Below are 72,089 nucleotides of genomic sequence, written 5' to 3' on the forward strand. Positions count from 1 at the left end.
TAACATTTGTATTTAAAATAAAGACTTTTTTAAGTAACATTTGTATTTAAAATAAAGAATTTAGATTTAAAAAAGCAATTTTTATTATAAATTTATATATACATTTTAAAAAAAATTTTTATTATAAAATTTATATATATCACTTTTATAAATCTTCTGTAGTTAATATATTCTCGAAACATAAAAACATTAACAACACACTCATTATCATGAAAATTTCTCTACAACTTCATTAATAAACACAGCAAGCCCTTCACCAGCAAGCCCTTACCCACATTTGGAGATAAACACTACAAGCCATTAACCACATTGAGATGTAGATCAGATAAACAAGTCTATTGAAATATGTCATAAAAGGTACTTTAGTCAATATGATAAAAGGTACTTTTATCCAATAGGTCATAAAAGGTACTTTAGTCTTCCAATGTGACTATCAAATGTGACTATCAAATATTAATGTCCATGATAAATATCTAGCATCAAAAATTACAATAACATGGAATAAATTTTGATAAATATCTTGCATCACAAATTACAATAACATGGAATAAATTTTATTTAAATTTTCATTAATTGATAAAAGAAGAATTCATTTAAATGCCCATGAAATTCTCAAATTTCATAAGAAATATTTTGAACATATAAAAGACAAATCACCTTTAAAACACCAAAACTAACAACTTTAAATTAACATAAATGTATATCATTTTAGAGAGACCAAAACTATCAACTTTAAAACAAAATTAAAATGTATAAATGCCAAATGAGATGCTCAAGATCAATGTAAATGCTAAATGAAATGCCCAATTTCCACAGGATCAACTTTAAACCAAAATTAAAATGTATACATGCCAAATGAGATGCCCAATTTCTACAAGACCAACTTTAAACCAAAATTAAAATATATAAATGCCAAAAGAAATGCTCAAAATCAATGTAAATGCTAAATGAGATGCTCAATTTCCACATGAATAATTTCATGGAAATTACTCTAATATATCACATTCTAAATGAGATGCCCAATTTCCACATGAATAATTTCATGGAAATTACTCTAATATATCACTTTCTATCATTTTAAAGTACTGATATCCACAACTTCTCACAACTTCAAAATATAACGGAAGGTTCAATTTCTACGAAGAATTCTCTAATATACTAAAATCATCTTCAAAATACCAAAACTAACTTCTTTAAACCAATCAAAATATTTCATAAATTTTGAACCATGTCATTTTCAAAATACCAAAACTAACTTCTTTCTTTAAACCAATTAAAATATTTTATATTTTATATAAATTCTGAACCATGTCATTTCCAACATACCAACTTTAAACCAACCGAATTTTGAACCATATCACATTAATGCAGTTAATCCTTCTTACCATTTAAATTAACCAAATTATCTTATAAATTTTGAGCCTTGTCAAATGAATACATTTAATCCTTGAAAAAAAAATTTCAAATAGGAAAAGCTCCAAATCTCAAAAATCCAAGTGTAAAATAACATCAAATGTTGAAACTTTAAATCAAAAATTATTTTTTTAATTTTGAATCAAATCACATGAAAACAAAAATTATTTTTAAAATTCTGAATCAAATCACATGAATATATCCACTTGCAATTTTTCCTTCAGTATCTTGTAAATTTTGAGCCATGTCATGGGTTTGTTTACTCAATCAAATCACATGAATATATTCACTTGCAATGGGTTTGTTTACTCAATCAAATCACATGAATATATTCACTTGCAATTCTTTCTTCAGTATCTTGTAAATTTTGAGCCATGTCATGGGCTTGTTTACTCTTGCAATTTTTCCTTAAAAAAAAACCCTTTCAAATCAGCAAAAGCACCCTTGATATCTCTACAATCGCACATGTCAAAATTACTCAAAAGTGAATATTAGCATTTTATGTTTTTCATGGACCTCATAAATACATTCATCCAGAATTCTCAAAAAGAGGCCTTCCTATTAGGTGTTACTGTTTCCTTTGTTATATTACCTATTACAATCACCACACATTGTTCTTCGTTATATTTAAGCTCACATTACAATAATGAACACAAACAGAATAGTTATGCCACAATAATGTTACATGTAGGCTGCATTTACTGGGCCAATAATTATATTGTACATGGCATAACGTTGAAGTTACACGATATTTGTACAAGCATCCTTGAAATGGAGGGATGCAAGTACTAGTTATACAATGAAACTTTCCAACTACACGGTGGCACTCATCCCACCGGATAGATTCATATCCTTCTATTCCTTGCATCAAGAGGTCTAATGTCTGGCCCGCTTAAGGCAGGCCTGAAATTGTGGCTAGTATGAAATGACGGAGAATTATTTGCATATACAAATCCAGGTCCCCTTTGTGTCATCATGGGAACTGGCCGAACCATACCAGTTAAAGGTCGAGGGCCTTGTGGTAAAGGAGGTGGCAAACACTGCGGCATAAGAGCCTGTGGTGGCAACATATGGGGAGGCCCTCTTTGTGGTGGAGGCATTTGTTGAGGACATCTTTGTGGTGGAGGCATTTGTTGTGGACATCGTTGGGGTGGAGCTGCTCTTGGAGGCAAAGGATGTACTGGCTGTAAATTTCCTATCAAATTTGGCACCCCCAACTGAGATGGTGGCATAGGCTCCATTGGGGGAACCACCAAAGAACTATTTCCTTGCGAAAAATATGGAGGACGCCATTCAGGAATATCATCCTCGTCATTCCATGCATTATTTTCAGGCATTAGATTATGAGCATCGACAGGAACTTGAGAAGCGGTAGGACCTGCCTGCTGACCTATTTGGGTGGCAATATGAACCCCGTTAACATCAGGAGCAGAATTAGGTCCAGAGGAGAATCCGGCATCACTCTGTCCAAACTTTTGTATCAACTCGCGGATTTTCATTGATGGGTGAGGAGTGGTTGGTGGCCTTGGAACCTGCTGCACAACTTGGTGACCGACTGATAGGACTTGAGGTGAGTGCAAATTTACATTGGGCTGAAAGTAGCCTTGATTAGAAATTGATACTTGAGGCTGAGATGATTGGCTTGGAGACTGGGTAGAAGACAAGGACTGCAGGCTACAAACTTCTGGAGGCAACTGATCAGATGGGGGTATTTGGCGTTGATAGGGTACAGACACTCCATAATCAAATTCCGGAAGATCATCGTCATCCAAATTTTGAGTATAGCCACCATTTATACTAAATGCTGCTGTGGGCCCAAATCCTGGGGGCACATCATCATTCAAATCATCATTCAAATCAGACGATTCAATAATCTTGGGTACATTTATTTGTTGATCACCAGATGGCCAGGAACCAAATCCGGGTGGAATATCAGTTTCTGAAGCATCTTTATCTTCAGATGTAATATTTTCAAGTAATGTAGTATTTAGTGCAGATTTCATAGTCGGTGATCTACTTTGAACAGAATGGTTTTCAAGGCTAGAATTAATCACATAATTTGGGCTGTCAGTTCCATATGGCACCGAATCTAAGACACCAGGGCGCGTTGGAGAATCCAACAAATGACCAGATAGTGCAAGCTTTTTTGCATTTATATATTGTTGTTCTGACATCTTATGCATAATATTAGAGGTTACATTATTTCTTCGCCACACAACACATCCAATCAAACCATTCTGCTCATTTATATTCTCAAAATCTTCGTGTGTAACATATTTATTGAGAACTTTCATTGTAATAACATCAGTGGGGCATAGGTACAGCTCAACTCCCGGAGCAGGTTCTGCATATCCTACTCTCTCCCCTTGCTTATAAGAATCGGCAACCTGCATAAAGTTAAGAAATGAGTAAAATGAAATGAATTTACAACCTCTAATGCAGAATAAACAAATGGCTAAATTCTTTAATTTTACCTCCTGAATGCTTGCCGGACCATTCTCTGAGGATCCATCCTTGCAACAAATTGAAACCACCTACAGTTAAGGGGGGCACAAATGAGTTCTTCCGTATTATACTATTACTACAAAATACAGAAAGGAAAACCAGAAAAACCACGTGGCTAATTAAACATGACAGCTCTTACAAGTAACTTTCAAAGATTTAGAAACGGAAATCGTATGCAGAGGATTGACACTTTGTACAAAAGTAACGTGTATTGTATCTTAAAAAGTGCAGCTTCAGTTTAGATGTTAGATTTGTGCCCATGAATAGCTTTTAACAAGATATCACATCCAGAAACAGGTTGCTGCAGAATGGTATGATATTTATTGTTCATTAAAATTAGAATACAGTGGTTATGATGTTGAAATTGATAATTAGCCTAGAAGGAAAACAACTAAAATTCAATAGCAATAAAGCTACACCAGCAGACAAGCTGCTTCGAACATTTTTTGTCCAGATGCTGCTTTACAATATGCGGATATTAAGAATTGATACTACATGCCAAACAGTGTCTCAAGTAAACCTCCCTAGGTGCTAAACGAGTAGTATCAATAAATTGATGGTTTATTATTATATTAATATTAACGTAGACAAACTATAAAATAGTATGGCTCCACATTAATATAATCTTTAAAATGGATTCCCAATAACACAATCTTTAATGATTTTATTCACCCCTTTAAGAGACAGCTGTTATATGTACGTCTTAAATGCATGTACTTGATTAGAAACCTGCAAAATGGAGAATGGCAGCTGCTGTTTTAACTACAATTCGATGTAAACAACTTAAAGATTAGATTCGTAAAGCAACCAATATTTGATTTTTATTATTTATTTATTTTGAGATGGCAGAAGCCCGGAGCATAGCTCCATGCTTATTATTAGACACCCACGTTCCCACCGCTGCTTGGAAGTTCAACACCGACACCCAAAAATCAATCGAGTGCTGGTCAAACGTAACAACTCGAGACACCGCATATTTCGTCCAAATTGCAAAACTTTGAAGTCAAATTTGCGTCGGTCGTCATTAATTTAGCCACATGGAAACCATAATTTTTCTCGGGATCCAGAATCCAATAGCCAAAGATGCCCAAATTAAAGAAGCTGGTCAACTCTCCCTGGAGATAATCTTCAGTGTATTAACATGTAATTATCCAAACTTCTACAGCCACCTAAATGAATATTTTCATTATATGATTCAAAAAATGTACGACTTTTCCGAGTTTTGACATTCCCCCAACAACTGGAGGCTATAAACAACTAAAATCAATTCAGAAGAAATACAAGACTGAAAACTTGGGAAAACATTTTTGATTTGAAATGTTTTACTTCACAAGAATTCATCATTTTACATTCTGAGATTTACTTCCTTTGCAATATAATAACATCTGTCTTGATTGAGATAACAACCAATCAAATGGTAATGGGCTAACCATAAAAGACGCAATTAACCTCTAATTTGTGAGACAACAGAATACAAAGCAACATAAATGATGACCCTACACTCTATTTATGTGTAAACTACAGCTATGAAGAGAAATTTCCATTAAATTATCAATATAATAAAATCGGGAACATAACTTCCTCCATATGATAACAAACAGTAGCAGCTAGATGAAATGCCATCATAGTGACAGAAACTAGCTGCTCATGAAGACTGCAAATATGAATAGATAGAATAATATCCATGTGGAACTCAGTAACCATTTTCTTCTTGAAGCAATTTACTCTTCACATGCAACACATGTTATGATATCTACATTTCACATTTTCTTTTATATTTGACAGGAGCAATATAATAAAGTTTCAAACGAACTTAGAAGGCAATCATTTGGAGAACAAGCTATATCACAAAAAGATTGTGCTTTCCTTGTACAAAGTGATCAAAACTGCAAGAAAACATTTGGCAGAATTCAAGATCAAGTGATAGAAAACATATTGCATAAATACCCTATTTGAATTTGGTATAGTTGGCAGATAGACTGACTGCTGTCCTTTAAAGACTATTTAATACACGCTGGATACATTATATTTCAGCGTAAAGACCAAAAGCTAGAGGCTATTTCAGTTTTCAAGTTTATAACATTGTTGTGCAAAATTACAAACCTTCTTTCCAAAAATTTAAATCATTTAATAAAACCAATACATTATACAGCTCCTCTCAAGATTGGCATAAATAACAAGATAAACGAGCAACAATAATTGAGAACATTAAATTAATTGGGTGCAACAACAGCCTCATTTGACTAATATAGTAATCAATTGAATATTTTACTATGCACATGGAAAAGGACCAAAACATCATCCAACAGTAGAAGCCAATACACAAAATTGCTTGGCTTTGGATCTAGGCATGCGGAAACTTAAGGAAAACCATGCAATAACTCGAGAAAAACATTGGGGCATCCAAGATTACATTCACAATAAAGCAACGAAATCAAAAGTAGGCATCAACTCGTATAAAAGATCCAACTCTGTATATGAAAGGAACTAGTTAACAGTTGCATGAAATAAAATAACTGAAAAAAAATGAGAACACGAACGTTTCAAGAAGCAAAATGGACAGCTTGAAAAGGAAACAGTTCAAATTGAACTACAGTCTACTGCAAGATGACTCGAAACATAATAGTAAATAGGATAGGTCTTATTCTGCCCTCACACAGCTCAAGCATTTGAAAAAGAAATCTAAGCAATAACATATTTAGGTCTCATCTTTAGAGTGATTCCAATCCGTGTTATCCTTGGAATGCCTGGCACTTAAACAGATGTACCAATGTGAAACAACTAAGCAATTCGTGATGCTGCCTTGAGATTTTGTTGAAGGCAATGAGAACCTCTCACGGCTCTTTAAAATCATGACGATGGATAATGACTAATCCAAGTGCGAATTTTGCTTCATGATAACAAACACTTGTCACACCATTTAAAAATAACTCCCTTACAAACCGACATTTCTCTCATGGATGATCATCAATTCTCAACTTCCCTGCCAAGAAATACGGTTCAAATCATAATTGTTCAAAGCAATACGCTAGGATAACAAACTCAGTTAGCTATGACTTCCAATATACTTGAATTATTTCACCTGGGCCCATTTGCAATGTATGAATGCTCACGATCACAAAATGCCTTGGAGAACAACAATTTTTTTTACCAAGACTGACAGAGCCAAAAAGATAAAATTAAAAATAGCAAGGGACGGCTTTCCATTTTGAAAAGGCAACAAGTAATATGACGACACAGAAAATGCCATCAATATTTCCTGTCCATATATCCTAAAATGATCACGTCTGGTAGAATTAACAAGCGAGCTTTTCCGCTCTGAAAATCTTAAGCAAAGAATATATGATGACATAGAAAACACCATCATTTTATTAATGTCTCTTTGTTCGTGTCCTAAAATGGTCACTTACGGTATTATCTTTTCAAATAACGAGTGGAAACTATCTTTTTATTTTTCTGTATCTTCCTAAGCTAATTACTCGTCATAACCATTCGACATAACCATTGATCCGAGTTGTATACTACAACTACAAACTAATCAATCAAAATTAGGTTATATTACATATGAATTTTTAGCTTATAATACTGATAAATCTCAGTTCATCAGCCATTCTTTTACGTTCTAAAGTCATGGAACTCCTTTGATATTTACTTTCACTTCACACATTTGAAGAGATGAGAGCAGAAAAAAAGGATTTACTTCACATAAATCAAGAAACAATTCTTATCAGAATAATACGAAAATCAGTATAATGCTGCAGTTGCATGTGTACATACAGTTGCATTGCAGTGCAGCATCACAGCTACGTTGTTTGACAGCAATCTCCCCATGACACAAGACCTTTGATGGTTATATAAGATCTCCACTCTGTAAAAATATTTATTGAGGGGTATAACCAGAGTTTACAACCATACTCATAGCCACGCATAATCATTGAGGCCATACATTACATGTACGAGACAGGAGATAAACATGTAAAACGAGCAAACACGTTGCTAGTGGATCTCCCAACTGAAAAAAAAACATACAAACTATTCCTCCCTAGAACTTTGAAACAATAAATTCTTCCTAAAGGTGGTGATGAGGCCTGCAACTATCATTCCCAATCACATATTTCATCATCCTTTTTTCTCAGAAACAACTTATTTTCTCCATTTTACCCTAATTATCCACCACATTCAACATGATTCGATTGTGCGTTAGAAAATGAGTGTTTTCATTGTAAGTTAATGAATTTTCATGCTTTAGTGCGTTTTGGTTGGGTAATATGTGTTTTCCAGGACTCAATGTGACTCAATGGGTAATATGTGTTTTCCAAGGTACCAACGCTGAAGAGTTTTTCTGCAGCATAAGCTGTGCAAACCTGAACAGCCATATAAACAGAGACTTTCTGTAGCTAAAGAATTTGAAAGAAATGATACCACGGCTGTGGAATTTTTCATAAGTAATAGTATGTTGTAATTTTGTAACTATTTACATTTTACTGTATCTACTCTCATAAATCAGCCTATGAAGTTTTATTCCACTATTGCAGACCACTCAAGCCATTCGGCTTAAATATAGGCTGAAAGAGGATCTGATACAACAGTTAGTTAATTAGTTTTTTTTTGTAATGGATACTGATTATAGACACTTATCTGTTTTAAACTAAAAAGTGGTTTCCTTCCTTGATACCAAGCAAAAGCCATTAGAAGTTAGCAAACAGTCATGATAGTTAGTGTAAGAACTAAGAGAACCAAACTTAAGGGGTTCAACTGTTTTAATGTTTAACATTAATCACTGTTCCCTGAAATACAAGAAGTTTCTGGTGTTCCCAAACTTGGCAAGTCAGTGTGTGTATTTGTAATTACCACTCGTATTGTAACGCAAAGACCACTCTACAGTCATGGTGATCTTCATTTTAATTTATTTTCACGAGTGAATCTGTAAATCTGTTTTCTTTTTGTGCATATATATTTGAACAAACTCGAATTGTTATTTTCTAGGACATATTTCATCTTTCTGTACTTGCAAATTGCTTTCTGTAGCGTAGCCATACTCTGTTCATTACTTGTAGCATATTTTTTGAATAATGGTTATACACTGTTTTCTTTCAATAGCACTCGTAGTTATTTTCATAAGCAGTAGCTGTAGTAATTTCTGTAGCAATATTGTTGCAGCAGCAGTGGATTTATTTTCTGCAAATAGTATATAGTTGCTGGATTGAATTTTTGTAAGAATGGAAAATAGTTTTAAAATTGTAGGATGAATTTTACTTGTTAGATTAATTTGGAATTGCTGTAGGAATTAGTTGTTAATTAGTTCAATTGAGCCAATCATGGTGTGTTAATATAATTTAACTTGTAATTACATGTATATCACTTGTTAATAAACTAAACGACTAATAAAAGCAAAAGAAATGACCCAGAAATGCATATCCAACCGTTTTGAAAGCCCAGTAAGCTAGGTAGGGATGTGTCCCCTATGTTCAGTCCATAGGATTGACCCAAGAGGCCCACCTATCAATACTACTGATGCCATGAGTCTTTCAACACCAAGAGTCTTTTTCAATGGCAGAGGTTTTGGACATTCTCCTGGGCAGACCTTGTTCCTTTCCTGGACAGATCCCTTTGGAATACATTTCCTTAACCAATATGAAGCAGACAGATACTTACTTTCATAGTGACAGATACTTACTTTCCACTGCCCCCACTAGCCCAGCAGAGTTCTATGGTGCTCGGATTGTCGGATAGATATACAAAGCAGGTTTTAAATAAGTACATCGTAGGGGGCTGTCAGGTGGTCATTTAGATTCAGTCCAAAACGCATAGACAGAAATCAAGAGGGCAAATGTCATTTTAGAATATATTAATTACTATATGAACTCCGCTCTGCAGAATGTCAGATGAAATGATACAACTATTGAAATTTGAAAATTATAATGCTTACATGTACCAAAAATACGATGATGCCACAGACAGATATACCATTATGATCAACAATCCTATCATCATAATAGAATCCCCAAAGCACTACAGTTGACTACAAAATTGTAAAACAAATAATAAAAAAATCATAATGGGCATCCATCCTACGTTCCACCAGGTTTCCAAGACGGGGAAGCACAGGTGGATGGAGATGCACAAGGGAGACATGGGAACACCCCTAAACTTTAGGAAAATTCCGGGGGAGCCATCCAGGTCCTTAACATAGGGGTTCCCATTTCGAAAATTATAAACAAAATCCCAACAATAACAATTCATCCATGCAAATTCATCATTGTGCCAATCCAGTGGACATCATGTAATCCTGCCACTCCTGAGATACTGAAAATTGTTAAGTCTGCTGAATTCTGAATGGGATTTGAAACTCTACTTTCTCCATATAAAGTCTGATGAGGTTGTAACCACTCTCAAAATCCAGAGACAATTACTGGAAATGTTACAAATTAAGCAGGATAGTAAATGTCAATCCTTTCTATTTTAAGAATTTAATATTACCATTAATTAACAAGTTCCTATAATCCTCGAAGCTCTAATTTTATTTTTTTCCATGGGTTGATAGATAAAAAAACCTGAGGGGAGCACCCAGGCATCCCCATTCTGGGGGAGGGGGGCACTCAGAGATCCCCCTTTTGGGAAAACACATCCCCGACACTGGGGAAATGTTTCCCCTGCTTTCCCCAAATTGGGGCATGGGTAAATGTTTTCCCAGACATGCCCCATCCCCAGAGCGTGAGTAATGTGGGGTGCATGTTCCCCACTCTGGGGGGTGCATCCCCATGGAGCACTGCTTCCATCTCTGTGAGCCTTGAATATGCATAATAGAAAAAGCTGCTGCAACCAGTACCAATATAATCTCTTTTCAGAAACTAACAGCTACTGACATACAAAAAGCAACTATACCCATTTGTTCCTTACTGAGAATGAAGGCATCAGACAGTTAGCAAAGGCTAACTCACCGACTCTGACAAAAAAAACATTTGAAAGAATATGGTTAATGTGTGAATATAGAACCATAAACTACACGTCAATTGGGGTTTTCTCAGGTGGTTGGGCAGAATGGCTATTATCTTCTCCACCCAGGTTCAAATCCCTGCTAGTAACATGATGAGCTATAATGTCTTGATAAATATTGTTGTAACGGATTTAATGCCTATGAATATTATTGTATTGGCTTCAAGCCTTGTGAACTCTCAAGTATACCAGTGGGATGGCCTGGTACCAGAAACTTAACTCTAACCCTCAGGCTGAGAGAGAGGCTGATTTCTTTCCTCAGGAAAAGAAAGGAAAAAGGAGAACCATAAACTACACAGAAAATTATTGTGCATCCTCAGAATTCCAGCATTATGAAAACACTAATGCAAAAATAAACAAAACAACAACAATTCTAATAGACTGAAGAAAAGAAATTCTTTGGATTGGACAACCAAGAAAATACACGCTTTAGCATTTGACTCCCCTTTTCAGAAACGGAGTTAAGTAAAAGAACTTCTTGGGATTGGACAACCAAGAAAATAAAGGCTTTATGCTTTAACTAACCTTTTCGGCAATGGAGCTTATCCTAATTTTTCCTTCAAATAAGCTCCATGAAAATCAAAATCATACAAGTCTCTTCTTAAGAAGAGACCCTCCAAGCCAACCCTAATACAATCTCATTTCACCTCTGCAAGACACCTCCCCCAGAATCCAAATTCTCATCCCTCAAATCTATCTCCGCCTATTATGTTTGTCTCTCATCCACGAAATGGGAAGCAGCGCTCAAGTCATATCCCAACATTACCTAGTCCATCTCTCATTCTCCAAAACCCAGCTCCTACCCCATGAATGGATGGTATGATGCAAGGTGCAAGGCACTTGAAGCCAGATTCTTCCTACCTTTTCTCACAATCGTCCCTCTTCTCTCAGCCTTAAAGCTTCCTACCATCACCTCCTCCAACATATGAAACATATGTTCATCCATAAGGCATAAATTGAGCATTTCACTCATCCATTCTCCCAGACAACACCTCTCCCCACCATGTAGTCCATGCAAGCTTCCAACAGACTTGGGCACATAACATTATTCACACGATCCAGAAATCGAGACCAGCACAAATCCAAAAAATTACAAAACAACCATGGTTGACCACATGTTCTCAAAGCTCTATTCTACAATCCTCCATATTAAGCTCTATAGGGAGCTTGATCATTGATAACTTAAGGCTATAGGATAGGTTGGAATCTAACCTAACCTATATATCAAACCATCGATCATGTACTTACACTCTTAGCCATTATTAAGGAGGAACATCATTCTCCCAAGCCTATTGTTTTTTTGTAGACTTCTGAAAACTTTTTGACTCTATCCCCCGCGAGAACCTATTCTACAGGCTTGGAGAGATCGACATCTCTGAGACCTTGTTTCCCAACATTATGCACCTGTACAAGTCGTTCCTTGGTCATCTCTACATAGCTCACAGGGTCTCTAACTTTAACAAGAGTACTATTAGGGTCAAAAAAGGGTGCTCCCTGTCCCCCGCCTTGTTTTGGGTAAGCATTGATGAGCCTACTTAAATGAGCATATCCAAGAGGATGATGGGCACCTTCACCAAGTTTTGATATCTAATCTTCTTTTTTGCTAATGATGTGGTCCTCTTAACCTCATCCCTAGAGGGTCTACAAAGACAACTAGACGCCTTGGCCCTTTTCTGAGACCTTCAACAGTTGACAATCAACCTAGGTAAAATCAAGGTTATGATCTTCAACAAGCCAAAGAAGATACTCCCAAACTATCATTTCTTTTTCAAAGGGGAAGAATTTAAGATCACCATCACACTTTAATTAGAGTTGCAATTCTCAAGGGCCTCGTTTTAGTATAGGGTATGTTCAACAAAGGTTACAGATCTTCAAACTTATCAAGGGACGTCTTTGACACCATTTTCAAGACCCATTGTCCTAAATGTCTCATGTGGACACCCTTATCTGCCCCACAATTCTTTAGGGAGAACTCATATGTTATAATCTAATTGGGCCATCTCTTGGGCAAGAGTCGAACAAGATCATCTGAGACGACATTTACAAGCAATTTGTAGATGTCCATTGGACAAACCCACATGGTGAGTTACATCCAAATATGCCTTTTCACATGGAAAATTTTGGAGTTGACGGACAAACTCATTGTCTATCCTCCATAGCATGCCAACTTCATCATTGGGTGCAAGCTCTCTTCATACTCCACCGAGCAAATTACAAGTGGTGTCAGATAGACTTCGAGTGCAACAAATCATTAGACTGACTGATTAGACAAGATATACAAGTTAAAGACATCAGAGTACTTCATCTTTCACTGCCCCATCTACGAATATTCTAGAGTGATTCCATAGCATATACAAAAAGGCAGAAACCCTCACAATTTTCTTTAGTTACCCCAACTAGAGATTACTAGCTTTGTATATGCAGTAGGCCCTCAAGTTACATTCCCATACTCTTGACCTCCTCCTAGCCTGTGTCTTGCTAGGAGGATTATTTCCTTTTTTAAGGAAGCCCCCATATGCTAGAGGCACCAAGTAGCTAATTGATAGTAGCCGTACTTTTAACTCTATATTAGTGCAGACCCAGCGGACCATTCCTACCTGCCAGAGAGCTCAACAATATTGCCATTCCAAATCCCATATACCAACGATGGGATGAGATTACCCAAACTCCAACAGTAAGTGACCTCTTACAAGTAATAGCAACACATTGCAATCCAGATCATCCTCCAACATTTTTCCCAAACAGAGCAACTCTATCTTGACTTTTCTCCATTCGGCATCGAGTATGAGAGATAGATTTAGAGGACCCTAATTGGTTTGCATCATTATCAATATTCCAAATCCTAGAACCATTACCACTATACAGTTTTCTCTGTTGGCAACCTTCAACTCTCAAAGTTTGGTTTTTAAGATTTAGCCTAGATACATACTTTACTTTCTATATCCTGCCTTTTATAGGAATTGTCTTGGCATTCCCGCTCTCTATGAACATCATTCTACCTAGCAATCCCATTGACCTATTTTACTAGTCATTCATTGCACCTAGCAATCCCTATTGACCTATTTTAGTGTTCATTCATTTGACATTAATAAAATTATCTTCTCGTGTCTACCTCCCTACACCTTCCCCGTCCCCCTACCAATTAAAAAAAAACAAAAAAAAATAACAGAAATTGTCATTTAAAATTCTGTACGTTGACATTGTATTATTTATTGTTATTGCAGCTCAATTAAATTAAAAACAGGCACTAAAATCCATGGCATATTGAGGGAGTGAAATACCATGACTGTACGACTTCGAGAAAGAGGTAACTCCTGAAGAAACTTTTCAAATGCATCTAGTCGTACTCTTCCCTTAACTTCGACATACTTAGACCAGTCTTTCGCTGAGGTTTTCTCACCACTGAAACCAACCAACCGCAAGTCACTATCAACGAAATCCAGTTCATCTAACAACTAATTTATATAAAAAATAATAGAGAAGTAGATATAACAACAATAGAGAAAAGAATGTCTAACGTGATGAAAGATGTGTTTAAAATTGATGGGTAAATCATCAAGTGCCATACAAAACAGCATTAACAGAAACTCCTAACCTTGAAATAACAGTTGCCCAAAACACTTGAAACTAAAACATCAAGGAAGTTAACAGCCTTCCACAAATGAATTTTCTAATGCTTATCTTCAACAAAGAAATCCATACCTTTTGAAAACAGCCACGACTGTTTCAACAACAAATGGATTTAATTGTACAGTTCCCTCCCAAAGTATTTCATAAGATGAAGACTGAGCTGCATTTCCTTGACACTCATTCAAACCATCAGAATATTTAGTTTTCCTGCTTCGGCTTTCACTTTGTCCTTCTCCAATGAGCATTCTCTTGCGGGCAACAGAAAGATCATCTAATACACTAGCTTTGCCTTCTTCCAAGTTACCTTGAAGGGTGTTTGCCCATTCTCTAGATTCTTCATTCTGAATTGTGTTAACAACTTCTGCATCTTCATTAGATTGGTCTTCCCTTGAACCTATATATTCATCAAGAGACATTATTTCAGGAAGTTCCTTTCGTTCCCTCATTACCTCTTCAGTAACAATTTCAGCTGGACTCATGTCTGATGCATCTATTCCAACTACTTGACCAGATAATGTACACGATGGAAAAGAACCAGGGGAATCTGAACCACTGCCAATTTCACTATGGTCAAGACTATCAACTACACCAGCAACTTCATCCACATCTGAGGCTTCATTGTTTTCAGTATTCTCCTGCTTAGTTTGGAGTTGCTGTCCTCCACCAGCCGCTACTTCTGGAGCTACATCATCCTTTTCAACTTCCAAATGGAATTCTCCTTTGTGTGTTTTCTTCACTAACCTTCTATAGTCAACATCTGAGTCAGGTAGAACTATCATATAAGCAAGCTCCTCTGCTTTGGCAATCCTCCATTGCGACAATTCCTTGGATGCTAATTGCTCTGCAGTCATGCAACAGAGGCGCTCAGGAGTGATTTCACCTGATACAACACGTGCCCTTAACTCAGGGTTGTTTCTATCTTTAAGATTAAAGAGAAGAGACCTGGCCTTTTCCTTGTACTTCTTGTTAACACTGCCATATATTCTGAAAAGTTCAGCTTCGACTTTAACTGATACAATCTGTGCTAATTCAGAACTCTGCATAGTTTGTTCATGCCCTTCACTTTGACTCTCCTCTTTCTCTAATTTAGCCCTTTTAAAGGTTAATGTCTCTGCCTCACCATTGTATGGTACATTTAACTCAGAGTTAATCTGAATTTCATTTTGTTCCTGGTGTGAACCTTGTCTTAAGCAACATGATGAAACTGTTGTTTCTGCCAAAACCTGATTCTGTTCAAAATCTTCCCTACCTCGCTTCAAAGTTCCAGATGATTCCTCTTGACAATATTTGTCAGTCATGGCGCTCAACTCGGGGTCTTCCATTTTAACAACATTATAATCCATGCTCCCATCCTTGTTCAAGACTGTTGATTCAATCTGGAAATTATTTTCCATTTTTACATCCCTTTTAGATTGTTCATCCCATACCATAGCCAAAGCAGATGCCAATGATTCTCTCAGTTTGGCTCTGACTGAGTCAGATGAATCAACATGACCCTTGGGAGAAGATAAATCTGTCTGTGCTGTCTTCTTCTCCTGCGTTGGAGATTGCCGCATCTTTACGTTAGGTACTCCAAATAGAACCTTTAATGGCACATTATCCATTGAAGAAGAGTATGGTGCACTAGGATCAAAATCTACATCTGCATCTTGCTTCATTTTCTCAATATCCTTCAACCTGCATTCATGCGCTTCTAACATCGACACTGTCCCAAAATGCCCATGATCTTCAAAAAGTTCGTGGGACTGTAATACACACAAAAAAAACAGTTAGCAACAGGTATATTCTTAAAATTTTCTAGACAACGATCATTATAATGTACATTCACAATGCAGAACAATAATTTGACCAACGTCTTCTAGATCAAAATCAAATTTAGCATGTGAAAAAAAAAACTACAGGAAAAGGTAATTTGGCATCATTTGATTACAGCCTTCAAGGATAAACATGTAGCTTTATTTCATCTTCCTTCTATTACAAGACAAAGATAAGGAACAAGAAGAGAACAACTAAATCAGTCCCAAAGCATACAGAAAGAATACAAATGTACAAGCCTCTATGCTTCAAAATTGATCATTTTTTTCACAATGCAAGCATATAAAAACGCATTTTTTGCCCTTCAACCTTAAAAGCATACAAGAATATGTACTCCCTCACACAAGATAAGGTCCAGCTCTGAATTAGAATAGATGGCATGCTAATATAGAATAACAAGGCTTCCATTTTGCACAATTGCACAACTCTGATATATTTTAATTGACGAGATTCCATAATTGAGACTACCACAACCACATAAACAGTGGTTGGCATACGATGATCAATCTATAGCAGGCATCTTATATATGCTGTTGGTTATGCTAGTCAAGCGCTCAACTAAAAGGCAGTTACACTGGTTACAATAACAAGTAACCCAATGGCAGTTTTTAGGGGAGAATTTATTGACTTTACATTGTACAACTAACAGCAACATTTGTAGAAAAGGCAGCTTGTTGTAATGATAATCCAGGTTCATGGCACACTAAGCTTCCTCTTGTGTTTATACAGGTCCCAGTTAATACAGTGCAAGAAGATGAGATGCATTGAGACAAGCACAACCACATAAAACAGTACTTTGGTTGGTGTACCACCGTCCACAACCAATCTATAGCAAGAATCATTTATATGCACTTGGTTATGTTAGTCAATTGTTCATCTAAACAAAGTTACATTGGTTATATTAATAAATAACCTAACAGTAGCTTTTTCTAGTAAAGTTATTTGTGTTACAAATAACAACAGTGTTTTTAGGAAGGGAAGCTTGTTGTAATAATAACCCGGGTTCATGCCCTACTGAACATGCTCCTGTGTTTATAGCATATACAGCCCAGTGATTTGTCTATAACAAGCATCTTTCCTCTGGGCAAGAAGATGAGATACATTGAGACGAGCACAACCACATAAACAGTACTTTGGTTGGTGTACAACCAATCTATAGCAAGCATCATTTATATGCACTTGGCTATGTCAGTCAACTGTTCATCTAAGCAAAGTTACATTAGTTATATTAATAAATATCCTAACAACTGCTTTTCTAGTAAAGTTATTTGTGTTACAAATAACAGCATTTTTAGGAAGGGCAGCTTCTTGTAGTAATGACCCAGGTTCAAGCCCTGCTGAACATGCTCCCGTGTTTATACAGGCCAGTGGTCTGTCTATAGCAAGCATCTTTTCTATGTACTTGGTTGTTTTTGTTAATTGCTCATTTAAAGGCAGTTACATTGTAACTGGCTACATTAACAAATAACCTAATGGCAACTTTTCCTGCGAAAGTTATTAGTATTGCACCTAATTACATCTTTTTAGGAAGGGCAGTTTATTGTAATGATGGCCTCTAGCATCAAAAAAAAATCATGCTACAGCAAATACCTACATATCATCAAAATCATTGCCTATACCTACATATCATCAAAATCATTGCCTATATTAGGATCGTAATCATCAATATCACCCTCTAAGCATTAAAATAAGACAGAAAAAGCTTAACATGTCAAATCAAGATTTTGTTGGAGTGATGGGCCCATTTTTTCCAGTCATGGTAGTGGAGTTCAACAATCAATGCCACTAACATCAAGATACATAGAAGGCTTGATGTTCTCGATCAAATGCTAGTTCCATACCCTTGTACACATTGAATCTAATGGAAATGTTCCAATCCCCCCAATCCTGAAATCCTAAAAACTGTTAAGTCTACTAGCTTTCAAGTGAAATTTAAAATCCCACTTTCTCCATATAAAATCCAATGAGGTTGGAACCACTCAAACATCTTAAAACACTTAATGGTTTTAAAATTTAGGTAAAGGGGAAGGTTATCCCACTCATTAATTTTTCTTTTCTTCTTTTAATTTCCATTCAAATGGTCCTTGGTTTCATTGTATAGAACCGGCAAGTTCAATGAAAAAAGCTCAGCCTTTTCCAATTTTGTGCAACAGGTCAAGCCAATTGATTCCAGTATGATGCGAATAACACTGTTCTTATTTACAATTTGACTCTCAAATTCTCAAACTCTAAGAATTTGAATTTTGGGTTCCCCTTCAAGTCCTTTCTAATATTTTCTTGATCCTCCTTGATTTTATCTGTCCATTTACAGTGATTAATAGTACATAGATTTTACATGTAGAACTTACCAGAATGAATCTTCATCCTAATTCATCATTTGGCAAAATTAAATGTGTTTCACCTATCATAAGGAAACCCCACTTAATCATGAAATATATCATTTGTATACAAAGGAACTAATTCATATACCCTAGAAACATTAAATCATGTGATAATAGCTTAAAAAGCCATTGTGATACAACTTATGGAAATTTTGCATTGCTTCCACTAAAAACAAGGTACAAATCAACCTAAGGTGATTCAAGGTGCATGCTAATCAATACAAGAGCACACAACATGGAATCCAAGGATATAGAGCCTACGTATTTCACCTCTACAAAACTCATTCCATAGTTTGCCGGAATGTTACCTTCCACTCATCATAACCCTTCAAAAGGGTTGAAATTTTGATTTGACAAAAATTGACTAGTTTCACCAAAAGCCCAAGCTTCATTACAAAAGTCCGAATTGAGTGATCCAAGTTATTGAGTGTGCAAGCCACAGCTTCCTACATCATTAATTTTTCACTTTGAATCAAAAAGGTAGTTGGTCAAGAATGTTACCACATGATAATCCCGTGGTTGGAATGAGCATCATGCTCAAAGGATTGTCAACAAAATGAGCATCATGCTCAAAGGATTGTCAACAGATCAACCCGGGTTATATGTTTAATCTTCTTCCTTTTCTTCTTTCTTTTTCCCCACTCTCTAAAGAACTTTCAATTTTGTCTTTTCTCCCTTTATTTTTCAACTTCTTGTCTTCAATTTTTTCCTTCGCATCCTTCAACTGCAAACAACACCTCTTCATTCATATAACTTGCTAAAAGTCATCAACAATTGTACTTACCTTCCTCTCCTCCCTCTCACACACCATTACCAATGTCCCATTGAACTGTAACTCGATGCTTGATCACCAATGCTTGTTGTTCAAGCATCGGATCATCCTCCTCTTTGGAGGCATCTTCTCTTATATCAACATCATCATTGTTGTCACCTCTAGACTCATGTTAAAAGTCCCTTTGTTGTTGTTTTTCTTCATCTCTCTACTATTTGGCATCAACTCTTCTTGTTGCATCTATATCTCCATCCATGAATACATGTTTCTCAAGTTTTCAAGTGTCCCTCCAGCATCTTCATCTTCAAGCTTGTTCTACTTCTATGTTGCATTACTATTCCACCTCTTCACATAAGCATCTCCTTTCCTTTGGCAACATGCCTGTTGCATCTTTCCTTTGATCAACTTTTGCACTCCTTCCCACTAATTGTTGTTTTTTTCCTTACAAACATATCAACGCAAAATGCATTACAAAACCAACAATGTTCATCTATAACTCCTTCAATGGAACTTCTCTTGCCACACCATTCCCTTCTACAACGCCATCTTCTATTGCAATGACTCACTACAACTATGTTGTTGTAATGTCTTCTTCCCTCTCCTTTGGCATGTTATCAACAACACACATTACACATATTTTCCTCTTTCTCCACAACAAATTGGAGATAATAATTTTCATGCCTACGACACTCATCAATTTCACACACCTTCTATCTCTACTCGTCTTCAGACATCTACACTTGCATACGCTCAACTACATGCACCCCACTCTCATACTTGGACAATGAACTTTTTTCTAATAGAACTCACAACACGGATCATGCAACATAGATCCCATCCACTACCATTGTTAATGGTAACAAAATTCAGTAAAGGAACTTTAACTTCACAACTTGTGGAACTACATGGTGGATAATGTAGCTCGTAGTGGTATTCATCCCAATTTGCAATGGTCACTTTTCCCTGCCCTTAGACCACAAGGAAGGAAATTAGAAGTTCCTAATAACAAGAGGAAATTTTAGTTAATTATCTATCTTTCCAATTTAGTTTCTAGAACTTGGAATTATTCATTGTTATTATGGCCAATTTTGTAAACAATATATCACAATTAAAAATTGCACTATTGACTGCATATTACAAGTCCTTGGTCAATATTCCCTCTTCCATTTCATGGTCAAATTTATTTATTAATGACAAACATTCTTTGTTGGAAACTTAAAAATTAAAGGGTTCATGTTATGGTTATCAATTACAACCATAGTATTAAAAACTGTAACTGATGATTGGACCAGTCTACCTTAAATAAACCAAGTTTCAAACCAAAACTAGTCAAATCTCAATGAACATGCTTTTAAAAAAATACATGAAATAATTAATTTTTAATGAAAAATAACTATTTTTAAGATTTAAAACCATGATTCCAAACCAATAGAGACAAAATATGTGAGATTTGCTAATCTATATATGATGTAAAGGTGAATATATCAAAACGGCACCGAGTGCAACACATATCATCAACAAAATACAAAAGCAATGAAGCTCTAAATGGCCTATAAAGTCCAAAAACAATGCTACAAGCTATTTGGCCATTGGCCTACTACAAGACTACAAGTCTAAACTCTATAGATACATATCAATGATCAACGTGATCATTCCTCATCATGATCAAACTCATGACTACTACTAGACACGAGATCATCAACAAGAGCTATATAATCATCATCTGGATTAAAGTGCCTAATGGAAGCACGAGTTGGTCGAGTTGCACGACTAGTGCCTTCCATTGATTGTTTGCCTTTGTTTGATGAGGCTACTAATTCTGGTTCCAATGGAGATAACCAAATATGCATAAGGATCAAACCCCCCCCCAACATGTCAATATCGAAATCAGCACCAAGCCTAGGGATCATTAGTGTCCTCCACCCATTCTAATGTTGGATCAATATCCTCCAACGAAATGGGATCTAGATCAAGTCTTCTATTCATCATTCAATTGTGCCTTAGTCAAAGTTGTATCACATTAAGACAAGATCATTTAACAATTTTTGTTCCAAACAATTTCTCTTCTTTGTGTGTATGCGCTCAAAAAACAAACCAATTGCGCTCACAACCTGAAGCACTACCAGTTTCGCTAAGTACTCTAACTGCATACTTTTGCAATTGAGGGCACTGGCTGCCAAATGACTCCCACCAATGTGCTACAAAGAAAAAGACATTAAATAGTAACTCAATTCATTTCATTACTTAATTACAAGTATTTACAAACAATTTGAATTGTAATTTGTAAATTTGTAAACAACTAAACTTTAAAAGAAAAACAAATTGGAATTACTCACCTGGTTGATCCACATCTCTTGCCATCTTTGCCAAGTTATTGCCAAAGGTACCATACTGAAAAGAGTAAGTTGTCTATGTATTTCCAACTAGTCAAAATGGTTAGGGACCATGCGCTCCAGGCAATCATACAATTCATCTCTGACCTCCCCAACCTATAGATCTTCTAGTTTAGTTTTACAATGATACTTTAGGTTCAAAAAATACCCAAATGCATGTATAAGATGATGGAGTTGATTGTTCGATCTGTTATCAATGATCTCCCAAATACGCCCATATTTAGCTAACTTATCCTTGTAAGTTGCTCGTATTTTCTCCTTTACATGATCCATAGCGTTATAGATGTAACCCATGGCCTATTTTTCCCCATCCACCATCTGTAACACCTTAACAAGGGGCTCGATAATTTTCACAAGCTCTGCAAACCTTTTCCAAAAATAATTTTCAAAAACTTTCTTTTTGGTGTCTTTGCCATCTTGTCTATGGGCCCACTGAGATGAAGTCCAATCATCAAAAAAAGACTTTTTCTGCAAGTTTTTTTTGGTTGAGAATTGAGACATTGCAACATGAGGAAGTGAGTTGCGAATCTCGTAATTGCAAGCCTATCAAGCTCTTTGCCCCTAGTGTTTTTTCTCATTAGGCTCAATACCCATTAGTGGTTATAGACGTATTTTTGTAATGCACTTGGCATGCTCTACAGTGTTTTTTACCACTCCAATTTGCCTATGTCCTCAAGCATAAGGTCTATGCAATGTGCAGCACATGGAGTCCAAAATATGGTCTTATATTTGGACTCTAGCATGTTTCCAGCAAGAACATAGTTTGAGGCATTATCTGTGATGACCTACACAACATTTTGCACCCGCACTTGTTGAATAATGCCATCTAAAAGCTCAAATAGAAGGGTTGCATCCTTCACCTTATCACATGCATCAACTAATGTCAAAAACATGGTTCTTTCAGGGCAAGAAACAAGGAAATTAATGATAGTGCAGTTCTTTCCATCGATTCATCCATTTGGCATGATGGAACAACCTGTTTTGAGCCCTAACTCTATAGTCAACCAAATAATCATCAACAAAACAAATCTCTTTTTGCAAAAGAGCTCCCCTCAAGTCATGCACAGTAGGGCCTTTGAAGCCCTTTCTTGTAGCTTGGTAATAAGGTGAGTTGCCAACATTAAATGGGATATCTACATCATGCCACCATCTAGCAATGTATTGAAAAGAATATTCTTGGAATTTTTTTTTCCAATGTTCATCCAAAGTGGGTTAACGTTGAGTTAGACTTGGCTGGTAGGAAGTGAGATTAGCAAAGGCAATGGTGGCAGAGGATGAGAAATAACTTTGGATGTTCATCCTCTTTGTTCCTTTAGATTGTTGGCCTTGATGATAAAACCCAAGAGTAGAAGGAACATAGTGAAAGGGGTCACTGGTGGAAGGGATAGAAAAGAGGAGTCGTGAATCTCGAAATCATCATGCCCACTCTCTTTCATGGCTTGTAAAATTTCCTTCTTCCTCGCAATTTCTTCTTGGATAGCCTTCTCACTAGCCTTATTCTTCTCAAATTTCTCAAACTTGGCAAGGTATTCTGCCCTAACAAGACTTATTGCTTCCTTTGGTGCATCACATGGCTTTACTTGACCTCTTATCCCAACCAAATGTTGATTCAGCCTAAGAATACCCCCACCTTGAACAAATTTATTACAAAATTTACATATCGTTTTTCCATCAATCACATCACATCACAACAGCTCCAAGTCCAACTCCAAGCCTCCAAGATGACTACTCCAGCAAAAACTCGACACTCTCTAAGCTCCCAATGAAACTCACAAAAACTCCAAATGAGATGTGTGAGGCAAATGATAGGGGAGACCTTTTATTGGCTTGGAGGGGTTGTTTTTAGAGGGAAACAATCCTTAGTTTCCCTCCAAACCACCAACTCCAAGCCTCCAAGATTACTCTAGCAAAAACTCAACACTCTCTAAGCTCCCAATGGAACTCACAAAAACTCCAAATGAAATGTGAGGCAAATGAGAGGGGAGGCATCCTTTTATTGGCTTGGAGGGTTTGTTTTTAAAGGGAAACAACCCTTAGTTTCCCTCCAAACCACCACACAAGCTTCTAAAAAACAATCCAATGGGTCTATGGCCGATGTGGCAATGAACCGATCGATTTATGAAGGAACCAGCCAATTTACTCACAAGTCGGTCAATTTCGTCATAAACCAACTAATTAGACCCGATATTTTTGGAAAACAAGAGAATTGATAACTTTGACCGGGTTTTTTGGCCGGTCTAGATGGTTTAGCTAGTGAACCAGACGGTTTGACAAGTTTTTGGTTCAAAACATCCAATTTTTAGTACTATGATTACAACTTTAAGATGGTCAATGTTAATTATATTTTAAACACCTAATATTTTAATTAATTATCATTGATCTACCAAAAACTGCATTTCTAGATTCCTAAAATTGCAGTATTTCTCTACATATAGCACAAAAATCTATGATTTCATGACTTTTAGTATGCTTTTTTTGAATATATATGCACCAAAATATATTAGAATATATATTATATAAATGTGCTCGTTAGACATTTCTTTTCCAAAATCTTTCGAAAATTAGCACTTTACAACCATACCTCCCACTACCACTACCACTCCACATTCACCCCAACAACCTTTGTTCTAGGCCATGTATGTATGGCCCCAGATCCACTAGGATGGGGGCGATTGGGATTTACCACCAAATACACCATATGATGCATTCAAATGAACCATTGGTTTTTTATCTTCCTCTGTTACTTTAGTAGAGGTTGCAATTCTATTATTTTTTTTTGTTTAAAACGCAACATTGGGGGAGTATATTGATTGCTTTTGCTTTCCCTTCCTAATCTCTTAACACATAACTCCACAAAGGTGTTAAACTATTTTTTCACCCTCACTTTTAGAATCATCAACCTTTTTCTACTTCTTCCTCCTCTCCACAGAATGGCCACACTCACCATGAAATTTCTCATATTCTTCCTAATCATTAGTATTTCTCATCATCATCGACATAATAAAAAACAAAAGCATACAACAAGTACCCATCATGCTTATTGAGAAAATCCAACAAAAGGATGAGGGAGAATAATAATAGGGAAAGAGATAGAATTAAGCATGCATTCAACAATAAAAAAAATACAACAAAAACAAGGAAAACTAAAAAAGCAAGAATGAGATTAAAGCTTACATCGTCAACTCTCTATGTCAATGTGACTATGTCAATGTTCAATCTCACCTCCAAGCTCCCACAAATATGCTTCTCAGCAACTAGGAAGAAGCCCACAAAACATAGGCAAAGATAAGTGAAATAGGTTTGTATCAATCCATATACCCTTATCATGAGTTGCGAGATTTATTTGGGGCCCTCCTGTAGAGACTACATGCAATCAAGAATGAAAAACAATATAGTGAAGTTTGGACCCTCTCGTAGACACCACATGCAATCAAAAATGAAAAAAATTAGTGACGTTCTCCAAGAGTGTTTTGTTGGGAGCAAATAGCACTTCACTAGTGTTTTATAGATGGTGAGAACAATGCAAATTCATTTAGGGAATGCTCAAAGGTTGCCAATGATTCACTTCGGGAGCACTTAAAATGTGTTTTCGAATGCTCCTAGATGGTTCAATCAAAGAGTGCAACCAAAGGTACTCTTACAAACGCTACACTTCAAGAGTGAGGACAAAGAGTGCACTTGGTCTAACCTTGGAAAAGACACATCTTTCTCTAATAAAACCTCTTTTTAGCCTTGAAAAAATTTCTCTCACTAATAAGGCCTAATAATATATTTAACTTTTAAGGATGATTTTATAGTGCTTAAGATATAATTAGTTGTGGGCTATATAATTAGCTACTGAAACGATGTAATCAAGTTGTATTATTGTTTTATTTAAATGACCTCATTAAGATGTATTAATGTTTATTTACATGGTTTTATCCTAAACCAATCATTTAAGAACTTGAAAGGTAAGTATTTGATTCTTACATACCCTACAATCCTTAGAGTAATGCATGCTAAAATATCTTAGGCACTCTCATTATTCCTTTGCAAACAAATAACATACCCCAATCCTTTGTCAAGGACCTAGAAAATCACATTAACATAAGGGAATCTAATAATAATTATTGAATATGACCAAATATAGCATCAAAAAATACAAAAATAGGCAAACAAATACTAGACAATGTACCTATGGCCTCTTCACATCAATTGCAACTAAAACATGATTTATTAATAAGCAATATACAAATAATTAGTATTTAGTAATGTTATAATGTTACAATAAGGTATACAACCATCAACACATCCAAATCCTTTTGGATTCTGACTTCTATTTTTCCTAGCTCTTACATATAGATATATGCCATGCTGAATTATGTTATCTCATTCTATCACTAGAATAAATAGGTGCCCCATCATTCTCAATCTCACTTTGTAATGCCAACAAGGCATATTCATCTAGAACGACCATTTCCTCCTCTACCATTGTATTCCCCTTTCCTCTTTTAACATTGTCCTCCCTTCTTCACCTTTTTTCTCAACTTATGTTGCAAAATGAATCCTCATGCCTCACTCTATCGTCCTCCACCAACAACTTCAAAGCCATTACTTCAACTTCTTTACAGAATATTGACACTACTTCCTCCTAAAAACACTCTTTCAATATCAAAACTTACAACTAAATCCCTTACACAATCATTATTCTTTATATTTATCTCTATATCAATAATTATCTAGCCCTCTTTCCTTTGTTTACTACCAATCTCATTTGACTTCATTTTCCATCACATGCACTACTTCCTCACATGTATTTTATGTAGAAATTATATTACAAATTGCTTTCTTTCTTACATAAGAATAATTGGTGTCTCATTTCTAACCTTCTTTCTACCACTTTAAGAAATTACATGTTCTCTAAAGTAATATTTCATATTTCTACTCTTGCTCTTTTAATACCCAATCTTCCTTTGACTTTATCTTCACTACATGCTCCATTATTCCATATTGAGTTTTTGAGTTTTTAATTTATGCACTAGCATTATTATTAATTTCCTCCCTTTTTAATTAAGAATAATTGTTCAAGTCTCATTTGTGATTTACTCCTACCACTTTGGAAATTGTAGTCTAATATACAGTAGGCAAAAACTACCATTCCAATAAGGGAAATCATATCAACTTAAATTAAAAAGTTGTTAATTCGAAAATCATCTTCTCCAATAAAATAAAAACCCCAATCACATAATCATTCATTTTCGTAACCTTGTCCTCCCACACAAATGCAATAAAGCATTGGAAGCCTATAAGTTGTTAACTCTGAAATCATCTTCTCCAATCAAATAAAAACCCAAATCACATGATCATTCCTTTTCATAACCTTGTCCTCTCACACAAATGCAATAGGGCATTGGAAGCCTATATGTTACTTTACTCAATGTTGAATAGGATATTGGGAACCATGGTTTGATAAACAAGCTTCCCTATCCAAAATCATGTCCCTCCATTCAAATCATGCCCAAGATATCTAATAGAATATTCACTATATTTTACTTGAATTCAACTCAATATTGGATGGAATATTAGCAACCATGGTTTCATGAGCAAGCCTCCTTATCCAAAATCTTGTCACTTTATTAAGCACTCATTTAGTACACAAATAAATCCCATGGCCTTATTTCCATTTCATTACAAACAATAACAATCCATCCTCCTTCTGAGCTCATTGGGCTAGGTAGAATAGTGAACATCCCCACTTGAAGGTGTTTGCTAAACAATATTGGGGCCCTACCTAAACCCCAAGTTTGAAACTCAATTAACCCACCTCATGTACTTATGCATGGTCGTATAAGGCTTAGGGGTATAGGGGCAATCCCTCTGACTCAACTCCAAGCCCCCTCAATAACATGCAACAGGTCTACCACTTATCTTGATAATTTAATTTAATTAAATAAAATAAAATAAAAAATTTAATCCAACCTTCTCAATTTTCAAACAACAAATATTAACCATTAAAAGCGTAAATTAAAAATTAAATACACACTCTATACAATCCAACCTAACTCCATTGATACATCAAAGAAGTATTTCTTTCTAAAATTATTTTTCTAGTGACCAATTAGAAATTATAAAATACATTATTTATTGTAATTGAATATCCTATTCAAGAAAGTAAATGTGAATGTTTATCCAACATCTTCACGTGTCAACTAAATCCAAAAAGGTTTAAGGATCCATCTTAATCACAAAATTGCTTATTTAGTATTCTAAGCATTTTTTTGGGACGTAAATATTTCAATTTATTATAAACAAATATTTATGTTCATAAACCCCCGTTGTGCCACTATACCAAAAAACAATCCCCCCACTTTAACATAGAAATTGTTTGAAGCCATCAAATACTCATTTTTTTGTCATTGCTTCCCTTACAATCTAACCCTCAAAATGGTTTGACATTAGTTTAAATGCTTCATCATCATCTACGTAATGAACCTGATCCTTCGACAATGGTGCAAAATTTCCTTGTCCTCGAACAATTGCTAACCCTTTAACATCACTGATCCTTCGACAATGGTGCAAAATTTCCTTGTCCTCGAACAATTGCTAACCCTTTAACATGACTCAAAATTGAACTGGCCTTACAAAGTTTGCTAGTGTCTACAACACTTCCAACTTGTAACTACCTTTCAATTATAATTCCTCAACATGTTGAATCATTTAATAGTGCATGGTTTCCTCATCCTCTAAACAATTACTAACCCTACAACATCTTAGCATCACATAATTGATCACTGATCTTGTCCTGCAAAGATTGTGAATAACTTTATCCAATAAGTTAGCTCAAGTTGTTGAGTGTTGTGAATTGAAATAAAATGTCTTAATGTCAAATCCAAGCGAGCTATATGTGATATGTTAATACTCAATGTCCTCACCAAGCCAAGTGTGCCAAGTCAAGTGTGCACATCAAGCCAAGTGAGCTATATGTGATATGTTAATACTCAATGTCCTCACCAAGTCAAGTGTGCCAAGTAAGGAATATTGTAGTCAATGTCAACAGTTTACCCTAATTAACACTAGTCAACAATTGGTAAAGTCTCTAAGAGTTTCCCATCCATGGATTACCTTGAAATAAAATAGCAATATTTATAACTTTCCCAACTTACAACTACCTCACAATATTTCCCTTCAAATCTCCATCTTCTCCATGGTTGTCATATCCTTGGGTGAATAGGCCAACAATGTTCACATTAGTTAAAAAAATTCCCTTCAAAACTCCATATTCTCCATGGTTGTCATATCCTTGGGTGGAATAGGCCAACAATGTTCATATTAGTCAAAATTTACAATCAATTTATCACTTCCCATCAATGGATTACTTTGAAAAAAATAGCAATATTTATAACTTTCCCAACTTACAACTACCTCACAATTTTTCGTTTCAAAACTCCATCTTCTCCATGGTTGTCATATCCTTGGGTGAATAGGCGAAGGATGTTCATATTAGTTAAAATTTACAATCAATTTATGACTCCAAAAACATAATTCTACTTGATCAAATCCCACATCCAAACCTTCATTTTACAATTTACAATCTAAAGTTTCCCTTTAACAAAAATGTTCTAACCAATTCATCCCAAAGCACTTCAAGTTTACATTCTCCCCGTCCCAAGTTAACATCGAGCAAAAGTGTTCCAACCAACCCATATTCAAAAAAAGTTTGACATTGCCATCTCTCCATCCCAAGAAATATACCAACTAACTCATCCTAAAGCGCACTTCAAGTTTGCCATCTCTCCATCCCAAAAAAATATTCCAACTAACTCATCCAAAAGCACTTCAAGTTTGCCATCTCTCCATCCCAAGTTAACATCAACCAAAAATGTTCCAACTAACCCATCCCAAAGCACTTTAAGTTTGCCATCTAACCCATCCCAAAATAATGATACCAAACTAAACCATCCCAAAGCACTTCAAGTTTGCCATCTCTCCATCCCAAGTTAACATCAACGAAAAATGTTCCAACCTACAAGTTTGCCATCTAACCCATCCCAAAATAATGATACCAAACTAAACCATCCCAAAGCACTTCAAGTTTGCCATCTCTCCATCCCAAGTTAACATCAACAAAAAATGTTCCAACCTACAAGTTTGTCATCTCACCCATCCCAAAGCACTTCAAGTTTGTCATCTCACCCATCCCAAAGCACTTCAAGTTTGTCATCTCTCCATCCCAAGTTAACATCGAGCAAAAATGTTCCAACTAACCCATCCCAAGGCACTTTCAATTTGCCATCTCTCCATCCCAAGTTAACACCAACATTATTATTGATTTATTAAATTTATTGAAATCGTCAACCAAAAATGTTTCAACTAACCCATCAAGCACTTTTAATTTGCCATCTCTCCATCCCAAGTTAACACCAACATTATGATTGATTTCTCAAATTTATTGAATTAATTTGTCATCTCTCCATCCCAAGTTAACATCGAGCAAAAATGTTCCAACTAACCCATCCCAAGGAACTTTCAATTTGCCATCTCTACATCCCAAGTTAACACCAACATTATTATTGATTTCTTAAATTTATTGAAATCGACCAAAATGTTTCAACTAACCCATCCCAAGGCACTTTCAATTTGCCATCTCTCCATCCCAAATTAACACCAACATTATGATTGATTTCTCAAGTTTATTGAATTTCTATAGTTTATAACATTCTAAAATTTATTGAATTTCTATAGTTTATAACATTCTAAAATTTATTGAATTTTTATAGTTTATAACACTAAAATTTATTTTTTTTTATGCATAAGATAAATCTTTCCTTTCTCCAATTGCTAGGCCAACATTATTATTGATTTCTCAAATTTATTGAATTTTAATAATTTATAACATTCTAAGATTTATCAAAATTATTGAATTTTTATAGTTTATATCATTCTAAATTTTATTTTTTTATGCATAAGATAAACCTTTCCTTTCTCCAATTGTTATTCCTAGCAAGGAATTTTTGTTCAAATTGTTCTTCCCAACTTTGTATCTCACAACTACATGACAAACTTTTGTCTTCAAGACTCATTTCTCAGTGTCTTTTATATGAGATGGAGGTGCAGTGTCTTTTATATGAGATGGAGGTACAGTTTCAATGTCTTTTATATGAGATGGAGGTATAGTTTCACTCTCAATTGTTTGATAACTTTGATTTACTTAGTAGTGGCTTTTTTCACCTTCATTGGACATTAGTGACATCTCAAATCATTGAATTTCTATATTTATTAATATATTAAATTTAATTTTATGCATAAGCTAAACCTCTCCTTTCTCGAAACATATTTTGACCTTCATTGACATTGACAAAATTATATAATCTTATAGGTAAATATGTATTATGCTGATATCATTCTATATCCATCCCATACATATGAGCACGTCGAAAAGTAAATGAAGTTCAAGCAATTTTAAATTGTAGCTTTAGGATACAATTATATTATTTAAATAGTATTGCGCTTTATAATGGCCAAATTATAAATGCCAATTGATTTGCTTCTACAAGCACAATTTAATTACATAAGAATTCACCTTACTAAAATGATATTTCTCTTATGGAACCTTCACATATATCTTGTAGGTCCAAAGCATTGATTCCATGGACTTCCATTTCTTCTTATTTAGGTTATTGTCCAACCCCCTCAAAAACTTATTCACTTTAAACTATCGGCTTAATAATTTACCAAATTTATCTCGGCAAATATTTCATTAAAGTAACCTAGAGATTTTTTACTCCCCAATGATAAAGAGCAGTTCATCTTAAAGAAGTTACACAACCTCATAAAGATTTTAAAAGATAAAGAGTAGTTCATCTTAAAGAGATTAAACACTATAAAAATTTTAATCGGATGTCATAAAGAGTAGTTCATCGTAAGGCAATCAAACAACCCTAAGCTATCAATTAAAGTGATTTTCCATTGCCAACACATCCTTACATATCACAATAATTGAATACCTATAGAAATCAATTCATAAGAGATAATTGAACAATGATTGTCAAATGGAATGAATGACATATATATTCATCAACCACAAGCAATAATCCCTTACATTTTCATGTAAGGCATGTAAATTTGCATTCAAAGAGACCTCAATCCATGGCTCTAATTATAAAAAAGATCAATTTTACACTTTCATCTAAGGCATGTAAATTTGCATTCAAACAAACTTCAATCCATGACTCTAATTATAAAATTAATTAATTAATCACCCACTTATACATTAAACTTAAAGGTAGCATTTCAAAATGTTAAAATCTTAACAATATATCGCTTTAGAAAATCGTTAATACACTTAAATTGATCATCATATCCATGTGATCCAAACACAACATTAGAATATAGATAGAAGACAACATATGATCAAAGTAGGCTCATGAATGAAAATCTTTAAAATTGTGTTTTTATAAAAAAAAAAATATTTAATGTATTTTTTACAACGGCCGAGTCACTGAAATCAAGCCGGTTATATCTGAACCACATTATATTCTTGATAAGAATTTTGTTGATTTTACGATTCTGGGATTTTAAGAAACATCAATTGAAGCTCTAGGACATTTGTGAATCATTCCATAAGCACTCGAGAATAAATGTCCTAGAATTTTCTCGTCTTCTAGAAAGAAACTTTAACTTAATTAGTAAAGAGCAACACTTGAATAAACATGAAATATAATCTTTAGATATAATGAATCAGCCAACATGCACACTAGTTACAATCTCATAACTTCAAACAGAACACAAATCTACTGTAGTATGTACCAGTTATTAGAATCACTGAACAGAGTCTTTTGATCCCAGGCAATTGACCATTGATAGACATTCAACTTTAAGGACTTGAACTATATTGTAAAACCACAGAACTTGAGGACTTCTCGTTCTAGAGTAGGATCAGTATTTATGAATGTTATCACTTTTCCAATGAAATATACTAATCTGGCTCCATACTAAACATTAGAAACATACAATATTAATGAAAAATCTAACATCATCAGTGTCACACATCGATTGAAATGATATAATCCACAACAATATACCTAATGGATAATGTTAGTCAAATATATCCCCATTAGACTGAATTCTTTAAATAGAGATCTAACATCTGTCTGCCTTAGAAATCAATATCGACCATATCAGTGCTTCCTCTATATGGAAAATATACATATATTGTTTGTGATGTAAAAGCAATTGACGCAAACATAAATAGGAACACTGTAAATGAAAGGTCCCAGGACAAAATTGGTAATATTTTCTAAAAATGCCCCACTGCGACAGAGATTGCAACAAGAAGTTCCATAACTATGTCTTGGAATAAGAAGTTATGTCTTGAATGTCTTTAAAATTAAACTAAAAAGACTTGCATATCATATCGCTAAGAGGTTAACTGTTTAGAAACATGAGAAATCAGTTCAAGAAAACATATCACAAAACTAAACTAGCAACAATAACAATAATGCACAAAAGAAAATCTGTTTAGAAGAAACATGAGAAATCAGTTCAAGAAAACATATCACAAAACTAAACTAGCAACAATAATAAGCTATATGTGGAATCCCAGGTGGTTTTGTGGCAAGATTCATAGCTACAAGGAGCAAATTAGAATATTGGAAGCATCAGAATCAATTCAAAATATACTTCTCAGAAATGACAACTGTCGTAATTTCTAGCCATCATATTACAGACCTCCATTTGGAGCTACGTAAATGCCTCCCTGATTAATACCCGCAAAAGTGATTTCTCCAACTAGCTACACATTTCACCAAAAAGGAGCAAAACTTTGAATTAGGAGCATTCAACAAATTTATCATAGTGCTTGAGCATTTCAGTACACATCCTTTTGCCACTGCTATTTATCTAATATTTGTACAAAGCATGTAAGACAGACAGCAAAATGGAAAGCATATTCCTTTGCAAAACAAGAAGCAACTAACTAGAAATTCAAGAAATTACAACAAATTAGAAATTTGAGAAACTGCAAGCACTATGGAATATAATCAAAAGACTATTTTGTCAGGAAACTTGACCCCAAGGGAAAGAAGATAATTTTATTAGTGTCCAGCAAGTGACCACAGAATTGGATCAATGGGCCTAAAAAGATGTGTCCAGTGGGAGTACAAAAACTCATATATGCTGAGGGCAAATGGAGGAAAAAAACGAGAATATGCATCATAAGCAATCATCTAAGTGATTCTCTAAGTTTGATCAAAGAAAACCAAAAGGTCCAGCAATTCATTCAAAGATACAAAAGGAGGGGTCCAAAACTGGAGATCTCGACATTGGAAGAGAGAAAAATGATGTCAAGCCTTCTTGGCCATGAGAGGCATAGGAGTGAGGATGCCCTGCTCTCCCACCATCCAAGGCCGAAAGCAAGAAGCTCCAAATAGAACTTTGGCTGCTTAGCTGAGCCTAGAGAGCAGCATGGCAGACTACTCCATTATCATAGAACTTGTCTGCCTGTCATTGTAAATGACTAAAAATAACTTGATTTTCGACTGTCTCTAATAAGCATTAAATTATTTCAGGCATTCAAAGACAATCATACAACACAGATAGCAATGATGTTAATGATATAACAACCCACAATGGATTCAACTATCTCATAAATTTTCAAATAAAGTTCTTCACAAAACCCTGTTATACATGTACTTATCAAACCCCAGAGGCAAGGATGCAATTCTTCCAGTCCTAGAACGACGGGAAGAGTAGCCATTAGTATTTAGCAATATGAAATTGGTTTTGAACCCTCTGAAGATACATCTCCCCAACACCAGTATGGATAAGACTATCAAACATTCCCTGTCGAGTACTTTCCTGAAGCCCTTTAATGCTACTACAAATCACATTCACATACCTACAATGCAAGGATATGTTCCATTGTAGAATTGATCCCTTTGCAGATACAAACAGCTTAAATAGATCTAGTATCCATAAGAATATTGACCCTTACTATCGAGTACTAACATAATATAGTTTTCAAACAAATCAAGCAAGCCTTAGGCGCATTTGTGATGCCCTCAAAAGTTACTACAAATGGCACTAAAATAACCTATGCAACATTTTGAATGGATATGGACCTGAACAAATCATTTCCAACATTGTCTAAACTACAGATATTACATTATATGCAAGAGTAGCCTATGGCCCATGAAAATATTAGTTTCAGCTGCAAAAACTGCTTTTAATGACCTTAAACCTTCTTTTTCAAAACTTCAAAAACTAACAGAGGACGAGGCTCAGAAACGCATCACAAAGCAGTTCCTAAGCCCAAAAATTAATAAAGACCTTACAAAAAAAAATCAGAACAACAAAATGATAATATGTCAAAAAATTATTAAGTAAAATGATTTTCATTTTCTAAAAAGATGCTGGATCATATATTGTTCAAAAACATGTCAGCATATATTGAAGTTTAACAAAATGACGAGGGAACTTTATATTGTATTTTATTTAACAATTAAATAAATAAAAAAACAGAATTTCCTGGTCATTATGCCATTGAATTTTCGAATGCTTGAGACTCGATATTATGATTTTTTCAACAAAATTTTGACCAAAGTGGTAACTGGAGGGCAAGAAAATCAATTTGCAAAAAAAAATTTATCCAAAAGCCCTTACGATTTTCACAGAAAAAAGACATCCCAAAGAGCAAGTGGCAAGCATAGTTGACCTCATGAGGAGAGGTCCGAGATGTTGGCCCACACAAAGAACACATGTTTCAAAACATGAAGAGGCAAAGGGATTCAACTGTCACACATATTATTGTAGATGGCTACACAGAAGTCTGACACTTTCTCCTTAACATATGCCGAAAATGAAATATTATGAATTAGGTAAGGCACACATTAAGGAAGGAGATGGTTTGAGGTTGTGACACGAAACACAATTTGGTCAAGCACCCCTTAGACAACCTTCAAGAAAAGGGGCAATAAAAAGAAATAGTTGTATGATTGTATTCTGACCAATCCTAGGCAATTCTTAAACTCCAGATGCCAACCATTGATGAGCAAAAATGAATACGGATTGCTTTCCTTTCTTAACATTTTATTTCCTTTCTCCCTACTCCTTACAACATTTTGTGGACTTCCTATTTCTCAAAAATATAGAAAGTTTTTCAAATATATTCGAAATTTTTCTGTGTAAAAAATATAGAAAGTTCTTCGAATAAATCTAAAGGCCATGAAATCAACTTCTACAAATTTAAATACTACCTGATATATCAAAGTGCCATTTATGCAGTTCAGCATATCTTCAGTGCTTTAGATTCAACCTTGTAACTGAATGAACAATTTTAATCCGAGGCACTTTCGTGAACTCATCACCCCCACTAAAGCAATTGTTTAGACTGCTACGCATTCTATCAATGCACAGAAACAATATATTGAGGAATTCCTGACAGTTGCTCAGTATATTGTTGTTATGCATCCCATCAAAGCACAGCGAGGTTATAATAAGCAGTACCAGGATGTTTCCTAACAATGGATGAAAAATTCATCCAAAACATGCTCTTTTATCCTATTTATCAGTATTCACGCATGCACCCACACAACAGATATATCCGACTGTTTAGCCTGTATTACTATTTACTGATTAGGTTTATCCAACTGTCTATTATCATGTTTTATTATTCAGTGATTACTGTTTATTATTCAGTGCACCCCACACAACCTGACTATCAAGTTTTATTATTCACTGTTTACTAACACAACACATCAATCAGAGGGGGGGCGTATTGATCTCACTAGCAATTAACCATTATGTTGATAGGTGGAGCACTACATGCATGGACACCCCCATTAGCATGAGGATTCTGATATTTTGAGACTTGTATGTTGCGGCAAACCAGACCACACAACCATTATGTCACTGCACACAAGGATATGAATCAGAAACTATTCTGAGGTGCAAAGGATGAAGGGGACACCTAGTAAGAATACACATTCATGTTGCAGCCATGAAGGGGACACCTGGTAAGAATACACATTAATGTTGCAACCATGAAGGGGACACCTAGTAAGAATACACATTCATGTTGCAACCGACCACTAAGTTATTATGTGTTATTCTTCTTGTAGGAGGACCACTACCTATGTGGACACCCCCACAGGCACAAGCATAACGGTATGTTGGAACTTACATTCTACCAAATATAAGACCTCATAAGCAATGTGGAACTAGGGTAGATATGTTGCGAGTCCAGATTGATCAAAGCAAGCTTCAATGTTTATTAATAGCAGTATCATCTTACCTTGAATCTGTTTTACCTTGAGAGGGATCAAAGCAAGCCTGGATGCTCTTATTAAATAGCATCTGAGGGTGCCAAAAGATTGAGGTTTGCACCTCAAGTATTCTGATCCCGCTCAGGAGCTTGATCTACTCCCTTGATAAAAGGTTTGACCAAGTCTTGACTCTTAAGATGTGAGGTACGCGAATAAGCGCAGTCCCGAGTGTCCTTCACAAAGGCAAAGGTCTGGTGTAAAGCAGATATTTAGGACAAGCAAAATTAACCACGTGAAGTGTATAAAAATTGAAATTAACCAATTACAAAGAAGTTTAAAATACCTTTAATAACTATATGCTAAAATAATTGTCGTAATTTAGCTTACACAAGTACACGCTCGCAGAAAAAACAGTATATCCCAAGCCAACAACACTGTACCGCCTCAGGACTCTGACCCTCCCAGAAACGACCCACAGAAGACAAAATATGTGCTACCAAGTCCCGACCCTAACCAAAACAAACCATTTTCAACCAAAAAACGCTTCGCCCAGTCTCCCGACGAATTACATCCTCAGTAATCTCATTCTCGAACAACCTCCCAACCCACCCCACACCGAACCTGAGCAGAATCCCCTTCGGTTGCATAGAGACTATTCACCACAACAGTTCTACACTGAAAACCAAACTGAACCGTCAAAATTCACAAACTTTTGCATAGGACAATAGTAGCAGGGTTCGAACTCCACCCCAACGCAATACACATACATAAGCCCTAACACCCATTTCCTACTGTTGCAAAGCACGAAGGCAGATTCCATGGTCTCCTTCAAAACATGCATCTAAAAGTAAAAGTGAAACGAAGAGAACATCTATTACTACACAAGAGCCGAGCTGTACAGTTCGCAAAGCCTAACTGAACACTGGCATAAGAAATAAAGAGCGATGAAAACAGAAGAAGTACCTGATATAAATCAATGGAGTGCAAACGCACAAAAGTAAAAGTTTTGCAATCGGATTGCAATGTGACCAGCAGCCAGAGACCTAGATTCGGGGGCTTTCGGGTGCCGAAACCCTAATCCTTTTCCAAAACTCGAATTCGGGAAATAACCGCTAAAAGAGAGGGAAGAACTACGTTGTGACGATTAGGGTTTTATATATTATTGACGTCACCGCTTGTTTTTCTATTTTGTGTGATGTGCTGGCCGCTGCGTGTCGTTTTTAAAAGACTACGTTCCGGATGATACGGTGGCAGAAATGGAGGGAAGACAGAATATAATATTTTATATTTTATGTGGAATTTATAGCTGTCAAAATATAATCCAAACATTTAGAACATTGCAAAACTCGTTGACCACACATTTAACAATAAAACCTACGAAGACAACAAAAACTATATAACAAAACAATATGTAGAATGGTTTTAATGTTAAATTGATTAAATTATTAATAAAATTATTATAGTTTTTATTTATATTTGTGAATATAATTAGTAATTCTACTTAAAGGTGTAAAGATACATCAAGGAATTAAAGGTTTGGGAATATTATCTTGGAAAATTAAACTATTAAATTTAAAAACTCTTATATGTAATAGAATAAATATTAGCAATTGCACCAAGAAGTGTAAAGGAACGCCAAAAGCTCAAGAAGCCAAGAACATAATTACATGGTAAAAAATTGAAGTGTTGGTCGTGGCGAAATCCATATCATGATGGGACCTTCAAACCCATGATACAAATTTCTACGAGCACTTGACAATACTTTATGAAGTTCTTAAAAACCCCAGTCAGACACGCAGCGCCCTTTCTTTCTGATCTCCCTTCCTCGCAAGAAGTTGTCGAAACGAAACTCTAAGGCATTCTTTAAAAGATTTGAGATTTATTGAACCTCATTCTTTTAGTCTTGGTCACCTATAACATTGTTTTCTTGTTCAACCTCACTCTATTAGTGTTGATCGTATATGGCATTGCTTTTTAGTCTTTGAAGCTACATTGTTGATTGTATAATGGACTTTGGGTTTAGATGGAAAATATTGATGGATTTTACCTCTTCACACAAACTTTCATGCATTTCAATTAAAACGGATTGAAATAACGTCGTAAGAGTACAAATTCACCAACAAAACAATTAAAGAATACCACAACAAATAGAGATGGAAAATATTGATGCATTTTGCCTCGTCACACAAAGTTTCATGCATTTCCATTAAAATGGTTATAAATGACATTGTAAGAGTACAAGGTCACGGACATAAATCAATGAATATTGTAAGAAGCATAAGCAGTCGTCGCAGAAGCCATAGTAATAGTGCCGCCAAGCAAAAACTTCAAAAACTTGGCCGCATATCTCTCTTTATTTTAAAATCCATCGCCATTGTCGTCACTCGGTTACTTCGCTCCTTCAGTGCTTACTTCTTGGCAAGGATTAGCTTCTGAGGATCATGGTATAACACATTCGAAGCAAAAAGGCTAGCCACCAAAAATGTGCCGGCCATCTACGATCAAGCAAGACAACAAGTGCAAAAGGTTTTCCATGCTTAAGTTTCTTGCTCGACGAAGGAGGATAAAAATGAGGGATTTTGATTCTCATGAGGACACAAGATTCACAAGGCATAATTCATGGGTTAGAGCTCTAAATTCCCATGAGCTTGTTTTTTGCATTGATATGTTGAGAAATTTGCTTGTCATTTTTTCTGAGAGCCAAGCATCCAACCATATGAGATGCAAAGATATTTTGTATCTTAGTTTAGTCCTTGAATTCACTAAAAGGAAGCCAACCTCAACCATAATGTTTTATTAAAAGATAAAATATCTTCCCCCACTTAGATCTCTTTTCTTTTAAAGCAAGAAATAAAGTTTTCATCCTTCTTAGAGGGCTTTAGTTGGAAATTTAGAGGTTTCTAGCCTAACCCAAAAGATGTGGAAGCATGGGTGGTAGGGCATTGGTCCTCTAAGCTAAAAAGGCATGTAAACCCATTTTCTTATGGTTGTGGTTATTATGTTTTTCTTTTTTTAAATAAGAAAGAGATGTGAGTTTCATGCATATGCCATATTGCATGGGTTCTTAAGGAATGTATCTTTATCCATAAACCCTTGGATGCCATACTTCATGGGTTCTTAAGGAATTTATCTTTCCCTATAGACCCTTTGATCCATTAACTGTCATGGATATTCCATTGGACAGTTCGTCACAACATATCTGATAATATATGATATTAAAAATCTAAGATTCTACACTATTACAGTTTTTATCTAATTTCTAGATCTGTAAAATTAACTGTAAGTAGTGCACGTATGTAAACATAAATCAAGTAGAAAAGTATAGAATGACAAAATAAGCTCACACACACATAATACACAAGATATGCTCTCTAGGAAACCCTTTCAGGAGAAAACCCAGTTGGAAAGTGAGGTCGCTTCGCTCTCTTTCTCTGTCTGGAAATATGGCTGCAGATACAAAGAAGTAATGTTTGTGGCCCGTGGGCTACTATAGTGCACAAATCCTCTCTGTGTGCTCTACCTCCTATCTCTCTTGGCTATCTTTGCTCAACTATGGAATAAAATGCTCTCGAAAGAATGGAATGCATCTTCCTCCTAGTGGCCTAGTTATAACACAACCTGATAGCCTACTAGTGGTTAAGTTTGACTACATCAACTCTTAACTAGAGTTACAAAATAGACTCTTCTAGAGTATTTTACATCACAAACACGTGCCTAGCCCCTTTTCCATGAATAATGGGGGCTAACATGGCATCCTCCCGAACTATAGGTGTGAAAACAGGAAGGTCAACATCTGAGTGGCATAACTTTTGCATACGGACTCAGATTGATGTGATTCTAGCATCGTTCGAAAGCTCTCCATGTTTAGAAATTCATGAAAAGGTGTTGACCTTAAGTAGCAAAGTTTTTCCCCAAAAAAACATCATTTGATGCCTCAAAACGCTCCCATAAGGTTTCAGACCTCATTTCGCCAAACTGGGTCCCGCCGGTAAAAACGGTCTCGTGAGTTGATTCCTCCACTTTTTCCACTCCAAATGCATCGAGATGGATGAAAAACAATATAATGATCCAATTCGGATCACACCTCCCCATTTTGGGAGGCTTTTGGTCCCCAAAAGCTTTTATTGAATGAGGTGAGGAAATTTTTCCTCCACCTTCTCTCTAGTGTACCATTTAGCTTTCCCCGGAAATTGTCCCTTCAACCCAATCTGCCAAAGGTCTTAGTGCCATTGTCTTGTAGTTCTATACCTCTTCTGCAAAACTGTCTCTTCTGTCAACTTTGCCTGAGCGTTTGGTGCCAAATCCTTGACAGAAGGTAGGACTTGTTCCTCTTTCTGATCTAGCATGGATGGCTCATAGAGTTTCAAATTCTCTACATTTACAATTGAGTAAATATGCATATATGGTGGTAAACTGAGTCGATAGGCATTACCACCCACCTTTTCCAGTATCTCAAAGGGACACACCTTAGAGCCTTTATTTTCTTACCAGGTCCCTGCAGCCTCTCCTTGTACAACTATAGCCATACTATGTCTCCCACCTTGAATGATTTCTCTATTTTGTGATGATCATGCCTGGCCTTATACTTCACCTTTGACTTATATAGTGTTTCATATACCTGTAGATGGATTTTCCTGATCTTCTCTATAAATTTTTCAGCCCTCAAAGCATCTCATGTAATGTCTTCCTTCACTCCTCCTTGCTAACCATGTGCAATGTCCAAAGGTGAAGGTGGAAAATATCCAAAACAAGTTTCAAATGGGGACTTTCCTGTAGCAGTGTGGACCACTTTGTTATAAGAATGTTGTATATATACTAGATTTTCATCCCAAGTCTTTGGATGCTTCTGGTTGTAACCCCTTAGAAGCTACACCAAAGTCCTGTTGACTACTTATATCTGCTCATATGTTTGTGGATGGAATATTGTAGATCTCTTCAACTTCCTGTCGATCTTCTCCCACAATGTAGTCCAGAATGCATTTAGAAATCTTGTATCCCTGTCTGAAATGATGCTCCTTGGTATCCCAAAGTGTACCTAGACCTATCCAAAGAAAAAGTTTGTTGCTTCTTGTCTGTTGATAGTATGTTTACATGGCATCAAAACCTGTCAACTACCACAAACAGGTAGTCATGTCCCTTCCTGGTCGTCGGTAAACCTCCCACAAAGTCCATGGAAATGCTTTCCCAAGGACGAGTAGGTACAAGTAAGGGATGATACAGACCATGTTTCATGTTGCTAGGCATGCTAGTACAACAAAGCATGCATCCTCTTATGAACCTAGCTACGTGTTCTTGCATCTTGGGCCAATACACATACCTCTGCAAGTTAGCCACGGTCTTCCCTACACCATAGTGCCCTGCAACCTTGGAGGTGTAAGCCTCTCTAATCAGCTACAATCACTTGCCTTTAGGAACACATAGCTTATCCAACCTATAGAGTAACCCATCATGGAGATGGTAGTCAATGGTGTTGTCATCATCGTGCACATGACTCTGACTCTGCAACTACTTATACACCTCCTTGAAGTCCTCAACTTCTAAATATTCCTCTCTGTATGCATCATGGGTGAATGGCTCCATATGCATAAGATTCCCCAAAGCTGTAACCTTTGATGTGGGTGGCCTTGAAAGCATATTGGCCAACTTGTTTGTGTTGCCCTTATTATCTTGATCACTAAATGAAATTATTGTAAAAACACCATCCACTTGTAATGTTTGGTCTATTGTAGCTTATTCTGGGCCTACAGGTACTATAATGACTAGTGATCTGTGTGGATTATTGTCTCCTTTCCCATTAGATAGTGCTTCCACTTCTTCACAGCTTGCACCATGACATAAAGCTCCTTATCATAGGTAGGGTAGTTAAGAACTTCCCCATGAAATACTTTAGAATGGTAGCAAATGGGTCTTCCTCCTTGCATCAAGACAGCTCCTATAACATACCCACTCGCATCTGTCTCCACTTCAAAGAGTCGTTGCAAGTTTGGTAATGCCAAAACTGGTGCTTCACTGATCTTCTTCTTTAACTCATCGAAAGCTTTCTGTTTCCTTTTTCCCCACTAGAAACTCTTGTAGCGGTGTTGCTACCGTTGAAAACGAGGCTATGAATTTCCTCAGGTACTGTGTTGCTCTAATGAAACTCCTATCCTCAGTAACATTAGTAGGCACTGACCATTTCATGCTGGCCTCCATCTTGGAAGGATCTATCTTAAATTCTCCTCCATCAATCACATATCCCAAATACATCAAGCACTGCTACACAAACTCGCACTTCTTGAGATTTGCTAGCAGTTGGTGCTTCTTCAATGTTTCCAGCACCTATGTCAAATGTGAAATATGATCCTCCCAAGTAGCACTATATACCAGTATATCATCCAAATAGACAATAACAAATGAATCTATAAAAGGGTGCAGTACATCATTCATTAATCTCATAAATGTAGTTGGTGCATTACATAGGCCAAATGGCATAACTAACCACTCATACAAACCTTGCCTAGTTTTGAAGGCGATCTTCCATGTATCTTCTTCTTTGACTCGAACCTGGTGATATCCAGACTTCAAGTCTAGCTTGGTGAAATATTTTGCTTGTTGCAACTGATCTAGTAGATTGTCTATCCTAGGCAGAGGGTATATGTTCTTGAGCGTGATTTTATTCAACGCCTTGTAATCTATACACATCCGCGAAGTCCCATCCTTCTTTAGCACAATGATGGTGGGTGACCCACATGGTGATGTACTAGGTTGAATGACACCATGTTATTGTCTATTTGGATGATCACCCTTGGCTTTAAGCATGAACATGAGATTACAATATCCCTAGAGTGGGTTAGATTACCTCACCTTCCATTGGTTTTCTAAGATGATGACTCTCTAAAGAAATTAGAAATGAACTTGGTAATTATTTAGACAAACCATAAAGCAAAGGGAATCAATATTCTTGTGCAAGAATATGCATTATGGATGTGGAGAAGGGGTTCTCAAAAGCTTTGCAAATCAACCTAAATGGGGGGAGCCACATCTAGTGCTAGACTATGAGTAGATTCCGTTGGAGTACATAGTTTTCCATGCACATATATATTTTGCTAAAAGGTATCCAAAAAATCAAGGGTAGCCTTCTTCCAAGTTGTAGTGAAGTGAGGGACCTAAGTTCAAGATAGTTCAAAGTAGGGGAAGGAATTTTCAACTATGGATCTGCCTTTATCAAGCAACACAAGTTTCAAGTTCTCAGGAGTTTTGAGGAAACATAAATCCAAAAAATATGGAAAAGGGGTTGAAGAGGAATAGGTAGGATCAAGTCAAGCTGGTAATAATCTAGACATGATCCTTAAGGATCTAATGACCAATGCCTAAGAAGAAGAGAAAGAAGCAAATGTAGAAGAAGAAGATGCAGAGTAGTCAGAGGCAAAAAAGGAGGAAGTAGAGGAATTAGACGGGGACCTAAGTAATGCAACAGAATACAAAAAAAATAGAACTAGAAATGCATGCCCACTTAAATTCTACCAAATCCTTCTCTTTTGTTTAAGCCCTAAAAAAAATCCCCAAATCCCTCTCCTTCCATTACAAGGGGAGGAAAATTAATTGGGATCAAAATGTTAATGAAACATAACAATTGTTTGAGTGGGACATCAAACAATTGTTGGCCTTCCCTAATTAAAAGAGGGATTAGAGAAAACATGAGATAAAAATGTTTCTTTCGATATTTACCATTGTACTTAATTTGTTAAAATTTATTCATGTACTCAACAAATTTTTGGAATCACTAATTTATGGAGGGAAGAAGGAAATTTCCAAAATATTCAAATTTGTAAAAAGCTCTAAAAATTAGCCTCACATAAAATATATTTTAGAATATATTTCTTTAAACTCAAACATAATTTTTTAGAAAACTCTTTTCATCACCAAATATATTTTGGATTTTTTTTTTTTTAATTGTCATTTCTATTTAAGAAAAAACATAAACTACACTCATCATAATAAATTAATATAAATAAAGAAAAACTATATTTGGAGTGCAAGTCTATGGATTGATGTGATATCATCCTTTATATCTCTAACACTAACATCATTAATGATTTTAGTGTCATGTCATATGCATTCAAGTTTGCTTTGACTGTGTATTAGTTTGTCTTTGACCAAAATTCCTACCACTTATCCATAGTTTAACATTGAGAATTACTTTTTTGTTATTTTCTATTATTAATTAAATTTATTTATTTGTAAGGTGGTTGGTTGAGGTCTTATTATGAGCTTTTTAGTAACTTTCATTTTTATTAGTTACTAATTTTTTTTGTTTTATTTAACTTTTTGTTTTTTAAACTTTTTTTTCCCTTTTTATTATTTCCATTTTAGTGAAATGTAGTTTTTTGTCAATATTTTCAATTTAAAATGACTTATTATTATATTAAAAACATATTTTAATAAATTTAATTATAAAAATCATATATATTAATATAAAATAAAAACATATATATAATAAACATATATATTAAAGTGTATATATGTTAATATAAACAATATTAATCATCTTTCTTAAATTTTTGGTGAGGACATTCAACGATATAGTATTTTATTAGGTGTTTTATTTTTGTTATGAAATCCTTGTATTTATTATTTGTTAGTTTAATTAGCTTAGATTTAAGCTAAGTGGTACTAGCTACTATGTAACCCTTGTTTTTATAATTGATATATATGTGGCATTTCATGCCATTTTACTACAATAACATCTTGCTATTTAGATTACAATAAGAAATTAATACATTTTCTTTCTTTTGTATTGTAAATAATTCTACATATTAATAATTGTGAAATATAGATGATTTATAAAACATTTTCTCACATCAAAAATTTTGTTGTTCCAAATATTTATCCTTCCTCATTTGAATATTCACCAACATCACCATCAACTTTAATATAATATTTAATAAATATTTTTAAACTTTTAACTATTTTTTATATTTATATATTACAATTTTTCCCAATATTGATATTCACATTAATACTTAAAGTTGTGTTTGTCATGGTCAAAATTTTAGAATATTAAATACAAAAGGAGTGTGTTTCATTGAATGAGATGTGAAAAAGGAGGTATTGAAAAAGCAATAGTCTAACTAGCCGGAGGAATTGCCCAGAAAGTTATGGAAATTCCGGTCATATTTACAAAAAATCCGACAAGGATTTTTGTAAATCCAAGTTATAGTTGTTAAACTTCAAAATTTTGGGTGTCCTAGACGTTTTTGATGGTGCTGAATCCATTTCCATCATCAAAAACACGATTCAAACATTGCCTCTACAAGATTTTTTGAAATTTCTTTTGCCCGGATTCCGGCCACTTTTGGCCATCTGGGTAATTCCTCCGCCTCGATAGACGACTCCATTGAAAAATGTTGAAAGATCCAAAGAGAAAGGGAACAACTATTCCACAATTATATCGTTGGGCATGAGGATGAGTAATGGATGTTCATCTTGACCACCGTTACATTGGAAAAAAAGAAAGATTTTGCCACGTCCACGTGGAAAGCGTTAAATATGGGAAGACTACTATTTTGGGCCACTTCATACGACACATCTCACCAACTGCAGATAACATATGGGTGAGTTGCAGATGACAGAAGGGTGAGGCTTCATTGCACACAAGATAGTTAAATGTTGGCATTGAACCATCCATGCCAATAAAAATAGAAACTCGTTGGTAATATATAACTTTTTTTCAAGAAAATATATGGCTTGTTTACTGAGTCTACTTGCTAATGATAAATGTCAAGTCCTTTTTCTTACAGGCTCGCTCAGATGTTGTGAGAGTTGCCGATTAATTTGGAAGAATTACCTACGACCAAACCTGAAACGAGGGATCTCCATTTCCAGCTCGATAACAAGTGATTTTGATTATTGAGTTATTTCTTGTTTCTTGTTTGTGAATGGAAATGTTAGGCAGTTCTTGTATCCTGTTTGTTAATTATGAATACAAATGTTAGCCAGTTCTTGTTTGTTAATTGTGAATGCAAATGCTAGGCAATTGATAGAGGAGTGGGGAAGAAACAAGTAATGGCGAAGGAGGTTCTAGCTGCATACAGAACCTTGCTGAGAGCCCAGAAGAAATCATTTGCGGATGATCTTCCAATGATAACTCAAATTGCAAAAGAAATCTGATCTAAGTTTGAAGAAAATCGGGCAGTTTCTTTCACCTTGGGGATAAAAAAACTCCAGTAGGATGCACGAGAAGCAACAGACTTCCTCACTAATATGGTGGTACAGGCCAAGCTCACTGATAGAGGCAACTACAAAATAAGGCTTGATAAAGAACACAAGGGAGCTACATTGGAGATTCCTTCTGGGAGAGAAGGTCTCAAATGTTACTTGAGTAACTTATTCAGTGTGATTTGAATTTTTAAATTTTGATCAGCAAAACATGGGTTGGAAAGAAGAAAACCTTTGTCTACAGTGATATTCCAACCCCTTGGTCTTGGATGAGGTGATAGAGCTTTATTGGAGGTGTTTTCTTGTGTCCAAGAGGGGTCGTTATGATGAGCTTCACTCGCCCTACCTATAAGAGATTTCTAAAGGATTTTTGAAGGGAGGGATGGTGTTGGGTTCGAGTAGTGAGGCAAGGATGATGTGGGGAAGCGTGCACCGAAAGAATGCATGCAAAGATGAGTTAGTCCCTCTGCATACTCCCTTGGAGAAGGAACGATAAACGATAAAGACTCATTGATCGAACTAAAGAGGCATGCCAGGGCGGGCGGTGAAGAGACAACTAGGTTTATTGATGTTGATTGGTGCGCAATGAGTAAATGGCATGACAAAAGACAGGAGATCCACCACCAACTAATCATGTGTTAATTTTGGATAAGTGTGAGGAGGACGAAATTTAAGCTCCTTGATTCGTAGGAGTGAATAGTGTTTTCACATAGAGAGCCTGCAGACAGAATGCCTCCGGTGTAATTATAAGATTATTTGAAAAAAAATGAGAAAACTCTATTACTAAGAGCAACCTTCTACTTAAATGGTTGCTTACTTTCTGATGAAAATTTGTCATTGGATCATTTGGTTATGCTCGAAGTAAGAGGATCGATGGAAAATTACTCAGGTAAATAGTTAAATGATCATACAACTAATATAATTTTTTATTTAATTCTTTGGTTGAAATGTCTTCTAGGTAAAATTTGAAGAACTTAGAATAGCATAATTGTACTCTCAGATAGTAGTGTTGGCTTATCATAATAAGGCTAAGCATATTGATATGAATTATTATTTTTTAAGAAAGTTCATTGATGAAAATGGAGTAGATCTTAAAAAGGTCCACACTCAAGAACAATGTGCAGATATGTTTACAAAACCAATGTTGTTAGAGAAGTTGTGGTACTGTTTAGCTTCTCTTAGCTTATACAAGAGATGATGAATGAACTTGGACAAGGTATTAAATAAATTGTTGTCAAAGTGGAGATTGTTAAAATATGACAACATAAGTTTAAAAAAAATGTAGAAACCGAAATTTACTTTAGCAAATTTTTTGTGATTAATCTAATGATATTGGTTTACAACACTAGTGATAGTTTAACAGTGTTTATTTCAATATATATCAAGTTTACATAATAAATGTAACAATGTTTATTTCAATATATCAATAAATTCAAGATTTGAATGAGTTGTAAATTTGAAATTAGAATAAGTTGTAAACCAGATTGTAAAATCTTTTTATCAATAAAATACCTTACCCATAAATCTATAAATATTTGACTGATAAACTATTCAAATTTTACCATATAAATTTCATGTTATATATTATTCTCATTCTTATCAATATTATTTATCTACTCTAAATAATTTCTCAAACTCTAAATACCAATAAAAAAGCATCCAAATTAGTCTTGAAAAATTAGATGTATATCATCTCAAAAAAATATGTCTATGGCTCTGTTTATTCCTATCATTAATTTTTTCCCTCAAAATTGTCTTGATGGGCCTTTCTCTGTTTCTGATATAAAATATCTACAAATTTCTTAAAAGCCTTTGGATTTAGAAAATGTTATTAAAAAACCAACAATAACAACCTATAAAAAGAATGCATTGATGGTTCTTATTAGTCCCTGCCGGGGACTATAAGCGATCGATAGATCGCTGACTTTGGGTTGACCGATGCAATTTTTGCAAATATTTGTGATTTTTCCTAAGTCGAACTAAGGTTTACGAGCAGAAGGGATTGTGGGTCTTATTACGTGCTTCGCATGGATCGAGGCGAATGGCACGTGGCGCGCGTGAGGGGCACGTGGTTGCATGCGCTCTGGTGGTCTGATCGGCGGCCAGGTGTCCCTCCTCGAGATGCTGGAATGTTCGGGTTGTGTTTTACTGTCTTCGCGGCATTTGGGTTGGTATTGTTACTTGCTTGTTTAGCTCTGCAGTCTGTGCGATGTTCCGTCTGCGGTTGAGTTCCTGCCTGCTCGGGTATTGTTACTTGCTTGTTTAGCTCTGCAGTCTGTGCGATTTTTCGTCTGCGGTGGAGTTCCTGCCTGCTCGGTGTGGCTTTGGTAAGTTCGGCTACTGTGTGGCCTGCATGCAAGAGTCGATGGTTATTTGAGCATTATAAGTTAATGGCATTCTGGTTGAATACTGAGGGTTTGTCTTCTGGTTAAATACTGAGGGTTTCTCTTACCTGCATGCAAGAGTCCATGGTTATTTGAGCATTATAAGTTAATGGCATTCTGGTTGAATACTGAGGGTTTGTCTGAGGAGAGGTCGCTGTCACCGTGCCAAGAAAAACAACAGCGCGGGAGAGAAGAGGACAAAAGGAAAGGATCTGCAGGGTTGGGAGTCGAAATCTCCTTGAAATCCAAATTCATACAAGAAATTCTGAAACGAATTTCTGAAGGTTCTGCTTGCATCGATGGGCTGGGTTCTCTATACTGACAGGTAAATTCCTTAGGTTCTTTTAGGATTCTCATGACTGAATTCCTTGGGTTCTTTTACGATTCTGGTGACTGGCTTGGTTTGCATTCATTCACATTTTACCTGTCCATTGTCATCCTTAATAAGGCTTGGATTATAGATTTAATTTTCTGCAATTTTAATTCATATATTTTTAGTGTTTCACAGAAGCGGACGACCCGTAATGACTTATACCATCTTCTGGCAAACTGTTGTGATTGCACTTTGGGGTTAAGTGGGGAGTGAAGCCCTCTACAACTTCTGCAGATTCTGTTGCTTGATCATCTCACTAATCATGGGATACCCATTACATTAAATGCAAGTGCAGGGCACCTATCTGTTTTAGAAGAATTTCGACTTTGCTAGCTTCAGATATACTTCCTCCACATTTACCTCTTTCTAGTTCTCAGTTTGCAATGGCCACAACATTCAGGTAATGATTTCTACCATCTTCTGGCGTACTGTTGTGCTTGCAGAAGTTCACTGATTATGGGATACCTATTACCATGAGATACCCATTACGTTAAATGCAATTGCAGGACACCTCTTTGTCTTAGAAGAAATTTGACTTTCAATTTCTGCCAATGTGATTCGTTTTTTTTCAATGACTTACAGAAACAAATGACTCGCAATGACTTGTATATTTTCACATTTGTGCTTGCATCTTGTGAGGAGTGGGAGAGCAGAGGTCGCTTCCACTGTGCCAAGAAAAACAGCAGAGCGGGAGAGAAGAGGATGAAAGGAAAGGCTCTGCAGGGCTGGGATTCGAAATCTCCCTGAAATCCAAGTTCCTTACAAGAAATTTTGAAACAAAATTCTGAAGGTTCTGCTTGCACCAATGGGCTCTCGATACTCGCAGGTAAATTCCTTGCTCAATGAATTCCTTGCGCTCTTTTACGGTTCTGGTGACTGGCTTGGTTTGTATTCTTTCACATTTTACCTGTCCATTGTCATCCTTAATAAGGCTTGAATTATAAATTTGAATTTCTGCAATTTGAATTCATTTATTTTTAGTGTTTCATATATACTTTTACAGAAACTGATGGCTTCTGCCATCTTCTGGCAGATTGTTCTGCTTGCACTTTGTGGTTAAGTGGGGAGTGAAGTCCTCTACAACTTCTGCAGATTCTGTTGTTGCTTGAGCATCTCACTAATCATGGTGTACCCATTACATTAAATGCAATTGCAGGACGCCACTCTGTTTTAGATATACTTCCTCCAGATTTACCTCCTCCTAGTTCTCAATTTATGATGGCCACAACATTCAGGTAATGACTTCTGCCATCTTCTGGCATACTATTGTGCTTGCACTTTATGGTTAAGTGGGGAGTGAAAGACTCTGTTGCTTGATAATCTCACTAATTGTGGGATACCCATTAAGTTAAAAGCAAATGCAATTGCAGGACACCCTCTGTTTTAGAAGAAATTCGACTTTGCAAGCCTCAGATTTACTTCCTCCTTACATTTACCCCGTTCTAGTTCTCAATTTGTGATGGCCACAACATTCAGGTAATGACTTCTACCATCTTCTGGCATCCTGTTGTGATTGCACTTTGTGGTTAAGTGGGGAGTGAAGCCCTCTACAACTTCTGCAGACTATTGCTTGATCATCTCACTAATCGTGGGATACCCATTACGTAAAATGCAATTACAGGACACCTCTCTGTTTTAGAAGAAATTTGACTTTGCAAGCCTCAATATACTTCCTTCTCGATACATACCTCGTTCTAGTTCTCGATTTGTGATGGCCATAGCATTCAACACAATGCGGTTCCTGCCTGCTCGGTTAACTGTATAGCAAACGTTTGGTTGTGGTTCTGTTGTTCCAGGTCCGGCTTGTATGCCTCGACTGTCTGGTATCGTTTTGGTAAGTTTGGCTATACCTGTACAATGCTGAGCATTTGCTACCAAAAACATTCAATTTTTTTTAATTTTTTTTGGAAAGAAAGTACCCCCATATTTGGTCGGAGCGGGATCCAAACCCCTGGTACAGGTCAAGTGTTCATATAGCATACCGGCATGCCCCGAGATTTATATCAGAGGAGCAGTTTTTTTTGGAAAGTTGCTAATTTTATTGATACTAAATGCTAGTAGCTATAATTTGATACAAAACCAGAAAGAATCTGCAACATGAACATGATTAGACTTAAGGCCGGAAGATAAGAGTACATGAAAAAGAGTTTGAACAGTGAAGGATGCTTAATGAATTAGTTCATACGAGCGAGTTTTGGAATGCACACCATTGTTGTAAAACTCTAAGATTTATCCTGAGTTTTCCAACTTTTTCCGATTCAAGTATGAATTTATGGTTGCTGAGTTTTTGCCAAGTTTTCCTATTGTCTATGTTGATGACCCCAACTGAGTTTTCTTGAGTCCGACTTTTGCAACACTGACATAGACATCTAGAACTGGGTGTTTTCTGATATCTTTTAAATCAGACCAGGTCAATCAGGTTTACTGGTCACTTGGAGCAGTTTGTGATGGCATATAATTTGTGTATAGTCACTACATGTACATGCTTGGTGCCTATTTCCACCTAGTTACAAATAGTCCTAATAATGGTCCCAAATTTTCAGGTAACATAATATGCTGATCTCGACAGATGTTGTATCAAATAATGTTATTGCGGTGCCAGCTGTTTTAAATGTTATAAGGTGTCCGTCTTGGCAAGAGTTTTTCAACTATATTGAAATGTTCTGGTGAGATGCAACTGCTTGACAAGTGCCGTTAGTTCTGCATGATTTACGATTGTTTTTCAATGTTCATGCATGAATAGAGTAGTTTTCAATATTCTCCCGAGGTAGATTTCACTGTTAGTGTGCTAGATTATTGGTATGATTCAGAACTATCACAATATGCTTGACAATCCTGGGGAACCTTTTCCCTGGGAAAACATTGAATACTGTAAAAAAGACTGGAAGCTCATTTGTAAGATAATGCTGGTTATAATGAACAGGCAACTGAATAAAACACATACTCAGACATTGAAGCAGTGTACCAATGTTTGACAACAGAATATGGAGTGAAGCAGGAGGAATTGATTTTATATGGCCAGTCTGTTGGCACTGGCCCTACATTACACTTGGCAGCTCGCTTACCAAGGTTGAGGGCAGTTGTTCTTCACAGTGCTATACTTTCAGGCCTCCGTGTACTTTATCCTCTCAAAATCACTTTCTGGTTTGATATCTATAAAGTAAGTGATGGAAACAATAAGCCGATTTGTGTTAAGCATCCGATATATTTCTATTCACGTTCCTATTTGAAGATTTTTTCACACCAAACATGGCCAGCATGTTAAGTAGAGGTATTTGGCTCTGCAGAATATTGACAAGATCCGACATGTGAAATGTCCTGCACTGGTGATACATGTAAGTACTTGTCTCCTTTTGTCCTAAAATTTATTTATTGTCATCATAGAATCTATGTTTATGCATAATTGATATCCTCCTAATGAATGAATTATAGTCATTATTCTTTATGTTAGGGATAAATACCCTCAGCAGATTATGGCAAGTCTTTTCTTTCATTCAACTAGAAATAGTCTGCGATATACATAAACGTCACTTGTGTACAAGCTTTGGTTGGTCAAGAAAATAGAAATTTGAAGTTTGCAAAATCTAGTACTTTACATAGTAAATGGTGTGCTAGTACATGCCTGCGGTATACTGCCTACAGACGAAAGTCGACTCAAAAAGCAAAAGGCAAAGTTGGTTGAAATTGAATGTTCAGCCGCAATTAAAAGAAAGTTCAATTGCACTTAGAAACCCAGGGTATAATGTCTACATATCTGGTTGCAAGCTACAGATAGTCAATTTGCAACTAGGAGACTCTGTTGATGTGGGCATCATTGAATGTTATGCAAGTCAGGGAGGTGATTATGCGTTATAATGTGCCATTTTGTCTTCCAATATATCATTAAGTCACCTCTGAAGATTGTTTAAGATACTTGGGCAGCTGGTCTAGTATTCTAGCTGGTTAGTAATCACTCAGAGGCTTGTCATGTATTTAATTGGAATCATTATGGACGCGATGTGATGCAAAGGGTACTCAAAGGAGAAAAGATGTACCCTCTGTTGTTTACGTCTGAATGCAGTTTTTTGTTTTTATTATTATCTTTTATGTCGTACATTTCAGTGCTCTATCTCTGGTAATGAATTAATTTTCGTAAGAGGTTTTTTGTTTACATTGTATGGGGCATATTGTACCTGTCATCATGAGCTACTAAAAGGCCCCATTTAAGATATTTTACTCACATACAGATCATTAGGGAATGGGGTGATGACTTTATGAACTGTGAGGCTAGACATAAAGTGACTAGGGAAGCTTTTGACACTATTCAAGTCCTCCTGTTTCATTGGAAGCAATTATAGTTTTATGTAGAATGCATGTAATATGCATTAGTGGTGGTTAAAAATTCTGAATTGAAGGATTGACTAAACATTGATGTTTCAAACCACTTTTGCTTGAAACAGCTATGCCACGAGAAAGACACGAAAATTGTTTGGAGTCACCGTGCCTTCAAGTCTGTCTGGAATTCATCCTCTTCTCTTTATTAGGACGCTGCAGATGAGCCAGTGGTGCTATCCCAGCAATGTGCCACTTCCTTACAAAGGTTACAAGTGAGTGATTATTGAACAGACAGATTTCTTTCCTGTTTGCTTGAGCAATTGGTTATGTTGTTACTACTATTAACCCTAAATTTCTTAACAGTGACGAGGATTGGCAAGACAATGATGGAGTATTAAACACAATCTCGATGCTTCATCCCCGCTTTCCTGAGCCCCATCCCCACTGCTTGCTAAGTCTAGAATTAACGGATGGTCACTCGTTGCAACTAGGTGTTTGGTAAGAACCAGAAAATAACTTGTCTCAAGCTTTGAGAAAGACCTAATTAAGATTTCTAATTTGTGAGATTGACAGGTACTATACAATTTTGGAAGCTGATCACATTCTCTTTGTTATCAACCGAGAAAGAGCAGGGGTACAATTCGATATATTGTACGATAGCATTTTTCAAAGATGCCGAAAGCAGACCAGAGTCATTAGTGCTGTTCCTTCTGTTCACTAGGCAATGGATCATATATGCTGTAATGTGGAGAATTGTATGTGCCACTTATCTAGATTTGATCAAAGAAAGTAGTGAAATCTGCTCATGTTGTAGTTCAAAGGAGATTAAAGTTCATAAAAAGTGACGGAGAGTATTGGTTGACATATTCTTGTGGCATTTCTTGCGACATGTGTGGCCCTGCAATTTTTTTTGTGGCTCTTGATTCATTATGCTAATGTTTAATTAAATTTCAATATCTCTGGTCCAATATTTTTTCATTATGCCAATGTTTAACGCATTAATTATTAGTTAATAAAAATTGCGTTGGCAGTTTTTATTTTGTCCCTATGGCTCTTGATTCATTATGCTAATGTTTAATTAAATTTCAATATCTCTGATCTAATATAAAAATATTATTATTATTTATTTTTATTTAATTGTAATATCACACTCTATCTTGCATTGTTTAAATAAATAATGCATTTTATGATTTAAATTACCCATATAATATTAAATACTCCTTATCCATTCATATTTAATTATAACTATTAAATTATTTATAGTTTTAACTAAGTATAAATTTCCTATAATATTTTTATTATTCAGTATTCATAATGGAAAGACTACACTTCCAATCACAAAGAAATAAAATTCCTTGAATAAAAAGATTCGCACATTGAAATGAACTGTTATCTATTTTTTATTTAAAACAGTATTAATTGAATATGACTTTCATAATTTATAACATGTAATATCATTTCTCCCAGTGGTATTAACCTGCAATAATTAGCTTATGGCAAGGCAAGCCTTTCTTGTCACTAGGTATAAAGTTTAATAACATAATAACTTTTAAAAAATCAAGCTGTCAAAACATTATTTCTAACTAATAAAGAGTAATTTGAAGTGTCAAAACATTATTTCTAACTAATAAATAGTTTCTAACTAATAAATAAAGTAATTTGAAGTGTCAAAACATTATTTCTAACTAATAAATAGAGTAATTTGAACTGGTATAGTCAATCTCCATTCTTTTATTATTTTCAATTATCCCAAATTTCGTCATTCTATATGTCATCATATCTCCTATGCTTATGTTATGTCAAATAAATGAATTATATTAAACTATACTCCCTAATTAAGATAATCACAAAATAGAAAAACAACTATGTTTAATGGCATCTGTTTATCTGTGATGTAAGTGCCTTCATTATACTTTGAAAAAATTTCAATAAGAAAACTAACTTGCTTAAATGGAACACAGATATTGCAAAAAGCAAGAGTATACAACACCAAAAGATAATGAATTTTTTCTTGCAGGTCATGATCAATTTACATTTCAACTCGTAGAGTTTAAATGTTTTTTTAATTTTAATCTGTTTATTTTAGTTTTTAATTTATAAAATAAACTTATCAAAATTGCTTTGCTATTGTACTTAGATACTATATTTACTAACCCAAAACTATAAAAAAGACCAAAAGTCATGTCCTTTTGCATCACAACAAATTACTAATTAAATGCAACAAATTACTAATTAGAGATTAGATGCAGGGTTTATTTTCTTTGCTAATTAGTAATTGGACAAATTTAAAGTTCACACTAAAGTTATGATAAACAATATTTTTAAATAAATATATCTTTTGTTCTTTTGACCATGGAATAATTCCCCAATCATTGACATTAACCCCAATGGAATCACTTATGTCCAAACATGTTACTAGATATCTAATCTTTCAATTATGGGTTCAAGACTCCATAATTTTTAAATGCTTAAGTTCTTCTTTGACTTTCGACAATCATTTATCTAAATATTGAACACTCTCCACCACGGATTTAATTAACAAATTTATATTCATAATAATGTTTATTTGCTCATTATCATTTTATGAATATTTCCATAATATACAAATGTTAAAAAATAACAAAATTCTATCTTTTATGCACATGAATTCATTATTATGCATTTAAATATATTTTATACCCCATGCTTATTAAAATACATTACTTACTTTAACACTCTCTAATTCTTCATACATTATAATGCATTATTATTACCTTTTATAGTTTTTCCCCGTCAAGGTTTCCATGATTCACTCTTAAATTTTATTACATTTTAATTATTAATCTAAACACTTTCTAAATCATGACACATTGGAAAATTACGTCTAAAACTATTCTTACATTTATCACAATTCTTACTTAACAAACGCAAAGTTCATTATATTTCACTCTTTGCATAAAGTCAAAAAGTCCATACAACAATTCGCTATCCAATTCACTAAATCTTAATACAAATAAGCATGCCTACAACACACTAGTAATGCAAACCAGCTCTGATGATAATGCAAATTAAACACCTATTAAATCTCATCATAATAACTCACCAAACCCTTCTATTAACCGACAGGGACTAGCGCCACAACAATGGCTCCTTGTTTAAAAACAAAACATCGTAAAATGTGTTGACAACTCTTAAAAAAAATTAATATGTGAGTTGACAGCTCTTTAAAAGTGTGGATGCCTTTTTAACATTTCTTACTAGTTTTAACCAAAAATGAAATATTTTCAATTTCTCATAAATCTCTCATACTATTGGCTTAAAATAAAATATCTTCAAATTTGGTAGAAATATCTCCTTTCATTGGCTTTCGGAAAAAAGATATAAAATATCTCCACATTTCTCATAAATCTTTTAAATATCTTTGATTTTTTTTTGGAATTCTCTCCTTATAATGAACTGTTGAAGGAATATATTATGAGAAATTATCTTTCAATGCCTTAGATATTAAATTCAGACATTTAAATATGTTTCTCCTGCTATTTAAGTGGGTGGAGTATTGTATGTATGATAATTAATTGTATTATTTTTATTTTTATTAGTCCCTGCCGGGGACTATAAGCGATCGATAGATCGCTGACTTTGGGTTGACCACGGCGATATTTGGAAATATTTCATGGTTTTCCTAAGTCGGACTAAGGTTTACGGGGCGGAAGCGAATGGGGGTCTTATTACGCGCTTCGCATGGATCGAGGCGAATGGCAGGTGGCGCGCGTGAGGGGCACGTGGTTGCATGCGCTCTGGTGGTCTAATCGCTCGCCAGGTGTCCGTCCTCGAGATTGGGGAATGTTCCGTCTGTGTTTTACTGTCTTCGCGGCATTTGGGTTGGTATTGTTACTTGCTTGTTTGGCTGTGCAGTCTGTGCGATGTTTGGTCTGTGGTAGAGTTGCGCCCGGGTATTGTTATTTGTAGTCTGTGCGATTTTTCGTCTGCGGTGGAGTTCCTGCCTGCTGGGTGTGCGTTTGGTAAGTTCGGCTAAGTTAATGGCATTCTGGTTGAATATTGAGGGTGTGTGTTATGGTTAAATATTGAGAGTTTCTCTTACCTGCATGCAAGAGTCCATGGTTATTTGAGCATTATAAGTTAATGGCATTCTGGTTGAATACTGAGGGTTTGTCTTAGCTGTGGTCGGCATGCGCTGTGGTGATCTCATCGGCGGCCAGCTGTTCCTCTTCGAGATGCTGGAAAGTTCGGCTTGGGTTTTACTGTCTTCGCGGCCTTTGGGTTTTACTGTCTTCGCGGCCTTTGGGTTGGTATTGTTACTTGCTTGTTTAGCTCTGCAGTCTGTGCAATTTTTCGTTTGCGGTGGAGTTCCTGCCTGCTCGGGTGTTGTTACTTGCTTGTTTAGCTCTGCAGTCTGTGCGATTTTTCGGCTGCGGTGGGGTTCCTGTCTGCTCGGTGTGACTTTGGTAAGTTCGGCTACTGTATGGCATTCTGGTTAAATATTGAGGGTTTCTGTTACCTGCATGCAAGAGTCCATTGCTATTTGGGTTTTACCCTGTTCGCGGCCTTTGGGTTATTATGATTGCTTGGTTGTTTAGCTGTGCGGTCTGTGCGATTTTTCCTTTCTATTTGTTCTATTGTCTGCGGTGAAAACACAATGCGGTTGCTGCGTGCTGTGTTACCTGCATGCAAGAGTCCATGGTCATTTGAGCATTATAAGTTAATGGCATTCTGGTTGAATTCTGGGGGTTTGTCTTAGCTGCATGGGTTTTATGCAAATTTGCGTAAATGTCTGCGGAAAGCTATGATTGTTAGTTGTATTGTTTAGAGGATAAGTTCGGCTACTGCATTATAAATTAATGGCATTTGGATTATTATTGTGAATACTGAGGGTTTGTCTTCTGGTTGAATACTGAGGTTTTCTCTTACGTGCATGCAAGAGCCCATGGTTATTTGAGCATTATAAGTTAATGGCATTCTGGTTGAATACTGAGGGTTTGTTTTAGCTATGGTCGGCATGCACTGTGGTGGTCTGATCGGCAACCAGCTGTTGCTCCTCGAAATGCTGGAAAGTTCGGCTTGGGATTTAGTGTCTTCGCGCTCTTTGGGTTTTACTGTCTTCGCGGCTGGCTGCTCGGGTATTGTTCCTTGCTTCTTTAGCTCTGCAGTCTGTGCGATTTTTCGTCTGCGGTGGGGTTGCTGGCTGCTCGGGTATTGTTCCTTGCTTGTTTAGCTGTGCAGTCTGTGCGATTTTTCGTCTGCGGTGGGGTTCCTGCCTGCTCGGTGTGGCTTTGGTGAGTTCGCCTGTATGGCATTCTGGTTAAATACTAAGAATTTCTGTTACGTGCATGCAAGAGTTCATGGTTATTTGGGTTTTACCCTGTTCACGGCCTTTGGGTTGTTATTGTTACTTGGTTCTTTGGCTCTGCAGTTTGTGCGATTCTTCCTTTCTATTTGTTGTATTGTCTGCGGTGAAAACAGAATGCGGTTCCTGCCTGTTCTGAGGGTTGCTGTTACTTGCATGCAAGAGTCTATGGTTATTTGAGCATTATAAGTTAATGGAATTCTGGTTGAATACTGAGGACTTGTCTTAGGTGCATGCGTTTTATGGAAATTTCGGTAAATGTCTGCGTGAAGCTGTGATTCTTAGTTGTATTATTTAGAGATTAAGTTCGGCTATTGCATTATAAGTTAATCGCATTTGGATTATTATTGTTACTTGGTTGTTTAGCTCTACGGTGTCTGCGATTTTTCCTTTGTATTTGTTGTATTGTCTGCCGTGAAAACACAATGAGGTTGCTGCGTGCTCGGTTAACCCTGTCGCAAAGGTTTGGTTGCGGTTCTGTTGTTCCAGGTGCGGCTTGTATCCCGCAACTTTGTGCTGTCGCTTTGATAAGTTCGGCCACTGCATTATAAGTTAATGGCATTCTGGTTAAATACTGAGTGTTTCTGTTACTTGCATGCAAGATTCCATGGTTATTTGAGCATTATAAGTTAATGGCATTCTGGTTGAATACTGAGGGTTTGGCTTAGTTGCATGGGTTTTATAGAAATTTGGGTAAATGTCTGCGTGAAACTGTGATTCTTGGTCGTATTGTTTAGAGGTTAAGTTTGGGTACTGCATTATAAGTTAATGGCATTCTGGTTAAATACTGAGGGTTTCTGTTCGCTGCATGCAACAGTCCATGGTTATTTGAGCATTATGAGTTAATGGCATTCTGGTTGAATACTGAGGATTTTGTGTGCAGACTTCGTTAACCAATTTCGTCATTTGCACATTTTCTCATGGTACTGGCATAGGTTGGCTTGTGCATGCATATGGTCTGGACGAGAAGGAATTTGAACGCTCGGCTTCGTTGCAGGTACGGTGTTATTCTACTAATTACTTTTTGTCAATAAGTTAAACCTTAGATTAAAATGTCATGTTAGCTAGTTATAACCAGATTGGTTCTGATATGATGTTTAACTACCTTGTTCTCCTTAGAGAGAAAAAAATTGTTTTATTATGAAAACAAAATTACATTTATTATATATGTTTCTGCATTTCACAGATATCCTTAAGCATAGGAAGTGATAAAAGTATTGCTAGTAACATATCTTGTTTCATAAACAGTTTCCAAAAATGTCAATATGACAGCCCTGTCATAGTCATTCTAACATATATCAGAGCTTTGAAACGAGTTTTATCTCATAGGAAATTAGCTGCTAGATATGTCCATAAACAGTCCCATAAAAAAATATAGATATAGAGATATGCTTAAGCATAGGAACTGATAAAAGTATGAGTGAGAAGATATGTTGCTTGATAACCAGTTTTCAAAAATGTCAATATGACAGCCCTGTCATGGTCATTCTGACATACATCAGAGGTTTGAAACCAGTTTTGTCTCATAAAGAATTAGGTCCTGGATATGTTCATAAACAATGCCATAAAAAATTATAGATATAGATATTGACATTTAAAAGACATTCGATCAGCTCTCCTTCCACTCTCTGTTGAATGGGCCAAGCTCATGGTACCAAGTATAATCTTGCTTTTGACAGTCCATCAGTTTGCATGTTCCTGTCTTTGTAAACATGTTCAAACATGATCTGTTAAATACTTTGTTTAAGCAAGTCGAATCTCTTGAAATATAGGTTGAAGTTTATAATTATCCAATCGATTTGTTCCATTCATCCGATTCACGACAGTTTGTGAATCATCAAAGATCTGTAATTTTTGCGCATCTTCTTTCACATGCCACAATTGCCAACAGTCTTGCGACAATTTGCTTAGGCAGATTGTTGCTGTGTTTGCCAAAGCCCTTCTTTGAACATATTACATGTTCATCATTTATATGGATTGTACCTGCAGTGTCCGATAATGATGGGTCTTGTTGAGAAGCGTTATGGAAGTATGCTTATGCACTACTCGTATCTGGTTCAGTTTCCAAAAATGTCAATATGACAGCCCTATCATAGTCATTCTAGCATATATGGGAGCTTTGAAGCGAGTTTTGTCTAATAAGAAATTAGCTGCTAGATATGTCCATAAACAGTCCCATGAAAAAATATAGATATAGAGATATGCTTAAGCATAGGAAGTGATAAAAGTATGGCTGAGAAGATATGTTGCTTCATAACCAGTTTTCAAAAATGTCAATATGGCGGCCCTGTCATGGTCATTCTGATAGGCTGATAACGAATAGCAGGAAACTTTTTACCTTGGTATATGTTAGAGTTGCAACCTAGCATAAATCAGAGACAATACTTTTTATATTTTGACAGTTGAATTGGTGCACCACTTATGTAAAACTCATAAATAGGCTCATGGTCAATTTATTTGACAAATGCAATTGACAATGGTGTTAGCTTTCAGAAATATTCTTAAAGTTCTGTTGCATTTGTTCATTTTGTCTTTGCATTGCTTCCTTTTGTTAACTTCATTTTGTGTTTCGATTGTTCCCTTTTGTTTACTTGCAGAAATATTCTTAGAATTATGCTCCATTCTTTTCATTATGTTTTTGCATTGTTTGCATTTCCAATTTCTTTGTTATTTACAAATATGGCTTGCTGCTAGAAATTTGATATTTGTTTACCAAGATAATGCAATAGTGTATTTTTTAAATATACATACATTTTGTTCAAAACAATCACATTCAGTTTTTGCTAACTTCATTAATTTTTTTTGCAAAGTTGTACAAGACAATTGCAAAAGCCAGCTCTGGTAAGCAATTGCAAATGATGGAACAAATAATAGATGTTGACAATTACAATTTCAGATTGCAATGCATTTTGCCTGAGAACATTGATATTGTATTAAAAAGAAATGGTCTTTTTAGACTAAATGCATTTTCATATACTGTAGGAGATTGTCTATTTGACTCGTTCGAAATGCTTCTACATTTTCGTTATACTTCAAATGAATTGCGAAATGGGTTAATAGACCACTTTCTTTTTTGCTTAAAGAACAATGACGTTGAAGCAATACAGTCATATCAATATGAACTAGCACCTGAGTTCCTATACGAGTTACATGGTGTTAATGATATTGGTACATATCTTCATAAAATGCGTTATTCTGCATCTACAAATATAAAGGAATATGAACGAGGTTTATGGGGTGATACCTTTTGCATACGTTGGTTAGCTAAATGGCTAGATATATCAATTGCAGTTTGGTCATTGACAAGAAAAACGAGATATTTGCTTTTCAATCAACATGAAAATGCAATTCCATATTGCATTCTCTTTCATGATGCAAATCCTGTTAGTGGTCATTATGAACCATTGGTTTACCAAAAGTTTCCAATTTGCATTTGCAATGAGTCTAATATCTACCTATCACCTATTTGCAAAGATGTTGAAAGCAATTGGATGCACATTGCAAATAATATGCTTTTAAATGGACTCACAATTGCAAAGCAAGTGACATATAACTGTGGTGACAGTCTCTTTAATGCAATTTGCTATTTGGTAGCAACAGAATTCAATGCAGAGTCTTTGCGACTTTACATTGTGCAATCTTTTTGCAATGCAGTTATGCATAAGAATCAAGAGGCATTGCATTGTTTACAGCAATACCTGGTAGTTGATGCGATACACTATACAATGAATAGCAATTGGCAACAATATCTGATAAACATGGCAATGCCATATGAAGAAGGACAAGTGGAAGGCGGACCATTTTGCCTGCAATGGATATCTGTCATATTCAAAGTCAATATCCAAGTATGGTCCTCTGTTACTAATAGCTTTGTCAACTACAGTTGCGCTTATTCAAGATGCAATGATATTGTTAACATCTTGTCATTCATGACAAATACATCGCATATTCACTATCATGCAATGATACAAGAATATGTTCACAATTCTCAACAATTGTCCATGGAAGCAAATGATGTTTGTAATCAATTGCATCATGGGCATGTACTAGAAAAAGAGCAATGTATATCTCAAGTACATTTTAGCAATAATATTGCATTTGAGATAGCATGTCATTTAGAGCAAATGCAACCAACTAAGGATTGTAGGCTGAATTATCACAAGCTAAAGCAATTCATACGTGCAAAACGCAAATGCAATGACAAATGCAAAAAACCATTTTCTAATAAGAAGTCAAAAAAGAAAAATGCAATACAAATTGATATCGAAAAAGTCGAAGACACGCCTAGGAATATATGTGCAGTTTGCAACAAATTGCATTTTGCAAAAAATATTAGGTTCTTCACTATAGATTTGCAAGAAAAGCATATGGATTTGACGTTGAACAATAGGACCTTTAGCAATGAAAACATATGTGTTTCTTGCAAGAAAGCACTTGACAATGGAAAGCTACCACAATTTGCAGCACCCGAACAAATAAGACGTAACATTTCATTGCCAACTGTAAATATACTTTCAGACCTAGAAGAAAGACTTGTGTCATTGAGAATTGCATTTGCACAAATCAGACAATGGGGACATAGACGGTCACAAATTGGCTTAACAGGATCAATTATCAATGTACCAGTTCATATGGACATTGTGCAAAAAGCATTGCCACAATATCTAAATGATACAATGACAATTGCAGTTGCATTGAAAAGAAGATTGCAATACAAAAATGCATACCAAACAGGTAAAGTACGTCCCATTATTGTCATGAAGGCATTGAACGAATTATGTTCTAGAAGTCTTTATAAAGCTAGCAACATTTGTATAAATGAGAATTGGGCCCATGTTTTACAAGAGGATAATGAATACATTGTACAAAATTCAAACAGTGACAATGAAAGTGATACAGATAGTGATGCAAATAATGAAGCACCTACTGAAACATTGGTGCATGGATTAATAGAATCACAACGCATCTACGATCTGCAAGACAAGATTATTGAAGTGGCCCCTGTTGAAGGACAACGACCATTAGGCATCTTCAAGGACAAATATGTAGAAGAAATGAACTTTCCAACATTATTTTATGGCGATGCACGTGATCGTGACATCACAAATAGGTTTACTTACCAAAAAATTGTGCAATGGGAATTGTTACAAGCAAGTGGTGACTTCCAATATCATACAACAAATTTGTTTTTCAAGACAATGCGAATAATAATTGATAAAGTGCTTTCTTGCATATGGGTGCGAATAAGAAAGGGACAACTAAAAGGCAGGAAAATATTAGCAAAAGATGTCAAGTATCGAGCAAATTTGGAAAAGTTATTGAAATCTGACATTGGATACATAGATTTCAAAAACATTCGCATATCTTCTGACCATTTGGAACAAATTAGGAAAAACATATTTGCAATGATACGACAACTAGGCCCTCCAACTTTCTTTGTGACATTCACAAGTGCAGAACATCGATGGAAACCATTAGTAGATACACTTGTCACATTGTTTAGAAATAAAGCAAAAAAAAGTGCTATTGATATATTAGAAGATGATGACATTGTCTACCTTATAAGAAAACATCCAGTCACATGTAGCCAATACTATAGACATAGAATTAATGCTATAAAGCGATTGATATCTCAAGATACTACATTCTTTGGAAAAATATCTGATTACTATTTTGTAACAGAATTCCAAAATAGAGAAACTGAACATGAACATGGACTGTTATGGATAGAGAATGCTCCAATATATGGAAAAGAAAGCAACTCAGAAATTGAGAAGTTTGTTGACAATTACATCACTTGTAATACAAATCATTTGGAGCCAGATGTTGCTAAATTGCATAAACATCACCATACAAAAAGTTGTAAGAAGCGAAAAAATTCAAATTGCAGATACAACTTCCCCATGCCACCAATGAAATCAACAATGATCATTGAACCAACCAATGCAGAAAATACAAAAGTTGTAGAGAAGTCAATATCGTTTTTTGCATTCTTGGGGCAAACAAACTACAATGATTCAACAACACATGACGATTTCCTCCTAGAAATAGGGCTGCTACAAAATGAGTACATAGAACTATTGCAACATACAATAAAGCAACCAACAATTTTCTTGAAACGAAAACCTTCTCACATTTGGAATAACAGTTTTGCAAACAATATCCCTGCTTTATGGAATGCAAATACAGATGCACAATTTGTGCTAAATGCATATGTTGCAGCATCATATTGTAGTTCATATATGGCCAAAATTGACAAGTCTATGACAAATGCATTTAGAAGAATACGGAAAGAGCATCAAAAAGATGAAATTGATGCTATGCAAATGATTTGTAAACTTGGAAATACATTACTCAATCTACAACAAATGTCAGCTCAACAAGCAGTGCATATAGCACTTTCATTGCCATTGAATTCTAGTTCAAGGGAATGTATATTTGTCAACACGTCTCCAGTTGATGAACGCACGTTTATGCTTAAACCGCCTATTCTTTTGAAACAAGAACCTGATGATTCAGAAGATGTTATGTGCCATTCCATTGTTGACTACTACATTGGACGACCAAGTTCCATTGGCAAAATCTGCCTTGCAGAATTTGTATCAAATTACAAGAAAAATGGCAAACCGATATCTAAAAGGAAAAAACCAAATGTTATACGATTTGTCAAATATAACAAACACAATGATATTGAAAACTTTTGTCGAGAGAAATTATTGTTATATATGCCATTTGAAAATTGTGAAGATACATTGAAACAAGAATTGCCTACATGGCTCTCTGCATATACATTACATGAAAAAACAATTCAAGTTAATGAAGCCAAATTTACATATAACATCAATCCAACATGGGGTGATTTAGAGACTGCAACAAATGAGCAAATTAGTTCTTTGAGTACTAACGAAATGAATATGCAAAATCAAGAGAACAATTCCCATTATGAGGAATATGATTTGCAATCGGACTTGCAATTTCCAAAACAATTTGAAATGAAGAAAAAAATCAATCTTGGATTTCAAATTACTGCCCATCCATTTTTAATGGAGAACAATGAATATTACAAACTTAGAAGAATCTTGAACAAAGAACAACAAGCAATTGTAAAAGACATTGCAATTAAAAAAAAAAAAACCCCAAGGAACCAATTTACCTTTTTATTACAGGTGGAGCAGGTGTAGGTAAAACGCTCACAGCAAAAGCAATTTTCCAAATGCTTATACGAATTTATGATTCACAAAACACAACTGATCCTATGAAACCAAAAGGTCTAATATTAGCATACACAGGAAAAGCTGCATACAATGCAGGTGGAACAACAATCCATTCTGCATTGCTAATGCCTTTTAACAAATCTCAACTGTTCTCGCTGAGCAAAGAAGTATTGGACAACTTATCAAAGCTATATCAAGAATTGCAAGTAGCTTTCATAGATGAGATCTCGATGATTGGAAGTCGGTTCTTATATTCTATTGACAATAGACTCAGAAACATAAAACATGTCCAAACAAAATACTTTGGGAACATTGACATCATATTTTGTGGTGATTTCTATCAAGCTCAACCTATCCAAGACTCTCTTATTTTTGAACAACCAACAATCAACAATCAAACAATAACACATGATTTTTGGAAGGATAATGTCAAGTGCTTCCAATTGCATATGACAATGCGACACACAAATAAGAGATTCATATCAGTGTTAAATAGAATGCGAACAAATTGTCAAACATCTGAAGATATAACATACATGAATACAAGTTGCATGCGCCCTGTACCAAATGATCCAACATTTCCCTACTTATTTTACAAAAACAAAGATGTTGCAATGCATAACAACAAAATGTTGATGCTAATGCCTGGCAAAGAAATTTTGATTCATGCAATTGACAAAAATCAAGAGAATAACGACAATTTCACAGCTCATCAACATACGGCTATTTTGCCACCACAGCTTTTGATAAAGTTGAACATGTTAGTTGAAATGTATGCTTGCAATTATGATGCAGCAGATGGGCTAGTGAATGGTGCAGATGGAATAGTTAAAGCATATACCCATACGAATAAGGTCGATGTTCTATGGATTAAGTTCCATGACCCTAACATTGGTCATCGACAATCTAGAAAACTAGGTCATTTGTACACTTCAGAGATAGCGCATGATTGGACACCAATATTGCGAATATCAAAACCAATGCCTATGACATCAAAGATGGCACCATTGAAAATACGAAAACAATTTCCAATTCAGCTTGCATGTGCACGCACAATACATAGATCACAAGGCTTAACCTTGGATAGGCTTGCATTCGACCCTACTGGAGTACAAGTGCATGGCCTAGTATACACAGCGCTATCACGTGTCAGAAACATAGAATCATTGTATTTGCTTAATCCTCTTAAACATAGCAACTTCAAGGTCAAGCAAAAAGTAAATTCTGAAATGCAACGTTTGCAAACCACTGCAAAATGGCAACTAGAATATGACTGTTCATCAATACAGTCATTGCAATCCATCTTTATTCTTTCATTGAACACTCGCAACCTTCATGCGCATCTTACTGACATATGCAATGACTATGACACAATGCAATCTGATATCTTGTGCTTACAAGAAACACATATGTTGCTATCTATGCAAAATGAATACTTCAAAAATTTCAATTGCATCTCAAGTTGCATTAAGCATGGAGTAATGATATTGATAAAGAAAAATATCATTATCCTTGAACATACCCATTTTGAAGACTGCTTTGTAGAAGCATTGTTTGCAAAAATAAAAGTTCACACATTGCAAATTGCAATACTCAATATATATGCATCGCCACATGCAAACCTAAACAATATCCTCAACGTCATTGCAAAAGCCTTATACCAGTTAGATCTGAACAATATCACAATTATACTAGGGGACTTCAATATTGATATGGTGCATTGCAATCAAAAAACAAAGCAACTAGAAACCTACATGCAAAACAACATTCTTCATTTCCTAGTTGACAAAACTAATAGCATGCACAAATCATTGATTGACCATGTTTGGGCAAATCTAGGCAATATAAAGTATAGAATTTTCGTATTGGATGCATATTGGTCTGACCATGATGTAATATCTCTTGTCCTTGACCTATGATATACACATGAAACAGTTTACAAAATTCCAAATTTTGGCATTTTTGCAATACCTCATTGGTTTTACCACATCTATTTTACTAAAGCAAACTACAATATCTTTTTGTGGTAAACGAAGTGATAATAGCATACATACTATGCATTCTATTCTACATTTAGATATATGGCATTCTGTATTGATCAATGCAACTTGTTCCAAAGACAGCCTTTTCAATTAACCAACACAACTATCCTACCATAAATTTGCAGATATGAGCTCATCTATTTATGCATGCAGATTCTGCTTGTAAAACCCTTTTCAATTGAACAGAACGACCAAGAAAAAAGAACAACAACATGCAACATAAACAAACAGAGTATATTCTTTTTGCCTTTCCTCTTCTATGGATCTTGTCTTTTTGTTCAAGTTTACTTTTATATGTTCTTTTGACTTGTACTAAATATGTCTTGCTATTCTATAACATAGCATAAATCTTGAAAAAGGAAATGAAACAATTGAAGAAATAGAATGCATAAGCAAATTAGAAAGCGCAAACGAACCACTTGTTTTCCAAAGGTATGTCTATGAGAACCACACAAAAATGGTAATCTGTATTTAGAATATTAATGTCTAGTATATATGCATTCTATTTTTAGTTTTTACATATGTATGGTTCTATGGTTTTAATGTTCTTGTTCAGTTTTTACTTCTAGTTTGCACTAAATATATGTTACTATTCTATAACATAGCCTAAATCTTCAGAGACGAAACGAAACAATTGAAGAAATAGAATGCATAACGCAATTAGAAAGGGCAAGCCAACCACTTGTTTTGCAAAGGTATGTCTATGACAACTATACAAATATGCTGATTTGTATTTAGAATAATAATGTTCAGCAAGGCATGTTTATGACAACTATACAAATATGCCAATTTGTATTTACAATGTTAATGTTTAGTATATATCCATTCTATCTTTACATGTGTATGGTTCTATGCTTTTAATGTTCCTTGTTAACTGTTTACTTCTATATGCTCTTTGAAATTGAACTAAATATATGTTCCTATTCTATAACATAGCATAAATGCTGAAGAACTAAATATATGTTCCTATTCTATAACATAGCATAAATGCTGAAAAAGGAAAACAAAAAACTGAAGAAATAGACCACATAAGTCAATTAGGAAAGGCAAACCAACCACTTGCTTTGAAAAGGTATGTATGACAACTATACAAATATGCTATTTTCTATTTAAAATATTAATGTTTACTATATATATCTCCTCTTTTTACATATCTATATTTAAATGTATATAAATTAGAAAATCTTGGACGAGTGAAGAAAGCACTAGTAGTAAGTTCCCCCAAACAATGCAGCAAGAAGACATGTACAGGTTACATATCACAATTTCTTTATTGATTGCTTATCACAAAATACATGTCATAATATCCACACCATATTGAACCATGCGTTTGCTTGTGTTAGTCCAACTCAAACAATCGGAGCCAAACCTCATTCAACAAACGTGCAAAATGATACATCAAAAAGGTATGCATATCAAACACAATACTCTAATCTATTTCTAGTTATTCAGTCTTTAGGAGAAACATAGTATTCTACACATGTTTATAGCAATTTCTAACTAGGCAATTTTAATAGGCAAAAACAGATATTGCCAATTAAAGTATCAATTGAAGATCTCAATAGTCGTAAAACTGGGCAGCTATTTGTTGGAGACATAATGGTTGTCTATAGTGCATTCCTTGATAAAGCAAACAAATCACGTCAAGTATTGCGAGCTGATTTGACAGATGATCAAGGAATGATGACTATAACGTTGAGTGTACCTGCACATTTGGTCGAGCGACATGAACACAAAATTTTGCAAGGCAACAGCATCTCAATTACAAACTTCAGGATATTGCCTAAAAGTGTTTATGATCGCGGTGACTGTGACAAAATAATATTGCTTACTGAATCAAGTATCATAGAAACTGTACCTGAAGTTTGCAAAGAATATCATTTCATTCCCAATACGATCATTAGGCAATTTGCAAACAAAAAAGAAATGTACCCAATTGGAACAATCGCTGCTGCCGTAACACTTGCCAAACGAGTTGGATTGCATTACATACTGCATATCAAAGACGGAGATTCTGAAGACGACAATGCAACTGTATGTATTCAGATGTTACTTATTCCTAATTGTCAGTAAATAACATGCATCACTTCAATAGATAGTTGTTCTAATTTGTCCATAGTTTTTGTAATTTGTCTTCTGCAATTGCAATCTTTCAATGCATACGAACAATGTAGTTGCATATTACTTTTTGTATTTTTCAATACATAGCAATTTCTGTTCTGCAGTTGCAACTCTTTGACACATATGAACAATTTTTCGTCTCAATCGAAAAACAATTGCAAAAAGGACACTTTCCGCTTATTCTTTTCAAAAATTTAACACAAAAGGTAAACACAACAGAAACAATATTCAGAGCATCGAAGTCAACGTTCATGACTGAACTGAACACAGATGCACTCAACAATCTCACAAAACTAACTACATCTACCTATGTTGTAAGTATACCAATAATAATGTTTTTGCTGCATTTGCATTTGGCATGTAATAATGAAAATTAACGTTTGAATGTTTTATAAACAGGTCGAAGGTATTCTGACCACAACAAATCCATATTCAACTCCTTTCGAACCTGTTTGTGGAGTTTGTAACTGCCCAGTGAATTCATCCATAGCAATATCCAATGCAACAATTTTCTGTTCACAATGCAATGATAATTGCCCTTTCGTCTACAAGCATTGTATAAATGCTGTAATAGAATCCATTACAAATAACTTTGTCCAGTGCATTATCAGGGAGCCCTTATTACATGACTTGCTTCCTGATTTAAAATCAATGTCATATGAGACATATTTGCAACAGAAAGCTACCACTGTTTACATTTTACGTGACTTCAAAATTCAGAGCAAGTTCACACTCAATGAAGATAGTGAACTATTACATGTCAAGTAACAAATGGAAGGTATATCAACATATGCCTTAACATGTTTTCTCTCAAATATGTCCTCTCTTCAATTTACAGTGTTATCTTTTTGTTCTAACTAACCATTTGATATACAGATTACAAAATCCAGGAGCATGGCAGCCTTCAGATCCATAACAAATGCAAAAGTAATATGGACATGTTTCTTCATATTATG

At 35.3% G+C, this 72,089-nt stretch overlaps 1 protein-coding gene and 2 long non-coding RNA genes across 8 annotated transcripts; 2 read left to right on the forward strand and 1 right to left on the reverse strand.

The window, feature by feature from the left end:
* Window positions 1-2,060: 2,060 nt before the first annotated feature.
* On the reverse strand, window positions 2,061-38,289 carry LOC149258853 (uncharacterized). Of its 6 annotated transcripts, none has more exons than XM_089416555.1 (7): window positions 38,108-38,289; window positions 37,190-37,377; window positions 33,612-33,675; window positions 14,617-16,289; window positions 14,196-14,316; window positions 3,888-3,947; window positions 2,061-3,800 (listed from the first exon to the last, which is right to left on the reverse strand). In XM_089416555.1, exons 3-7 carry the CDS (start codon window positions 33,615-33,617, stop codon window positions 2,259-2,261), a joined length of 3,402 nt encoding a protein of 1,133 aa, XP_089272681.1. In that variant the 5' UTR covers window positions 33,618-33,675; window positions 37,190-37,377; window positions 38,108-38,289; the 3' UTR covers window positions 2,061-2,258. The 6 variants fall into 6 exon arrangements, with proteins under 6 accessions (XP_089272681.1, XP_089272665.1, XP_089272672.1 ...); XM_089416539.1 differs by having other exon boundaries at window positions 37,174-37,377; XM_089416546.1 differs by lacking the exon at window positions 38,108-38,289 and adding an exon at window positions 37,488-38,086 and having other exon boundaries at window positions 37,174-37,377.
* An 11,220-nt stretch (window positions 38,290-49,509) lies between these two features.
* On the forward strand, window positions 49,510-50,893 carry LOC149258854 (uncharacterized). The gene is made up of 3 exons (XR_016246466.1): window positions 49,510-50,050; window positions 50,234-50,498; window positions 50,681-50,893. It is a non-coding gene; the product is annotated as an uncharacterized LOC149258854 (long non-coding RNA).
* A 542-nt stretch (window positions 50,894-51,435) lies between these two features.
* LOC149258855 (uncharacterized) lies at window positions 51,436-54,623 on the forward strand. The gene is made up of 6 exons (XR_016246467.1): window positions 51,436-51,574; window positions 51,720-51,932; window positions 52,642-52,764; window positions 53,022-53,258; window positions 53,386-53,433; window positions 54,538-54,623. It is a non-coding gene; the product is annotated as an uncharacterized LOC149258855 (long non-coding RNA).
* Window positions 54,624-72,089: the final 17,466 nt, after the last annotated feature.

The sequence above is a fragment of the Pinus tabuliformis genome, chromosome 6 (genome assembly GCF_031772625.1).
Source record: "Pinus tabuliformis cultivar Carrire ecotype Pingquan chromosome 6, CPIR1, whole genome shotgun sequence".
Lineage (NCBI taxonomy): Eukaryota > Viridiplantae > Streptophyta > Pinopsida > Pinales > Pinaceae > Pinus > Pinus tabuliformis.

Excerpts from the sequence above, each read along its gene's own strand:
- LOC149258853 (XM_089416531.1), bottom strand. Across the intron at positions 3,948-14,195 it reads CTCGAAGTCGTACAGTCATG|GTGGTTTCAATTTGTTGCAA; the intron begins GTATTTCACTCC and ends CCTTAACTGTAG. Across the intron at positions 3,801-3,887 it reads GTCCGGCAAGCATTCAGGAG|GTTGCCGATTCTTATAAGCA; the intron begins GTAAAATTAAAG and ends AACTTTATGCAG.